Source organism: Nothobranchius furzeri, chromosome 3 (genome assembly GCF_043380555.1).
Source record: "Nothobranchius furzeri strain GRZ-AD chromosome 3, NfurGRZ-RIMD1, whole genome shotgun sequence".
Classification (NCBI taxonomy): Eukaryota; Metazoa; Chordata; class Actinopteri; order Cyprinodontiformes; family Nothobranchiidae; genus Nothobranchius; species Nothobranchius furzeri.
The window spans coordinates 45,290,405-45,362,493 of record NC_091743.1 but is presented as its reverse complement, the minus strand read 5'-3'; the positions used below and the strand labels follow the sequence as shown (position 1 = coordinate 45,362,493).

The window sequence follows — 72,089 nt, the reverse complement described above, 5'->3', positions numbered from 1 at the left end:
TGTTTGCTTGGCTCTTCGAAGAGCCGGTTGTCTGTATCAGCCGCAGCCTTGCAGAGGCTTTGACAGGAGGTCAAAGGAGATTGTTTCAAAAGATATGCTTCTTTCCAGATTTGGCTGAATCGAGAGTCAGCTGGAAACCGAATTAATCGGGAAGTAATTCTTGTTTTAATAAACCACAATGTTATGAGTTTTGGCAAATCAGAATTTGACACATTTTCGAGTATTTACCAACGTCCCTCAGAAAGCCACGCCTTCTTCAGATGCAAAAGGTTTTTAACACTTTGTCAATCAGAATGATCAAAACTCTTATGTGAGGTGATTATTAACCTTAATGAGTATCTTATTGTAATGTGTAAGAGTGTAAACAATGATTAACTTGTTAAATCAAACACATAGTGATCTGGTGTAGATAAGACCTAAGAGCAATATTCATTTTAAATTCAATGATTTAAGCACATGTTATTCAAACATTTGATTTAAACATCTTGTTCATTCACCACATATGATTATTTAGCTTATAACTGTAAAGTTGTGGAGTCTTCGAGTAGGTTTGATTGTTGTTTAAGGGGAGGAATCAGCAGTCTGGCTTCCACGCAGAGAGTGCAGGACCTTGGGTGAGAATGTCTGTCTGGAATGTTTTGTCTTCATGCATGCAAACAGGCACGGAGCAGAACCTTCTTGAATTGAAAGGCCAAATAGAAAGCGGATTTATGCACGTAGATGAAAGTTTATACTGTGGTCAGTTGGATGGTGAAAAATAGACCCCTTTGTATGTTACAAGTTCATCCTAAAAATAAGAAACTCAAGTTTTATTTTAAATGTAATCTATGATGAATGTGTCTTCTCCAAGGTGCTGACACATTCAATCAGCAGTGGCGACAAAGAGGACTTAGCATTATCGTGCCGAGCATGCAAACGATTTGATCAGAGATGAAGTGATACAGTTCAGATCAAGCGCACAAACACAGATGGGAGTCAAATCATCAGACCAGATGGCCCACAGTAAGTAAACACACACTACTTCCTACTTTATATCACACCAGAAGATGAAAGACTGAATTCTTCCTCTTTTGTAATCCAGATGCACGCTGAGATTTTAAAGTACATTTGTCCCTCCAGCGAGGAGCTGAACACAGTGGAGGGGTGTAATCAGCTCGCTCTGATGAGCTCACGAGAAACAGATATGTATCTTTTGTTTTGTCTCATTATGATGAGAAGCGTTCTGAGTAAACACATCAAACAAGTTGGATGGACATGTTTATGAGATGCTGGATCCAATTTAAGTTTCTCACAATGGCACAACAAAAGCAGCTAGAGGCCCACTACAGAGCTGCTACACTGATACTGCATCCCAAATACAAACAGGAACCCACAGAAAGTTGCTTTACATGATATTAACTCATTCACTGCCAGCCATTTCCTGATCACTAACGGCCTTCGCTGCCAGCGTTTCTCACCGTTTTTACTGTTTTTTTAAGAGTCACAGAACGTTGCGCGCTAGCATGATGTCGATGCCAAAACAACCAAAACAAAGAAGAGAATCACCTCTTACATCAGGAAGAAGCCGCGTGTTTCGAGCGTTATCCGTTCTTTCATAATCCGTTGTCGAATTGTGATCGGCAGAAGCTTTTCCGGTTCGCGCCTCACTTTTTTTACAGGAACGGCCCAAAACGATCTCCTAACACATGGATGTGTTGCTTCCTGATCATGTGATCTGTGACGTATGAGGATGAAGATCGGCTTCAGGGCTGAGATGGTTGTTCTCTCAGCGCGGGGGCTCGTTCCGATGCTCAAACAGTAAAAAAATGCGAATGACATTGGCAGTGAACGGTTGGATCTAAAATGACAACTTTAGTCGTCAATGGCAGTGAATGAGTTAAAAATGTATTTGGGCTCAGATACCGCACTTGTCTGGAGTCAGTGACATAATGTTTGCATCATGCAGTGTTGTGGAAGAAAAATCTCATCTACGTTCTAACTAAAACCACAATCTGATTACAGAGACAAATAGTGTAAGCTCTTCTTCAAATAGTAAGTAAATAATTTTATTTATGTAGGTCTTATCACAGATAATAGAATCACAAAGTGCTTCGCATACAACCAAAACTACATAAAACTTAAAGTCATAAAATCATAATGATCTCAAAACACAAATAGATTAACATCAGAAATAATAAAGTCATAAAATTATAAAATTTCATAATCAGATGACAGATTACAAATTTGGCTTAAAAATAAGAAAATAAAAGATTTATGTAAAAGCAGCAAAGGGTCTTTAGCCGTTTTTTTAAACGTGTCCAGACTGTCAAGGCTGCGTAAGGATAAAGGAAGATCATTCCAGGGGTGCAACAGTCTGAAAGGAGCGATCACCTCAACTTTTATATCTGGTCTTCTGAACTTCTAGAAGGTTCTGGTGTGTGGACCTGAGGGCTCGGGTTGGAGCATAAGGCCTTAACAGTTCAGTAATATAGGGAGGAGCTTGACCATGTAGAGCCCTGAAAGTTCTAGTCAGGATTCTAAAATTAACTCTAAAGTTAACGGGTAACCAGTGCAGAGACATTAGAATAGGAGTGATGTGAGCTCCTCTGTTTGCTCCTGTTAGGAGCCTCGCTGCAGAGTTCTGGACCAACTGAAGGCGGTCAAGGGCTTTTTTGTTCAAACATGTGAAAAGTGTGTTACAGTAATCTAGACGGGAGGAGATAAAGGCATGGATGACCATTTCAAGTTCATGTTTTGACACCAACCTTCACAGTTTGGAGATATTTCTTAAGTGACCGGACCAATGTTTTTGAGTGAACTTTAAGAGACATTGATTGGTCAAAAATAACAACCAAATTCATTAAATTTCTTAACAGTGGAGAATAACTGACCAAGTTTTTGACTAATCAGGAGAGCCGTGGTCTCAGGGGCAATGATCAGACATTCAGTCTTTTCAGAGTTTAACTGAAGGAAGTTGTCTTCTAGCCAGCTGGTGATAGCTGATAGACACCAGTAATTCAGACAGTTTACAGAACTCAGAATCCTTAAACGAGCAGTACAGCTGAACATCATCTGCATATAGGTGATAAGAGACATTATCAAAATAACCAATTATCTGTCCAAGAGGGTGTGTGTACAGCAGAAACAACTGTAAACTCAAAACAGAGCCTTGGGGTACCCCACAGAACAGATCGGTAGAATCTGACATGATTTGGTTTAAATAGACACTGTAACTTTTGCTAGAAAGGTACGAACTAAACCAGTCTAGAACAGTTCCAGAGATCCCACCGAGTAACCAAGTCTGTTAAGGTGCTGTGATCAACAGTGTCAAAAGCTGCAGAAAGAAATAATAATACTGACACTGTGAATCTGCAGCCATCATGATGTCACTGGAAACTTTAAGCAAAGCTGTTTCTGTTGAATGCTTTTTACGAAAACCAGATCGGAATTTTTCAAAGCTGTTGTGTAGCTCCAGAAAAGTAATCAGTTGATCTGCCACAACCTTTTCCAATATTTTAGAGATAAAGGGTAATTTAGAAATGGGTCTGTAATTTTTAGGCTGAGATGAGTCCAAACTTGGGTTTTAAGGATAGGTTCAACAACAGCATCAGAATTTAGAGGAAACCCAGTGGCAGAATGCTTAAACAGCAAGCCACCCCCAAATCAACTATTTTTTGCTGATAAACTATATAAACGAGTGTCTAATTGTGCTGCAGACACATGTAGTCAACGATTTGGCACTTTAGTGCATCTTAGTTAAAATTTCAATATTCTGCCTAAAACTGTCATTGTTGCACCGTCATCAGGTAAAAACTCTGCACTGCATTTGAATATAAATCTGCCACCGCTAATGGCTAAGAGGTATGCTATGACGTTAACTGGTACATTATGATGTCACAATGCCGTTGTAAGGCTGTGTGTGTATATTTGTTAGCAGCTCTATCCTCTCGGTCTGCCAGGCAACAGCATTTGTTGCATTTTTCAAACATGAAGTAGGAGTGGAATAAGACTCTGGTAGGGGGTGACTTGCTCTTTAAACATTACACTGAGAGAGAAGAAGGCACTCCTAGTATGTGGTGCTACTTGTGTGTGTTATATGATGGATGGACACTGAACGTTCTACATTCCAGGAAAATTGTGGAGCCCCGAGGTCCGATCATCCACTTTTATTCACCAGCAGGTGGAAAAAAAACCTATCGTCTAACAATTATTGGCTCAGATCTCATGGAATGCTGTTCTAAAAGATTTCATCAGCTTTACGATATACAAGGATGGCGGTTCAAAGATAAGAGGATGTATTTCAGTCAGGTGAAATGAAGGTGGGTCATAAAGGTTTTGGTTAGTGTATCCACTGTTTTCTCTGAGCAGTTTTTCTTTCGTTAAATGCTCACAAGTTATGTGTGAAAAAGAGAAATAAAAAATAAGCTGCAAAGATCCAGAGGCCCAATGTCAAACTAAAAATTTTTGTGAATTTACTGAATGCCGCCAGGCAACGAGGTGAAATTCACCAGATCTCACATCAAACAAAAACAATACGAAAACCAAAAATATTCCGTAACGAAAGAAAAAATAAGACCAACAAAGTAAACTGAGAGAAAAGTTAAAAACCACCAAATACAACATGCACACACTAAAAAGATCACGACAGAAATGGTCATTCATCTACAGGGGGCAAAAACATTTTTGGCAGCCCCCGAATGTGCAAGTTGTCCCACTTAAAAAGATGAGAGAGATCTGTCATTTTTATCATAGGTAGTTCAATTCAATTCAGTTTATTTTTGTAGCACCAAATCATGACAAGTCGTCTCAAGGCACTTCACAAACATTTCAATACAGTTCAGGTCATTAGGCCAATGAGTAAAAAGTTTACCATATCAGGAACCCAGCAGATTGCATTGACTAAGTCAGTGTCTTTACAGCAGTCTTCATACTTACACACATGAGGGGAAGGTTAGAAATAGCAAGAGAGTTAAGGTTCGGATGCGGTGAAATGTGCGTGTTTGGTATGGCGCCAGCGGACATCCCATCACGTCACTCGGGCGGCGCATTGGTATTTGCATATGAAAAAACCCAGAAAAACCCCTTTTCAAACAACGGTGATGAAAAAGGGCACTTTCGCCGTTGTTGTCTGACACGGAGGGTGACTGACCAAGTGTTTGTTTGCAACATGTTGAGAGTGAGAATCTGTTGGCCTGGCCCAGACTTCCCTCGGGGGACTCTTAAGGCATTCCCTGACCAGTCGAGAAACATAACGTAGTCCCTCCCCAGCATGTCCCGGGTCTTTCTTTAGGTCTTCTCCTGGTTGGACGTGCCTAGAAAATCACACCAGGGAGGCGGCCAGGAAGCATCCTGGCCAGGTACTTGAGCCGCCTCAACTGGCTCCTCTTGAAGTGGAGGAGCAGCTGGTCTAATCTGAGCCCCTCCCAGATGACTGACTGAGCTTCTCACCTTATCTCTAAGGGTGATCCCAGCCACCCTGCAGAGAAAACTCACTTTGGCCGCTTGTATCACTCACTACCCAAAGCTCATGACCATAGGTGACAGTAGGAAAGTAGATTGACCGGTAAATTGCAAGCTTTGCCTTCTGGCTCAGCTCTCTCTTCACCACAACAGACTGGTACAATGCCCACATGACTGCAGACGCCGCACCAATCCGCCTATTGATCTCATACTCCATCTTTCCCTTATTCAAGAACAAGACCCCGAGATACTCCTCGCACCACTTCACTTGGACCTTTTTCCTGACCTGGAGAAGGCATTCTCCGATTCAAGACCATGGCCTCTGATTTACCCCAAAATTTCACTATCTCCGCTCCGCCCCCGCTTTCCACTGCCGCTCGCTTCCGAACTCAAATTATACTATACCCGCTCTACAACGGCACCGCTCCGGTGCGGAGAACTGAGGTGCGCAAACAGGCAGGCGAGATCAGGGATTTTCGAGATCTTGCGATACAGTCCGAGCAATAAACGCGGAAGTTAGATCCAAACACCCGTTGTGTGGGAGAAGCATCGAAATGAACTGTTTAATCTGCCCATCATTTGTGATGAGAGATCAGCAGTGTTTGGATCAACAAAGGGTGACTAATTTGATAGTGGAAACTGTATTTATGGCTTATTTTTGTGCATTTAAAGTTCAACCGTCAATTGATAGTTGTTAAAAGTTGTTAAACCTGTGCATATGAACAAAACAACGCTTTTTGTTTATCAATTTATTGTGAGATAACGGAAGTTGTGTTTGCTCCCTTTCCTGTTGGGCAGTTGTGATTTCTGTCCATTGACTGCGGAGGTGCTCCGGCGTAGAGCCCTGCACGGGCCTAAAATCTGAGCCCGTGTCCGGCCCGGCCCGAGGGGGTGGAGCCCCAGCCCGACCCGGTCCGAAAAGGTTTTCAGGATTCTCTGGCCCGACCCGAGCCCGAGCCCGACTTTTTTTTTTAACCAACTAAATGAAAACAACGTGCGTCATTCCTGACCAATGTGTTAAAAGACGTGCAGGATCCGATCAATTTGGTTTTCCCTCATTTACCGTCACGGAGATGACGGCGCACTGGCTCTGGTGGTAATCAAGTTAAATTTTATCTCTTTCCAACAATTTTCACAAGAAAACAAAACAGTCAAAAGCAGGGCTTGTGTTGACCGGACAGTTCCCGTATTTGACCGTTTATTTAGATGGAGAAAGAATAGAAAGAATTACCCCGAAGCATGCAGACGAACTGAAATTTTATTCGTTATGCACATTGCAGATGTTGCTAAATCACCCAAGAAAATATTCCCATCTGAACATCTGAGCTAGACACTGCTCAGCGCAGCTCGCTGTCAGCGCACATGTGCACAGCGAGCTGAAGATGTGGAGAGGGGCTTGGAGCGCATCGCAGAACCAGAGCGCATGCGGGAAGATTCCTCCCACTGAAGGGAGTGTTTTCCAAACACGGTCTCTCAGAGAGACTTGTCACTTAGAAAATGTTCCCTGATTATGAAACTTTGGCTGAATAGTGCTTGTTCCTGTCTCCAATGTGGCGACACATCCAGGAGCCGTCTGAGGAGAAGCCCAGAATCTCACATCTTCAGCTCAGAAAGCGCCTATGATTACGCACAAGCGTGACCCATCAACACGGTCTCACAGTAAGACTGGGTTGGGCCTGTTCAGGTTTACGCAGACAGTCTTTACATAGAATTGACTTACAGATATGAAATTAATTCAGTAAAATATAAAGCATTTTATTTAAATATCCATTCATTATTTTACAAGCACAGTGTCACGGTTTGCCTCCCTCTGCTGTGAGTTTTGGTCAGCGCTGTGTTACAGGTGGGCGTGGTACTCATCACACCTGTTCGGAGTTCCACTAATCGGAGCCAGAGGGATTTAAGGAGCGATGGGACTCAACTCCAGCGCCAGTCGATACTCTCACATGGTTTCCTGATCTGAATCACCTACTTGGTCTGGAGTTGTTTCTTCCCGTCTCGCCGCTCAAGGATCCTCAGGTCTTCGAACTCCTCGCCCGCCTGCCTGTCCACGCTCTGCACCATCCTCACCACTCCAGCCTCTCCCAGTCCGCCTCCGCGCAGCTTCTGGTCTCTGATCATTCCGGTCCCGTCCCGTTCCTGTGTTTTCAGACGCAGCGTCCTTAGTTCTAGGTTTCTCCTTATTTCTATTATTTTTGTAAATAAAACACTTGTATTTTTATTCCCTTGTTCTGTCGTGATTCTTCATGTCCTGGGTGAAAGCACTTACCCACAGCATGACAGAATCGACTGGCCAAACGAACACCCACATAGAAGAGTCACTTCCCACCGCTTTAACAAACACTCTGGCCCAGCATGAAGTTTCCATCCGTTCAGCTCTTGGTCGGTTGTCCGGCATTGGTCGGCGCTTGTTTCGGCTCGGCGCCGCTCTGCGGCGGGTTGGCGGCAGGCTTCCACCTCCTGTCGCCGCCTCCGTAGCTCCGCTCCCAGCTTCACTTCCGGGGGAGCAACACGGGGTCAGTTTCCGGGTTGCTGAGTCACCTCAACCAGAAACTTTCTCCGGTGAACCAGGTAAATGCCGCTGTTTCTTATTACTATGCCAGTTGGTTTTTGAGAGATCCCCTGACACTTTTATTAACGATACCATTAAGATATCTTACATCATCGGTTTATTAAGAGGCAAGGCTTTGCAATGGGCTGAAGCCAGGAGCCGGCAAGCCAGTTTTTTACTAGGTCCGCTTCCAACATTCCTAGCGGAATTTAAACAGATTTTTGACCAGACCGAATCACCAGCGGAAATAGCAAAACAGGTATGGAGCCTCCAGCAAGGAAAACAGTCAGTTTTAGATTTTGCCATTAGTTTTCGCACACTCGCATCCATTTCCACGCTAGATGAACCGTCGCTTAGAGCCGCCTTTTCTCGTGCACTTAACGATAAAATCAAGGATCAATTAGCCTTTTGTCAAGAACCGGAGAACCTTGAGTCCCTGATCCAGCTAGCTGCCAATATTGAGAAACACCTCAAAGAGAGACACAAGACACAGACTTTCCGACCTCCCTTTATGGGTTCACCGCAGCACTTTCATCCACAACCCTCTTCTCCAGTGCATCAGGAGGAGTCAATGCAGATTGGGCGAGCACAGTTAACCCCGGAGGAGAAGGCTAGGCGCCGTTCCCTAGGCCTCTGCCTGTACTGTGGCCAGTCGGGTCACTTCCTGCCAAGCTGTCCAGTTCGACCAAAAAACCAGAGCCCATCAGTAGGACCGGGATTACTGATGGGTGGAATTCATGGAACTCCTAATTCCTGGTGTGGCCTAACATGTACCATCTCTTTCCACCAACAGACTTTTTCTACCCAGGCACTTGTGGACTCAGGGTGCGAGAGGAGCGTTTTGGACCAGGCTGTAGTACACCAGCTCAACATCCCTACTATTCCTCTGTCTACCCCCATCCGCGCTTCTTCCCTGGAAGGGTGTTCCCTCACTACTATAACTCATCGTACTGTACCCATAAACCTGCAAATTTCCGGTAACCATCATGAGACTCTGAGTTTTTACGTTTTTCCCTCTCCTCAGTCGCCAGTTGTGTTGGGTCATGAGTGGTTAGTCCTACACAATCCTCAGATTGACTGGAAAACCGGGTCAGTGACTGTTTGGAGCCCCCACTGTCTCTCCCACTGTCTCCTTTCTGCTCCTCTTCCCGCTCAGGTCACTAAGAACCCTCCTCTGGAACCACCTGACCTCACTGGAGTTCCGGCAGAATATCATGATCTGCAACAAGTTTTCAGCAAGGACCGAGCTTCTTCCTTACCTCCTCATCGCCCATATGACTGTGGAATCGATCTAGTCCCGGAAGCCGTTCTTCCTACCAGTAAGCTCTATTCCCTGTCCAAACCCGAACAAGTCAGCATGTCTAACTACATTTCAGAATCCCTAGCTTCCGGCATCATACGTCCATCCACTTCGCCCCTGGGTGCGGGGTTTTTCTTTGTTTCTAAAAAAGATGGCTCACTCCGTCCCTGCATTGACTACCGTGGTTTAAATTAGATCACTATAAAGAACAAATACCCGCTACCGTTGCTATCATCCACCTTCGAACCCATAAATGACGCCTCCATTTTCACGAAACTAGATCTGCGTAATGCCTATCACCTAGTCAGAATTCGAGAGGGCGATGAGTGGAAAACGGCTTTTAAGACGCCGCTAGGACACTTCGAGTATCTGGTGATGCCGTTTGGGCTTACCAACGCCCTGGCTGTTTTTCAGTCCCTGGTTAACTCGGTGCTGGGAGACTTCATTAACAAGTTCGTAACGGTCTATCTAGATGACATCCTCATATTCTCAAGAAACCTGTCTGAACATCGCCAACATGTCCGTGCTGTCCTCCAACGCCTCCTCGAGAACCGTCTTTATGTTAAGGGTGAGAAGTGTGAATTTCACATCCCTTCCGTCAAGTTCCTCGGGTTTGTGTTAGAGAACGGAAAGCTGAGAACCGATCCTGATCAGATTACTGCCGTCCAAACTTGGCCCACACCTACCACACGCAAGCAACTTCAGAGGTTCCTGGGTTTTGGTAATTTCTACCGCCGGTTCATTAAGGGTTACAGCCAGATAGCAGCGCCTTTAACCAGACTCACCTCCACCAAGATACCGTTTTCCTGGACTAAAGAGGCGGACCATGCTTTCCTCTCACTTAAGGAAAGCTTTGCCCAAGCACCCATACTCACTCGGCCGGATCCTTCCCGTCCGTTCACGCTGGAGGTGGACGCCTCGGACACTGGTGTTGGGGCAGTCTTGTCCCAAGTCTCCTCCACGGATCAGCGCCTTCATCCCTGCGCTTTCTATTCCTGTCGCCTTTCCCCAGCCGAGCAAAATTACGATGTCGGAGATCGTGAGCTATTGGCGGTTAAGAAGGCTTTGGAGGAATGGCGTCACTGGTTGGAGGGAGCAGAGCATCCGATAACCATCTGGACAGATCACAAAAACCTGGCTTACCTGAAGGAGGCCAAGAGACTGAATCCCTGCCAATCACGATGGTCTTTGTTTTTCTCCAGATTTAACTTCGTCATCTCTTACAGACCCGGCTCTAAGAATGTCAAACCTGACGCACTCTCCCGACAGTTTGCCTCTGACAGGGAGATGGAACCCACCACCATCTTGCCTGCTTCCTGTATAGTTGGTTGCATATCCTGGGACATTACCAACAAGGTCCTGGAGGCTCAGCAGCAGGAACCCGATCCAGGTACAGGTCCGCCTAATAAGATCTATGTTCCTACTAACACCCGTGGGGCTCTTATACATTGGGCCCACACCGCTAGGTTCTCTATCCACCCAGGCCTTGGGAGAACCATCAGTTTAATTAGAAGGACATTCTGGTGGCCTTCCCTGTACCGAGATGTGAAGGAGTACATCGCAGCCTGTCAGGTATGTGCCAGATTCAAGGCCAGTAATCAGCCTCCTCAAGGTCTCCTCCAGCCTTTGCCTATTCCCCATCGCCCATGGTCCCACATAGCTCTGGACTTTGTAACCGGTCTCCCCACGTCTAAAGGTTTCTCAGTCATTCTCACCATTGTTGACCGTTTTCTAAAGCTTGTCATCTGGTTCCACTGAAATCACTTCCCTCATCCACCGAGACAGCCAACCTCCTCATCAAGCATCTCTTCCGCCTTCATGGACTTCCCAGCAAGATCCTATCTGACCGTGGCCCCAAGTTCATCTCCCGTGTGTGGTCTGACTTCGCTACTCACCTGGGGGCTAAGGTTTGCCTCACGTCCGGTTTCCACCCGCAAACAAACGGCCAGGTGGAGCGCATGAATCAGGAGCTGGAGGCCATGCTTCGTTGTATCTGCGCTTCCAATCCTGCCGGATGGAGCTCACAGCTTGCATGGGTGGAATATGCGCATAATTCCCACACGTCATCATCCACAGGTCAGTCCCCGTTTGAAGTGTCATTGGGATATCAACCCCCTCTGTTTCCCTCCGACTCTGCTTCCTCCACATCAGTTCCCCATTTTTTGCGCCGGGCCCGTCGCACTTGGACTCAGATGCGGGCGGCGCTCCAACGGACTGCTGAGCGCAACCGCCGTATCGCAGACCGTCATAGACGTCCGGCGCCCGCTTACACGCAGGGCCAGATGGTCTGGCTCTCCTCCCGGGACATCAAGCTGCACGGCTGCAACAGGAAATTCTCTCCTCGCTTCCTGGGTCCTTTTCCTGTAGCTGAAGTCCTGGGTCCTGTCTCTGTCCGGTTGGACCTTCCTCCTTCCATGAAGGTCCACCCGGTCTTCCACGTTTCTCTCCTCAAGCCGGTGGTGTCCAGCCCTTTGTGTCCTCCTGCCGCTCCTCCTCCACCCGTTCGTCTCGCCGACGGGGGTCTCTGCTACCGGGTGCGCCGGATCCTGGATGTTCGACCGCGGGGTCGCGGCCGGCAGTTCCTGGTGGATTGGGAGGGGTATGGCCCCGAACATCGGCAGTGGATTCCTGGTTCGTGGATTGAGGACATCTCCCTGATCAGGGATTTCGAGGCCTCCCGTGGTTCCTCCTCCTCCGCCTCCTCCTCCTCTGCTGGGCCGCCGGGTGGCGTCCCTTGAGGGGGGGGCACTGTCACGGTTTGCCTCCCTCTGCTGTGAGTTTTGGTCAGCGCTGTGTTACAGGTGGGCGTGGTACTCATCACACCTGTTCGGAGTTCCACTAATCGGAGCCAGAGGGATTTAAGGAGCGATGGGACTCAACTCCAGCGCCAGTCGATACTCTCACCTGGTTTCCTGATCTGAATCACCTACCTGGTCTGGAGTTGTTTCTTCCCGTCTCGCCGCTCAAGGATCCTCAGGTCTTCGAACTCCTCGCCCGCCTGCCTGTCCACGCTCTGCACCATCCTCACCACTCCAGCCTCTCCCAGTCCGCCTCCGCGCAGCTCCTGGTCTCTGATCATTCCGGTCCCGTCCCGTTCCTGTGTTTTCAGACGCAGTGTCCTTAGTTCTAGGTTTCTCCTTATTTCTATTATTTTTGTAAATAAAACACTTGTATTTTTATTCCCTTGTTCTGTCGTGATTCTTCATGTCCTGGGTGAAAGCACTTACCCACAGCATGACACACAGAGAGCCGCATCAGAACCTACGACTGACACCAAACCTTCTTTTGGGTGGGGGGTGGGTGGGAGGGTTCCCTGTCTGACTTCTTTTTAGGCAATGACAAGCCCCTGGCCTAACAGGACCAGTCTGTAACATCAGAACTGCTTCAAACAGGGAGATTTGATGTGTTATTTTCTGATATTTAAGACATCTTGCCTCAGATTAAATAAAAACAACATGGCTCTACCACTGATTGTTTGCTCGGGGACATGGATGTTTTATCTCCACAAAAAACAAGCCTGGAGGATTTCCAGGCATGTGTTTGAGTTGCTAATGCTATCAGTTAGCTTTTTTTTGAAAGAGACGTTCCCTACTGATTCTGGACACTAAAACGACAACAGCGTACCCTGCCATGAGTCAATTTGGGTAAGTCCAATTCACTATGTGACTACGTGTCAGGCTTTTCACATCCTAGATTTTCAGCATCTGTTTTTTTATTAGAAGCAAATGCAGGAGATGGGCGTAGGAGACTATTTTAATGTTCAACCTGCATTATAAATTCAGAGTAACCAAGTATATTAAGAAATAATCATTAAAAAATGTTTTTTCAGTGACCCACACATTTAAGGTCACGTTAGCACTGAGTGCAACCCACTCTTCATATTGTACATGCACAAGGAGAGGTTATATTTTTATGTTTACTTATTTAGCAGACGCTTTTATCCAAAGCAACTTACAATTTATAACCTATAGGACATGTTGTGATCTGTGGGGGAAACTGGAGTACTCGGAGGAAACCCACGCATGCATGGGGAGAACACGCAACTCCACGCAGAAAGGCCGCAGCCAAGTTTCGAACCTGCAACCTTTGTGCTGCGAGGCAACAGAGCTAACCACTGCGCCACCATGCAGCCCAGTGGAAAGCTTCTACCAACAGCTGCAGTGGGAATGTTGTTAGCCTGAAAATCTGGGACAAAAAGGAGTGAAAGCATTACTTTATGCTCAGACCCACAAAAATTTTTTGCAATTGGCTGAATTAAAACATCCCAATCTGAGTCATTCACTGGAGTTTAAATGTTGAGATCTCAGCCCGCAAAGTAAGAACCCAACAAATGTCCATGTTGAATACCTGTTCCTGATGCAGAAGTGTAGACAGTTGCCAAAGAAAAAAGAGATGAAGTGTGCTGGTTCAGAAAATGTGGTCTCATTTCCTTTTTAATAATACTTTCCAGTGATGCCCGCACATGGAAAAGAGCTGTGATGACAGGAAGATTAAGTACATTTCCTCTCTATTAGAATGGATCACAAATTAATTATTTATAAGATTTGCAAGTGATTTGGAAATGGAAAAAACAACCAAATGGGTTGCCAGGAATAAACCAACAATTTAATGTGACAAACAGTTTATGATGTTGCAAGTCAGAAAAACCTTCCTTCAGTCATTTAAACATCCATCATCATGGCTGACGCTACGCGTGAAAAGACTGTGAAGCAACAACACGCAGTTTAATTTTATGGGTAAATGGAAATAATTAACTTGGAGCTTTGGTGGCAGAAACTATGTTGTTGCAGCTGTCCACATGAAGTGTGTGTGTGTGTGTGTGTGTGTGTGTGTGTGTGTGTGTGTGTGTGTGTGTGTGTGTGTGTGTGTGTGTGTGTGTGTGTGTGTGTGTGTGTGCAGTAGGACTCAAATTCAAATTCAATTCAAAGATACTTTATTAATCCCAGAGGGAAATTAGAGTTTCAGTACACACAGTTCTGAGATCAGACATACATACATAGACACATGACAAGAACTGTTGACTGCGGTCATTCACAACCCGAGTCGCGCTACCGTTACAGATCAGAACAATGAAATGTTACCAGTCAGTTTTTAATATCCTTTAAATACACCTTGAGTTTTCTTGACAGTGATGGCTGTCCTGTACATTAATTTAAATTTTCTATTTTTAACAAAAAATTTTCTTTGTTGTCAAAAAAATAAATAAAATGAGATAATAAAGAGTTTTAAAGCATGTTTGTGGACATGTTTTTGACTCAGTTTACATAGAGTAACAGTTTCACATACACCCCCCCCCCCCCCACCCCCCCCCCCCCCCCCCCGTTTTTGCCCCAAAGTAAAATCCAGATCTGCCCCTGGGTTAAATGTTTGTTTATACCAGTTTTGCAGGTGAAACTTGAATTAGAATATGGTGCAAAAGTCCATTTATTTCAGTAACTCCTTTTAGACTGAGAGACCATCTAAAGGCTCAGGAACTCTTTGCCGTTTTCTGGATTTGGCAGCTGATCAGAGTGTGACAATTTGAGTCTAGAATATTGAACCTTTTCACAATAGTGTGATCGTCTGAGATTTTGGATGTAATGTTTTCAGAAGCTGTAGTCACAATCATCACAGTTCCCACAACAAAAGGCTTGACGTATCTGGCTTTCTATGTACGGAGTCTGTCTCATATATCAGTTTCACCTTTTATTACTAACATAAATGAACTTTTGCCCCATCTTATTTTTCAAGTTTCACCTGTAGGTGTCCGTCTACACATGAGCATACTGTGAAAAGTGTTACACGTTAAAATAACTCACAGTTCTCACAACAGTGTTTGATCGTTCCTTTTTACTGTCATTATCATTGACATGTTTGGGTTTTTTCACCACAATGAAATCATGTCTGTTAAATTTCCCTGGTGAACTAATTTAGAGACACAACACAACCATACCCCCTGTTTATGTTGCAACTACGTGCTGTGCACCATTCTGCCACAATGCTGATCACACTGCAAAAAAGGTTTTTCGTTGACTTAACGTTCCAAGAAATTGACGTGACAAAGTTTAGAAGTAGTTATTAAGGGCAAATGCAATATTCTAGTGTTGAATGTCTTTTCACTTTGCAGGAGCAGCCTGCATGATGCATTACTGGGCCGAGGGGACACAGTTATTGATCAAACGTGTGTAAACATTCAATGGTTATCATTCGAAAGTCTGTGTCAAAGAAAAATGGTTGAATTAGTCTTAGTAGTTGTCAAAACTACTGTAATTTCCCCTAAACTGATGCTGTTCAAAGAGCTATTTATAATAAGTAAGATAAAAACCATGACTCTTCATTATGACAGATTAAACAGCACATCAAACCCAGCAGAATGATGTAACACAGCTCTGCACGACACTGCTGGCTTGTCAAGATTGGATCCATTTGTCCTGTTTGAATATCAGCAACAATCTCTGTGTGTGTGTGTGTGTGTGTGTGTGTGTGTGTGTGTGTGTGTGTGTGTGTGTGTGTGTGTGTGTGTGTGTGTTTCACAGAGAAACACTAAATAACAAGCATGCTAAGAACATGCTGGGTAATGTTACAAGACCAGAAATGGGCTTGCAGTAATGTATATGTGCTGTCAGCTGAGATTACATGAAACATTCTCCTGGCCAAGGCTGCTCTGGATTAGGATGTTAAGTGCTTCATTTGATCCTGTGAGAAAGCCTAGAGCTGCTTGATTAAAGAGAGAGACACTGTGGACAAGTGAAGAAGTGCTGTCAGCAGAGGAAGAGTGGACACGAGGGAGGGGACAAATTAACAGGAACACCTCAAGAAAATCAAGAGCTCTTTAGAAACTGTCATGTTGTGTTTTTACTGTGCAGGTTCCTTTTAGTTCTGAAGAAATTGGATGGTTAGCATCTACATTCCAACCTTCAACTGTTGTCATGAGATTTTAGGCAGAACCTGAAGATTAGCAGCCAAACTGAGTTTCCTAGGGTTGCTGGTTACAGCCTTACACCTCATTCACCAACTACAGAATGGACGCAGTCCGGTTTCTGCACGGCTTCTTGATGGACCGCCATTTACACCATACCATACCATACCATACCACCTTTATTTATATAGCACTTTAAAAACACAGCCATACGGCTGACCAAAGTGCTGAACAGTCGCACAATAATAGAGATAAAAAAACATAAAACAGTACTATAAAATAAAGCCAACAATAAAAATACAAGCCGACAAAAAAGTACCAATAAAACCAATGAAACCTTACAATGGACGATAAAATAAGAGTAGTAAAAGCCAAACTAACAGCTAACTGTTAAAAGCAAGGGTAAAATAGTGTGTCTTTAGTCTAGACTTAAAATCTGCCAAGGCGGATTCCAGTCAAACTGTGACTGGAAGTTCATTCCACAGTTTAGGACCGGCAACAGAGAAAGCTATTTGTCCACATGATTTGTGACACACTTCCGGGACCTCGAGGAGACTGCAGATCATGTGCTTAACATCTTTGGAAATTTGTCAACGCGAGAGCACCTCTGCATCCAGATCCACGCCGTGCAACAGCTGATGCGAATGCTCTGATTGGACTCAAGAGATTTGGTTGTTGCCATGGCCGGATTATCATTGCAGGGGGCCCCTGGGCACAATGTGCTTAGCCCCCCCCCCCCCCCCCCCCCACCCGTTGTTACCAGTTTTAGGATCAAAAATGTAGAACCAGGCCTCATCACCTACGTTGAGTTCAGAATGTGAGGCCTTCTTATCGTAATAAGCCTTCCTGCCTTCAGCCGATTTCTCCAGATTTGTCTGTGCAAACGAGAACGCCGCAGGCAGATGGTTTTTCAGGTCCTGCAGATATTGTTCGCTCGTGTAAGCCGGGTCGGCCTCGGACTGAACAGGTTGGTACAGCAGGTGAAGTGGCAGGGTCATTTGTCTACCCGTCATCATTTCAAACGGGGAGACACCGGTACACTCGTGAGGGGTGGCCCGTTATTCTTCTTGTTTGTTTAATTTCCATAATAGCTGAGCAGGTGCGAACTTTAGACGCGTCACGCACGCCTCCCTTTGTTCAGAATACAAACTACAAATCCAGGATCTCTCTCAATAGTTCGGTGTAACTACAGTTTGTACTGAAGGAAACTTTACATTAAACCATGTTGAAAAGAAAAGGATCCGATTAAATCGTTTCCCCCTCCTTTACAATCATGAAGTACAGCGCAGTGCACGTGGCTCTTGGGTTAATCAAATTTAGTTGTTTCTCTTTGCAACAATCTTCACAAGAAGGCAAAACAGTTAAATGGCAGGTTACAGATATTTGACTGTTTATTTTGACACATAAACTCAAGGATGTTGGTTGTTTTGAAAGAATTACCCCGACGCACACAGATGAGCTGACATTTTAATCGTTAACGCACATCGCGGAGGTAACTAAATCAATCAAGAAATGATTCCCATCAGAACATCAGAGCTTTATACTGGACACTGTGTTCAGCGCAGCTCGCAGCGCCCACGGTGGACAGTGAGCTGAAGATCTGTAGAGGGGTCCGCAGTGCAGAACCATGACGCATGCGGTAAGATTTCCTCCCACTGAAGCGGTCTGGAAAGCCGGTCTCTCTGAGGGATGTGTCACTTGGAAAAATGTTCTCTGATTATGAAACTTTGGCTGAATAGCGCTTGTTCCCGTCTCTAGTATGGAGACGCATGACGCATCCAGTCTGAGGCAGAATCGCCTCTTCAGCTCAGAAAGCACCTGTAGAGATATTTGATCACGCACAAAGTTTATGTGGAGCAGAAGCGGTCGGGCCACGGCAGGTGAAATGTTCCTAGCCTACGTGAAGTGAAATTGTTTAATTGTTACATTAACAAACACAAACGCTCACACACCAATTAAAATAATGGTGATAGCATGGACTAGAAGACAGGTGATGGTTTACGTATTTAAATGATGATCAGGCTGCTGTAAAATGTAATCTCCATCCACATCCAGACAGAATTATCCTCTATTCTGTCTCTATTTGCTCTGCTCTTGTCTGGGCTGACATAGCTGACGGTGCGGTACCCTTATGAACGGCGAGAGGTACATATAAGAAGTGCAGGTAGAGTTAGAAAAATCTGCAGGGCCACAAACACATTAGGGAAGATGGACTGTAGACTATTTTTTTAGCCCGTAAACGACCATGGTTCTATTTATATTACAGTATTCATGTGGACTCTGCTGGGATTATTTAGAGCTGAGAGGCTCAGAGCTCTGATGGTTGACGCGCTCCAGACAGATGCGTCCTGAAAACGGCCACAGTAACATTCTCAAAGTGTCGCCACCTCAAAAACAAATTTAACACGTTTATGTCGGCTCATATCCTTTTATGTTTTCTGTCTTTTATTTGTGCCTGATGCGTTTTACTGCTGCGGAGCGGATAACCTGTTTCATCCTCCCGGGATTTCACCTCACCGGTGCGGCCGGCGCGCGGTGCACTCTCCACTACATTTGCGGTCAGTAGATCTTTTTTAACTGCAGTTCAAAGGTAACTCATGAGGTGAATATATATATATATATATATATATATGAAGGCAGGTAGCAGTTTTTTCTTTAGGACTGAGAGGAGATGCAGGAAGATAATAAACAGACAGGACAGAAAAATAGTCAAATAAAACCAAGTTCGTTTTTGGTGGTTGCAACAAACTGAAGGTAATCAGAAGTGAGGAACAGAAAATTAAATGATTCTTTCAATGTTTAGAGCAGCAGGAACTCTGAGAGGCTGCAGGCGCATCAGAGAGTTTGTGGCCGCTGCGCAGGGGGAGGGGGGAGAGGGCTGAAGCAGGCAGTAAAGATGCAAACACTACCGTTGTTATAAGAAATGTGTGTTAACTTAGAAAATGTGAGCGCAATTTTAATTACTTGTCAACATTTTTCTCCAACGTTGACTGTTGCACAAAAAAAAAAGACTGCTGCTTGCGTGGGCCCCCTTGTGGCTGTGGGCCCCTGGGCCTGTGCCCAGTTTGCCCATAATATAATCCGGCCTTGGTCGTTGTGGAAGCCGTACAGAAAGCGGACCACATCTGTTCCATAATCTATGTGAATGTGGAGATAAGGTGAGGTCGATCATCAGAGTGCAGCTGCTACTCTGCATCAGAAGTGTCAGCCAAGGTGGTTCTGGTATCTAGACGCCTTCTCTTTTCCTCATCTCAACCCTGTCCCACCTGTTGCTCTCTGTCCTGTCAGTCTATCTGGAGCACCTCTCTGCATTCTTCCCTGGATTTGTATCAACCATGGATCTGGTCAGCTGCTCTCTAAATGCAGTTGATACATTTTTTTCCACTTTTCATACAGTGAAGGGAGTGCCTTCATGCCCTGGCGGAACGCACCGGGTTGAATACATAATGGCTTACTAGAGCAAGTGGAAGATCATGTGGCTGTCACTGCTGTCGTTGGAGGATGTAGAAAACACCAACATATTTGGATTCATGATAACCAGTGTTGGGAACGTTACTTTAAAAAAATAATTTGTTATAGTTACTGATTACTTTGTCAAAAAGGTAGCTTGGTTACTTACCAAGTTACAATATTTTTAAAGTAACTAATTAATAAGAAAAATAACAACTTTGTTACTTTTTTTTCATTAAAGAATGGAAGAAAAATGAATTCCCCTCTTAACTGAACTTACTTAATTTACTATAAATTACTACAACACTGAAATATAAATGAGTAATGACTGGAACATAACAAGATGTGTTTTTATAAAACTGAACAATTGAAATAAATGGGCACTTATCAGGAGGAACTACAAACAGGAACATTCCACTAATCTGGACTATTTAACAAGAACCCAATCAGCTAAAATTTAAAATTGCAAATAGAAACACCTGTAAAGTTTCCTGAGCCTTTAAATGGTCTCTCAGTCTAGTTAAATTACTGAAATGAATGTAATTTTGTACATTATTCAAAAATTTCCAGCTTCACATAATTGTGTGGTTTTAGCAGCATTTCTGTTGTTGCTAATCTAGTAACGGTTAAATAAATAAATAAAATCCTTTCAAACGACACTAAAAGAGGCACAAATCTGATGGAGGACTTAAATGTACTAACTTGGGTCAGACCCAACCACAGAAGAGCTGAAGCTGGGTGGTAAACACACACAGGTAGTTCTAATAACACCTGAGCTCCAGGACATCTGAGACTGATGCATCAGTGTTACAGCAGGACTAAAGACGTGATCAGGAACAGGTTACAGCTGGATGATTTAGGAAGGTAGAAGACCGTGACACCTGAGTGGTGAACAGGTGAGCGGACCTTCGGGACGTCTCGCTGTCACGCTAAGAAGCCTGCTGCAGCAGGTCTGCGGGTCTGCAACCGTAGACTATTCATCACGTCTTTCTCATTCTTCACGGGTCGTGATGCGCTTGGATGAAAACATTCGCCTCTTTAGCTCTCAATCAGCTGATGACGGCTTCAACACACCGCGTTGCTGAATTTGTAACGCACGCATTTTTTTATATCAGTAATGGAAATGGCATTACGACAAGAGATTATGGTAATTATTTAGACTACTCGTTACTGAAAAAAATTATTTTTTTCGTAACGCCTTTATTTTAAGCAGCGTTGTTCCCATCGCTGATGATAACTGGGTTATGCTGTTTGGAGCAGGTGGGTTCCTGGTGTATCGGGAGATTCTGAAATTGTTGGGAGCAATTGGTAAATTTTCCAAGCTCAGCGAAAGAATGTGTCATGCTGTAACTTCTCAGACTCGTGCAAAACTGAATCATGAGCCTGATGCTCTGGGCAGCAAACTGGCAGCGAGTTTGGAACTCATAAGCGGAATGGAGAACAGCTTGGAGAAAATGTGAAAAGTTAGCGTTTGCCAATTAAGTGGATGTTGTAGTTTAGCTAACTCAGCAAACTATGGAGGCTGTTCTTCATCATTCTGGTCTGGAAAAAAAGACTACTGAAGTGCTAATGTACTACTAGAAGATTGATTAGGATTATAAATGTTGCCTTTCAATGATATTTTTTGCATTTTTTTGGAAACCACTCATTCCTGTTTTCCTTCTTCTATTAGGGGTTTTACGGCAGCCTACACACAACACGCCACCTACTTCGCTGGACTTTCACTTCTCTCCTGCAACTGACCATAAATCCTCCTAAACATCTTGCTGCCAGAGGTGGAAAGTATCAAATTACATTTACTCGCGTTACTGTAATCGAGTAGCTTTTTGTGTATTTATGCTTTTTAAGCAGTTTTTAAAATCTGTACTTTTACTTTTACTTGAGTATGTTTTTTTAAAGAATTGTACTTCACTACATTTTAAATCATATCTGTAACTGAGTAAAAATATATATAGGTTCAATAAATTTAAAATACTGAGCATCGCAGCATCGGAACAGAAAAAGAGACACCTGTATGAACCCAAGGACATTATGTGGACATTAAACAGCCACACTTTTCCCAAAGTTTTGCTCAGAAGCATCAGTCCGGTCACTGTGATGCACTTGCTGTTAACCCCCTCCTCCTCCTGTTGGTTGAAACCTGCACCTTCGCAGCGCTACGTCAGTATTCTGTTCGGTTCGGTAGCCAAACTCGGTTTCCTCTTTGAAATGTTTTTCCCCAACTGCTCCGCACGGCAGCGGCAAAATATTGTTTAGCTCTCATAACAAGCTGATTCCCTGCATGGTCTGCTCATAGAACAGGAGACCTGCAGCCTCTGTGAGTTTAAGCATCTTGTTTGTGCACATCAACTCTTCAACACTGTGCAAATTCAGTTGTAAACATTATGTGCTCCATCCCTGTGTGTGTACGAACTCAGAAGTTGTTTCTTAATGCCACAGATATGTTTATGTTTATGTATTTAGTAGCAGCTTTTGTCCAAAACGACTTACAGGTAAGACATGTGATGAATTAGCCTATTTCTTTATTTTACTCAAGAATAAGATATTCAATTATTCAATTTTTACAAAAGCAGTTCAATGTAGTTAATTGATAATTCTAATGATTTTAAAATAATGCAGTGTGTGTGTGTGTGTGTGTGTGTGTGTGTGTGTGTGTGTGTGTGTGTGTGTGTGTGTGTGTGTGTGTAAGTATTGATTAGTTTATCATCAGGTAATTGGGAAGAGGCTTCACTTTACTGAAAGGGGCATTATGGACGTTTGACGCCCAAAACATGTATAGAAATAACACATTTCTTCTTCATACATTCTCCTGTAATGCCCTGTAGAATGAGCCCTGGCATTTTTACTGTGATTGTCTCTCCAGGCCTGTAAGATCAAAAATAAGATCATGCTCGGGTCGAGCTGGCAGGCTTCCCCAGGGTCTTCCAGAGGCAGCGTAATGCGTGATGACGTCATGCGCGTTCACGCTCAGGCATATCCCCGCAACGTTTGCTTACTAGCTATAGCTTAGCGGCAGAGCGAGAGGTGGTTTTGGTAGCATGGATTCAGCAAAGAGCAAGAAGAGAGCTGCTTCAAGCACCAGCAGAACTCCAGCCCAGACCCCAAACAAGACAAAGAAACCAAGAAGAGTGTATTCCAGCGCAGGAAAACGGGCAAAACTCGAGTGTGATCGCCGTAGGCAACGAACGAGGATAAATATCGGTCCGGCATTTGAGAAGTGGAAAATGCTGAGAGAGTCTCTCGGTATGAAAACAGACCCGCAGCTGGCAACCTTTTTCCTGGAAAGGTAAGAAGTTATTACCAAACATGTGTGGGGAAAGGGTTGTGGATGCTTTCAAAGCAAGCTGGGGGGTTATATCATAACATTTATAGGCTGCTTGTCTAGCGTCTACACATCAGAGTACCTATTTCCGGACTATAGAGTGGGCCTCAATATAAGCCACACCAGCAAAAAAAAAAGGGGTTTCTACACACCCAAATACAAGCCGCTGCGCAGCAGCCACATTGCAGGTCTCCTGCACACAGCGCATGTTTGGCGAATTATTTTATTATTACAATAGGGCCAACGTTTATGCATACTTAGTGTACCAGTATTTTTTCCTCCATCATACATAATTTATTTATATATCGGTATTATTTGGCTTCCTCACTCAACTCACTTTGCTATGCATGCACCTATCACAACCTGGAAAATATGCAGTCCAAATTGATTTGATCTAAATGTATTATATTACAATTATTACCTCTGTCGAAGTCATGCCGGCAAACCTGTAAATTACACAGGTATCAGGAGTGTGCACATACAGCATGCGCGCCTCGTGCACGAGCCTACTATTGAAGCTGCAGTTACACTTTTGGCCTGAGGGAGCAATCGCGAGCATAAAATTTCAAAACTCAGTAAAGTCCCTTTAAAGGGAGACAGATAAAGTAGGTAATGTTGAGTAAGTAATGATTAGCTCCTCACCTATTCCTTACATAACTACCCATTAGTCCCTGAATAAAACTGGTGGGTGTTTTTACCAGTAAGACCAGTGAGTACTGGTTAACTACGCATTAGGCTCTGGTTCATTACTCATTGCCTCCTAGGTCGTTCCCTGGTAACAAAGCACAGTGTTCTTTCCCTCATTGTAAAGTGTTACCAGCTCCACTTTGCCTGCAGATCTGGGGGTGAGCCCTTCCCTTCCCCACCCAAACATTCAAAACTTTAAAATGAAATGAGGATGCCTATACATTTTATCTGACTGCATTGTTTGTTTGTTTTGTGTAACTGGAGCTGCTCACATCGGTTTTTTGTCTTTTATTACATTTGCACAGTCTTTTTTTTTCAATGGTTTCAGACCCTCCATGAAAACAGGAGAATGTATTTTTTTCCTTCAGGCAACTCTACTAACGCTTTATCATTACCTCCTGTAGAAACATTTGCTCACCCTTTCTAAATATCCCTGGCTCCTGCTCAAGAGGGGGAGGACATAAATCTCACCATTCCAGAGATTACACACTATTAGAGGCATATGATTCAGGTTGGATATAAAGCAGGTCTAGGGAGGGGCTACAGGAAAGACTCTGACCTGACTGGAATGACTGTGTCTGACAAGCTGGTCCCATTCTGCTCTCTGTTCTCAGCCCTACAGGCAGGTTTATTGCAAAAGGTCTTGTTAGTGGATTTCACTGCTTAAGAGGCAAACAAATCAAAGTAGTTTTGTATTTCAGGGGTCACAGTTTATCTCCTCAGGTATTATAATTTAGAGGTATTTTGACCCACACTCTAAAGTGAAACTTTAAATGGGAATAGTAAAGGATGTGACACTGGAACAGACACCAGACAGGAACATGTGTTTTTACAAAGAGACGCATCGATTTAACATTTCTAAACTCTGAGTTCACGAGTCAATTTATAACCTCTTAAATAAAGAAGACTGATACGTTTTTGAGCATTCCTGAGGAAAGGGAGGAGAGAAAACTTGATGAACTGTTAGGATTATTCAAAACGTCTTTCTACTCTATTCTGATGCTCATTTTAGGCTCCAGCTAGTTTTCATCAACACGTTTACTGGTTACCTTACTTTTTTTGTTGTTGAAGTTTTGTTACAACTACAACCAGAAAGGTGTAGAGGAAACATACATGCGCATACAGAATTTTACATGCAGAAACTTCATCAGAGACTGTGCCCACTGTTTGAGCCATCCCTCACTGAATATGAAGAACTCTCTTTCATGGTCCTCTGCCTGGGTGGTGACGCCCTGCAGGGGGATTACCATTATTTTGAGACTCACCTTATGAACTCAATAAAATTTTGGGCAGTTTCTCGAGATCTGCTTGCTGCTTTTGGTCTGCACTCACCTCCACCAACTGTTAAAACCGGTGCCTCCTTATCACTCCGGAAGGGCCGGATTGACTCCTCCACATGTGTTTCCTTCTGCACCTCCTCCTCATTATCTACATCAGTCTCCAGATGTCATCACCCCCAGGCTACTGCCCCTACCATCAGATCTGGCTTCCTCTCCCTCTCCCCTGATCCTGTTGATGCCACCTCTTCTCTTCTGGTGGACCAACTCTTAGCATCCCAACCTGCATCTGTCAGTGGCACCACATCTCCCCTGGTGGGCTGATCCTCCACTCCTACCATCACCGCCACTGCGGTCCCAGCTGATGCCATCCCTTCTTCAGTGGGTCAGTCAGGTCCTTCTGTTCCTCCTATTGCACGCCGACAATGACACCGCCTTCGCTAGGCTGTTCCTGAGGTTAGAACTGTACCGCCTGACATAGAGGTCCCTGCTCTGGTATCAAGTCTAGATGTTCTAACTGCTTCACCTGCTCCAGAGAAGAGAGCTGTGCCACCTAGCCTAGAGAACCCTGCTCTGCCATCGTACCTGGAGCTTCAGCAGTCCCAGAGCAAAGAGAACCCCAAGGTGCTGTTTAACACCATCAGCAGTATTGTCTCTCCTGCCTCTCCTACAGCCCCAGTCTCCTACTCTTTGGCAGACTGTGAGAACTTTCTGTCTTTCTTTGTGGACAAAGTCAATAAGGTTAGATCTAGCATCTCTCCACAGAAAAGGAGCGCTCAGAAAGATAAGAAGAGAACCACTGCAGAGCAGATCCTGATAGGCCTACCCAGTCTCTCAACCTCTCCAGTAGCAGGTGATGGTCAACAGTGTCAAAGGCTGCAGTCAGGTCCAGCAAGACCAGAACAGAACAGTCCCCTGTGTCACTGTGAGTCAGAAGGTCATCAGAGACCCTAAGAAGAGCGGTTTCAGTAGAATGAGCTCTACGAAAACCTGACTGGAAGCTATCATAGATGTTATGTTCATCAAGAGCAGCTGTGAGTTGTTTAGCCACAACCTTTTCCAAGATCTTGGAGATGAACGGAAGTTTAGAGATGGGTCTGAAGCTGCTATGGAGAGAGGGGTCGAGACTCGGTTTTTTAAGAAGCGGGTGAATTACAGCGTTCTTAAAGTAAGCAGGGACCTGACCAGAAACCAGAGAAGCATTAATTATAGAGAACACGCTGGGACCGATGGACTGAAAAGCACTTTTAAACAAAGAAGAGGGTAAGATGTCGAGGGGGCATGCAGAGGTCGTCATAGAGTTAACTAGTTTGGTTAACTCAGGAAAAGAAACAGGAGCAAAGCTATCTAGGATGATGGGCCTGGTTGGAGTCAGGAGAGGCAGCGATAAGGCTGAAGGAGAGATGCTAGATCTAACCTTATTGACTTTGTCCACAAAGAAAGACAGAAAGTTCTCACAGTCTGCAACAGAGTGGATGGAGGCTGTAGGAGAGGCAGGAGAGACGATGCTGCTGATGGTGTTAAACAGCACCTTGGGGTTCCCTTTACTCTGGGACACCAGGGTGGAGAAATAGGAAACCCTAGCATCTCTGACTGCAGAGTTAAAGGATGTCAGAAGATCCTTTAGGTGCAGCAGATGGACGTGGAGATGGGTTTTCTTCCACAAACGCTCAATTTTTCTGCACTGGCGCTTCAGGCTGCGAAGGCTGTCATTAAACCAGGGAGTAGGGTTCACTGCAGGAACTGATCTGGTTCTGACAGGACAGATGTTGTCCAGAATGGAGAGGCAGTGCTCGTTGAACTGAGAAGTTAAGGAATCTGGGTCGTTATCAGAAGAACAGGGTGGATCAAAAGCAGCAGAAAAATTGCTAGCTGTGCTCTCATTAAGAAAACGAGGACTAACCATATGGCGAGCAGGACGTGGGGATGCAGAAACTGACAAGTTAAAGAAATACAATGGTGGTCTGAAATATAAACGTCCTCAGGACAAACACTGTCAGCATTTTGACCCAGGGTAAAAACAAGGTCCAGAGTTTGCCCCCTGGTGTGTGTGGGGCCAGAAACATGCTGGGTAAAGCCGAAGGAGTCCATAAGAATGCCTGTGCTCGGCTTCTGACCAAGTCCTCCAAACACACCCACATCACCCCGCTTCTCCTCCAGCTTCACTGGCTGCCAGTCAACTTCAGGGTTCATTTCAAGATCCTGGTTCTGGTCTATAGGGCCTTACATGGACAAGCACCATCTTACATTGGTGATCTTCTTAGTCCCTACACCCCCAGCAGGTCCCTGAGGTCCAGTGATCAAAGCCTACTGGTTGTGCAGCACCAGGCTAAAGGTCAAAGGTGACAGATCATTTGCTGCTGTGGCCCCCAGACTCTGGAACTCTCTCCACCTGAGCCTGAGATCAGTGGACTCAGTGGTCTCCTTTAAAAAACAGCTGAAGACTCACTTGTTCAAGCTGGTTTTGTATGACCTCCTTCACCACTCTCTCTTTATTCTGCTCTCCCCACCTATTCCACCTTCCTCAGGATCCACTGATTTCCCTCTTTCCTAGTCACCCTCTCGCTTTCTTTACATTTTTGAATCACAATTGTCTATATTTTGCTCATTTTAAATATATTTTAACCATTTTCTAAATTATTTTTTATATTTTTACATTTTTTGTTTCTGTGAAGCGCCTCGGGATTTTTATCTTGAGAGGTGCTATAGAAATAATATTTTCTTCTTCTTCCTCTTCCTCTTCCTCTTCTTCTTCCTCTTCTTCTTCTTCTTCTTCTTCTTCTTCTTCTTCTTCTTCTTCTTCTTCTTCTTCTTCTTCTTCTTCTTCTTCTTCTTCTCCAAATGTTTCCCGAGGGTCCTGGTTTCCTGGGGCTCAGTCCGAGCCATCTGGTCCCAGGTTTCCTGTGTCTCCACATCCTGAGGTCCAGTCTCCTGTGTCTTTGCCTCCAACGGCCCGCTGGTGCCTACTTTATTGTTGCAAGTCTCCAAGGGCCTGCCGGCTTTGATCCCTTGTCACCAGCCTCCCAGAATCTCCTGGTCCCTGCTCCCTTGTCGCCAACCTCCTAGAGTCTCCTAGTCCCTGCTCCATCATCGCCGGCCTCTCAGAGTCTCCTGATCCATGCTCTTTTATCGCTGGCCTGCCAGACTCTGCCATAGCTGCCGGCATCCTTAGGACTCTGGGTTTATGGACAAACAAGGAAGAAGACAAGTACTAGATCAGAACACAAGCTATGGATGCTGGTGAAGTTTCTCAGTCATCCAGGTCATGGTAATCCAAAAGGGTTCCAATGAAGGCAACTGGACTCATCAGGGGTTAGAGAGGAGGGGCAGAGGTAGTTTCTGCTCGTTAAGTAACAACAGACAGCTACAGTTTATAAGCTTGACCCTTCCACATTCCAGTCGGAATTGAAAAAACTCCCCAGATGCGAAGCAAAACGTCTTCAAGAAACCAAGAAGTCCAGTTGCCTTTGTTTGAACTCATTTGGATGAGCTATGGAGCTATCTGGCATTCATAGTCTGGACCTTATCATCCTGGAACGTGAAGGGTGTTTCACCATTCTTCTGTGTCATTTACCAATAGTTAGACAAGGCCATTAGCAGTAGCTCGGCCTAGCATTGTTCTTCCATTAGCATTACCTTGACCAGCATTTACATACTACTGACACTGGAGTTGGCTTGAACATGTAGATGTAAGGTGGTGAGACCTCCATATTGGGAAATCACCCAGCTTATCTCAGAACCAACCATCTTTCTAAGCAGCTTAGACACGTCTCTGACTTGTTGGTATGCTACATTTGACCACCCAAACTGCCTTTGTTCAACACTAAGATAAATGTGGGATTATATTCTACTGCCCCTTTAACACTAAATGAAACAGAAAAATCTTTATAGTGGGGATGGTGCACTGCTGACCTCTACATGGGACGTTGTGGATCGGCGGGCGGAATACTTCAAAGACCTCCTCAGTTCCACTGGCATGTCTTCCAGTGAGGAAGCAGAGTCTGGGGACTTTGGGTTCAAAGTCAAAGTCAAAGTCAGTTTAATTGTCACTTCTGCCACATGTACAGGACATACAGAGAAATGAAATTACGTTACTCTCAAACTCTCGCTAGATAGAAAATAAACATTTAGTATAAAAACAGTAACCAAGTTCAGAGAGACTGTGGGGGAAAACAGAGGAGAGTTGGGAGAGCTGGGAGGGAGTTTAGCTTCCTAACTGCCTGATGGATAAAGCTGTCCTTCAGTCTGTTGGTCCTGGCCTTGAGACTCCGCAGTCTCCTCCCTGACGGCAGCAGCTCGAAGAGGCTTTGCATTGGGTGAGTGGGATCAGCCGCAATGCGAAGGGCCTTTTTTGTGAGGCGGGCACTGTAAATGTCTGATAGGGAGGGGAGAGAGACCCCAATGACCTTCTCTGCTGCTCTCACTATACGTTGGAGGGTTTTAATGCCTGAAACGTTGCAGGCTCCGAACCACACAGTGATGCCGCATGACAGGATGCTCTCGATGGTGCCTCTGTAGAAAGTGTACATGATGGGGGCTGGTGCTCTTGCTCTTCTTAGTTTGCGGAGGAAGAAGAGACGCTGCTGTGATTTCCTCGCCAATGCTATGGTGTTGTGCGTCCAGGAGAGATCCTCTGTAATGTGCACACCCAGGAACTTGGTGCTGCTCACTCTCTCCACAGACACACCGTTGATGGTCAGCGGAGCATGCTGAGTGTGTGCTCTCCTGAAGTCCACAACAATCTCCTTGGTCTTCACCGCATTTAGAGAGAGGTTGTTGTCAGCACACCATGTGGTAAGGCGGCTCACCTCGGTCCTGTAAGCGGTCTCATCCCCGTTGTTTATGAGACCCACCACTGTTGTGTCATCCGCAAACTTGATGAAGAGGTTAGAGCTGTGTAATGGTGTACAGTCGTGGGTCAGCAGAGTGAAGAGGAGGGGGCTCAGCACACATCCCTGCGGGGCCCCCGTGTTTGAAATGATGGTGCTGGATGTGTTTCTACTGACCCGTACTGCTTGTGGTCTTCCAGTGAGGAAGTCCAACAGCCAGTTACACAGTGAGGTGTTGAGACCCAGCTGGACCAGTTTTTGAGTAAGCTGTTGGGGGATGATGGTGTTGAATGCTGAACTAAAGTCCATGAACAGCATCCGGACATATGAGTCTTTTGGGTTGGGCTCTCTGGTGCCGAGGTCACAGAGGTGGTCAAAAGGCACTTTTAGCCACTTTGTCTAAAGTCTAAATGGTTTATGAATCAACCACAATCAACATCCTCAGTGTTCATCTTTTATACATAAGTTTACTTCAGTGGTTATTATCTAAAGGCATGCATGTACCAACAAACCTGAAGTGAATAATCTCTATTTCAACTATTTAAACCTCTCCTCGCATGGTTTTGATTCAGATTTAGTTATGTTAGCTGCAGAAACAAACACTTTCCACATGTTTCTGTGTTATTTAACATTTTGACACACAGCTGAACAAAAGCAACTCTGTTTAAAACAACATGTAAGAATGGTGAAGAGGCCACAGAATGTGTTTGGCTTCCCTCCAAACTGTCCAAAGGCTCATCAAGGTGAGAACAAGGACTCAGCAGCAACACAGCTTCACGACGAGCTCAAACATGACCTTGGCACATCACAAACATCTGAAAAGTTTCTGAATTTGAAAGTGTGATAATAATATGTTAATTATGTATATTTTCATATGTGCAATATTGTACACAATAGGAAATGTGCAACAGCAAGCAAATTGTATATTAGCTTTTAACCAAAATGCAAGGACCATCCCATATGAAGACTATGAAGACCCAAAAGTTGGTGTCTGTAAAATGAAGCTCTTTCAATATTTGTTCCAACATGCTGGACACATTTGATATTACCTTTTAATTTTCTAACGTTTCTGATGTTTGAGCAAAAAAAAAAAAATGCACATACAAAACTTCCTCTAGAAATATTATATATTTCATACATCCCAATGTTTTTTGTTTACATGAATGTTATCATTGGCTTCAGCCATAACAAAATATAAATAAAATGTGTGTGTTTCTGAGATTCACCCCCTTTATATCCAAGTGTATGATCAACACCGGAATTGTGACAAAATGTCAAATAATTTAAAAAATCAATTAAGTTTTTCGTGTTTTATGTTCAGTTGACCTTTTTTAGGGTTTAACTGTCACAGCCGAATGTCAAAAATAGACATAAAAATAGTTTTGCTCTTTTTATAGTTTTTGTTTAAATAAATGTTTTCTAAAAAAAAAGTCACGATTTTAACCTTAGTGCACAAAAAATGCAGAGACAAGACTTCCTCATTTACAAATTACATAACTTCAATTTTGTTTACATGAATTGTTGTCTTTGGCTTCATTCCTCACAAAATATAATAAAAATACTTGAGTGTTCCTGAGATTTAACCCAGTTATTTCCCCCTTTATTGTCAGGTGCATGATTATAACCAGAAATGTAAACAAATGAAAAAAAAAATTTTTTTTAAATGTGTGTTATGTCCAGATGATTTGTTTTATGGGTGACTTTTCAACATATTGGAGTGTCATAAATGGTCATAAATATATTTTCTTTTAATTACTTATTTTTTATTTTAATGCAGCGTTAGTTATTTCCCCGGTATACATAGGGAAAATGTACAATGTAATCGAAAACTTCTGCCCTACAAACCCAGACAGAATGAAAAAAATACACATTATATATATACATATATATATATATATATATATATATATATATATATATATATATATATATATATATATATATATATATATATATATATATGGGCAGTACTGCTACAAAATGATTTCAGTGTTACATTAAATGGTGTATGGGAATTTTTTTTTTAATTATTTTTGGTATTTCCCCCAAAAATATACATTTCCCCCCAAAAATAGATAAATTGCAGTAGCATAGCCAAAATTATTCACAAAAATACACCTGTCTACATAAAAAAAAATTGCACTTAAAACACATCTGTCCCTGAGTGGGTGGGAGGCGGACACCGGGCAAGTCAAGCAGGCAGTCATGCAGTCCAAGGTCTCTGGGTGGCAGCATGATGGACAGGAGGGGGGACTGGGCGGACAAAGTGCCTGGGAACCTTGGTGTAAGTGGATGACAGCTCTATAAGTCAGACCCCGATAAAGCAGTCAGGAGTGACAATCTTTGGGTCTCAGTCTGTCCTGCTCTGATAAAGTCCGACAGGCCATCCATCAGTCCGGAGACAGAGCGCTCCCCCATGTTCTCCTGCCTCAGTGATGACCAACTCCTGCAGGAATGCTACTTGCTCTCAAGTCTTGCTCTCAAGAGGCGGCGGTGGCAAGAAACAAAGATGGCTGTGCTGAAGTCATGCATAGATATTGGTGGGAGTGTGCATCTCAGAGCCTGCTCAGAGCTGGGGGTGCTATGTTTCTGGATGAAAGGGTAAAAAAGGATAGCTGACAATGGCGGCTCCTCTCAGCTGAGGGGACCACCACCACGGCCGACAGCTGAGTAGTTTTCAACAACCTTCATCATGTAATGAGAAAACAATAAGCCATGGAAAACTTTAAACGTCACACATCACATTCCACATGTCAAGCCTGCTCTAAAGCAGATTGTACAAGCGTCATGGCGAGAAAGGGAAATGAAAGGATGTGTGCAGAAAACCAGTGACAAGATGTCAGGCAGAGAAGCTGATATGCTTCAAGGAAAGAACACTGCTGTAAATATGATTATGATGTGCAAACAACTCCACTCTTTTTGATGGACGGTCTTTCTCCTTCCTTCTGCTTGGTTTAATCTCTCAGTCTTTACTGTGGTCTCAAGCCAAGGACTTGTCATGGAGTTGATCCAAAGAAAATACGACCAATTTCACAAGAACAAACAACAATCTTCTCCTGTTTACACACAATTCGCTTGCAGAGGTTCAACATCACGAAGAGGGAGCAGTTGCATTCCAGTGGTGAAGTTAAAAGATGTTTTTGTTTTAAATACAATTTTGATATTTGTGTTACTAAATGAAAGGCACGCATCACAGATACCGCAGAAGAACTTTATCAAGAAATAGGCTCAACGTTTGTATTAGCTGATGTCAAAGTGATGCTTCTGATAAGCTGCAATATGAGGTTTGGTGTAATTAATAATAATTTCAGAGACATTTCACTTTTTGAGGCGATGGAGGAATGAGCAATAGTTACATTTGCAGGTTCTAGTCTATTCTAAATCTGCAATTTTTCATCCTTGTCGATATTTTATTTATTTTGACTTCTGACCTTAAATAAGAAGATGTACGTCACTGTAACTCCGAAATGACCACACTGGCTCGGCTTCCTGATGACAGGCGCTTCTGCCTTGTTTATTAAACGCCGTGAAAACTACACACAGAAGAACAGTAGCTTCAAAACTTCATTCTTTGAAGATAAATATATGCTTTAGCAAGAAAAAAGAAATACCTCGTGGCCGCGTGCCACTTCGGAGGTCCAAATTGAGTACAATTAGTCTTCCTGTTTCTAAATTAACACACAAAATAAGTACAATACTACGCATTCGCAAATATTTACAATATTACACACAAACACAACAAGTTACCTCGAGTAATTGGCAGCGCAGGTGCTGCGGATGGCTCATACAAAGCGGTTTTCGTGCTTCTTCATGCACATACAAGTCTCATCTCACATCTCACATCAAATCTTGCGGTAACTCGGTGAGGAAGATACCACTTGTTCCAAAATAAAACATAGATTTACAATACAAACAAATATTTATATATTTTAACTTCTGGAACTAACTATGAGTATTTTTATGACACTTACAGTCACTGAGAAATAATTTTTTACTTAATATTTTTGAAAATGATTGGTCACTCTGAGTCTTTCATGCAGGCTGAACATGAAAATAGTCTCCTACACCTATCTCCTGCATTAGCTTCTGATTGAAAATAGACGGAGAAACTCTAGGATTAGAAAGCCTGACAGATCTATGTCACACTGTCAATTAACGTTCATGGACTCACCCATCTTGACACACGTCCAGGAAGCAGCAGAGAACATCTAATAGAAGCTAACTGTTGGCATTAGCAACTCCACTAGACTGCAACTCCTTAGCGCTTGTGTTCCTTGTAGAGATAAAACAACTTTGTAAGGATCACACCCTCCCTCATTCCCCACCCTCAGTTAAGTCTGACCAGGTGAGGAGAGACCCGAGGCGTCTTAAGAGCAAGAAAGCTGCAGGTCCTGACGAGATCAGCCCCAGACTGCTCTCAGACTGTGCTTACCAACTTTGTGAAGTGGTCACACACATGTTCAACCTGACCCTTCGGTTGGAGCAGACACCCATTTTATGGAAGACCTCCTGTGTGGTTCCAGTTCCTAAAACATCGTATCTCCGAGATCCAGACCATTACAGACCAGTAGCCTTGACCTCCCATCTGATGAAGACTATGGAGAGACTAATCTTCACCCATCTACATTCAGTGGTGTGCCCGGAAATAGACCCACTGTCATGAGCCGGGGTGAGTACAGTAATCCCTCGCTACTTCGCGGTTTGTTCATCGCGGATTTGCTGCTTCGCGGATTTTTTCTTTGGAGCATTTTTCAGGGGGAATTCGCAGATTCGCGGTATTTTTCACTGATTCGCGGTATTTTTCTATGCGAAATATCAAGAAATTCTTGTTTTTTTTTTCATCAATTTCATCATAAAATGCACTTTTTGTAATAAAACTAAAAAAAAACAAGTAAAAAAATGTTTTTTCTTGAGTTTTACCCACAAAAGAGAATGTGATCATACGATAATTCAATATAGTACTGTATGTTAGACAGGTCAGCTGGATTCGGGAGTTGAGCTTGTAGGGAGCGTGGTTTCACAGACGCGGAAGTGATAGCGTCGGTGTAATGCCGGCTGATCTAGGAAACCCCCGAGCGTTTGGGCTTTCCAGAAGTAAGTAAGTTAACTTACTATGAGCTGATAGTTCGTTGGATTGATCGGTAGGTTGGAAACTCTTATCATGAATCTGAAGAAACGATGACTGAGTGGTGAGCTGGAAAGGCGACTTCCGTTTATAGCCGCGGTTTGTGACGTAGGTGCGACGTGGAGGGAATCCCCGCGAGGGGCATGCTGGGAGTCCCTACTTCGCGGATTTTCGCCTATCGCGGCCAGGTCTGGGACGCATCTACCGCGATAAACGAGGGATTACTGTACTCCTCATTCACCTTAACATCTTTGAGTCTCTTGCCAGGAGAGGGAGTGCCCAGCTGTTCCTGATCAGCAATCAGCGGGGTGTTTCCTACTTAAGGTGGATGGCGGACACAATTGAACGCTGGAAGATTGCCACAGCTTGGTAGTACGGAGCCACACATGTTCTCTAGGATCTCTAGGATAATTTTTGCTAGTAGTGTTTTTGCTCTAGGTTTTAGACTTTGGATTTTACTTACCTCCAGGATTCCAGTGTTTTCCCTCTGGTCGCTGAGCTTTTTGATACTCACCTCAGGACACCTGGGTTTGGAAACTCAGATCCTCCAGGACCCACTCACCATTCTCCATAACTATTCATCAGACATTTCGGCTCAGTCTCCCATCTACCAGGACGCCCTTCTCACCTCCAGCTGTGCTCCCTCTCCTGCGCTCCTCCCGGCTCTCGACCTGCTCCCTCCTCCAGCCAGCTACTCTTACCTGACCATAAGTCCCTCGAACCAACCTAGGACATAAATGGACCTCAGGACTTGCATACAAATACTCACCAGTGTTCTCCCTCCTCCAGACGCAGAGCTCCCGTATCTGTGAACCAACCACTGACTCTCAGTGCACCTTCAGTTCTTTATTTTGTTAATAAACAAATTATTTTTTCCCCATCGTTGGTCTGTGTTGTGTTCTGCATGTCTTTGGTTAGGCACCTTTCCCCAAACATGACACCCACTGCAATTTGCATATAAACAAAACACGGTGATGGAGGACACCATCATCTACCTGCAGCACTGGGCTCTGGCTCACCTTGAGATGCACTGTGACTGTGGAGATGGTCGTGGATTTTAGGAAGCTTCCCACAGTGCTGCCCCCCCTCACAATATCCAACAGCCCAGTGTCAATGGTGGACTCATTCAAGTTCTTGGGAACTATCATTTCCAGGGATCTGAAGTGGGAAACAAACATCAACTCCATCCTCAAAAAGGCTCAGCAGAGGATGTATTTCTTACGGCAACTAAGGAAGTACGGCCTACCACAAGAGCTGCTGATCATCTTCTACACTGCTGCAGTCGAATCCATACTTTGCTCATCCATCACTGTCTGGTTTGGGTCAGCCACAAAAATGGAAACATGCAGACTACAGAGTATTATTAAAACAGCAGGAAAAATCATTGGTGCCCAACTGCCCTCTGTCCAGGAACTGTACATCAGCAGGACCAGGAAAAAGGCAGTGAATATTGTCCAAGATGCCACACATCCTGCATCTACTCTCTTCCATCTCCTCCCATCTGGCAGACGCTATAGATCGCTGTACACAAAAACCACCAGACACAAGAACAGTTGCTTTCCTTCAGCCATTTCTCTCCTGAATCTGTAGATTCTTTTACCATCCTTTTACTATAGTTTTTAATACTTATTCAGTATGCTTATGGATATGTGTGTGTGTGTGTGTGTGTGTGTGTGTGTGTGTGCGTGCGTGCGTGTGTGTGTGTGTGTGTGGGTATGTATATATGTATATAGGTGTTTGCGTAAATGAACATGTGTGTGGGTATACATGTTCTTATGTGTTTTTAGGTATTTTTATTCTTCATTTATTATGGTTGTTGTATGTTTTAGAGAGCGAGCATCTACCGAAGACAAATTCCTTGTAAATGTAATTTTACTTGGCCAATAAATCTGAAATCCAAATCCAAATCCAATCCAGCAGGTCACAGTACGTGAGGCTGTACATCTGAGGTGGTTGCGTGCAGTACTGGAGCTCAGCAGGGTACGGTGCTCTCACCCTTTATCTTCACCTTTTTCACCTTGGACTTCACCTACAACACTAGCAGCTGTCGCCTCTAGAAGTTATCTGATGACTCATCCATTGTCGACTGTGTGTTTGAGGGGAATGAGTACAGGTCAGTCATCATGGACTCTGTGGACTGGCGTGAGCGTAACCACCTCTGCTTGAACACCAGTAAGACAAAGGAAATGGTGATTGACTTCCTGTCATGTTGGGTTGAAGTCTTTTGACCCACGACATGCAGAATCACACACAGGCAGAAGGTGAGTAAAATTATTTATTAAAGTTGGATGAGTGATGCAGATGTTGAATGGGATTCGGGAGGTTCTGATGAAGTTCTGCAGCAGAAAACCAGAGTGAGTAGTTGCAGGACAACGGGCAAGAAGGTAATGAGATTTTGTCTTATGGTTTCCAGGTAGTTAGAGAGAGTTTGAGAGGAGGGCACGGCCAGGCTGGCTGAGTTGGTCGGGTGAGAGGCAGAGGAAATGGCTGGGAGCTGAGCACCAGAGTCCAGGTTGTACTGATGGCAGGTGGGGGTTGGAGAGCAGGCGGTCAGGGGCGAGTGACGGGCTGGTGAGCAGGATGATCCGGTGAGTCTCTGGCTTGGTGGTGGAAGTTTGGCAGATGAATGGAAGGTACCTGAGGAGGTCGGAGGTAACAGGGCAGATTAACTTGATCGAAGCAAGGTAAACAGGAAATACACAAGACAGGCAAGGTTCTGGCGAGAATACTACCCAATACTGAGTAATCATCCAGCGCTGATGTGTTGTCCCGACACTCCTTAAATCCCCTGACCACTGATGAGGAGATCAACAACAGCTGCTCTCTCGGACACACCCACCTGCACACAGAGAAACTCAACACAAACAGGTGTTAGCTCAGCACAGACCATGACACTTCCAGTGAAACATTCCTCCTCACTCACTGGTAAACATCCAGGCTGCTGACATTGAGGTGGTGGATACCTTTAAGTACCTGGGTGTTCATCTCAACAGCAAACTCAACTGGTCCAACATTATATAAGAAGGGCCAAAGCTGCCTCCACCTCCTGATGAGTCTGAGGTCCTTCAGAGTTAATTCTGTTAAAATCATTTTATCATTCTTTTGTTGGCTCCGTTATCCACTCTGCTGTGGTCTGTTGGGGGTGCAGGCAGCTCTGACCGAGACAGGAAGAGACTGAACAGCTAGTTAACAAAGCTAGCTCTGTTCTTGGCTGCCAACTAGATTCAGTTGAGAAGACGTGAAAAGAGGATGCTGGGGAAGGTGACCTCCATCTTGAAAAAACCCTCCCATCCACTGCATTCCACTGTGGAGGCCATGGACAGCCCCTTATTGCCTTTGTGTGTTTGCCTGTAATCTTATTTTTCATCTTTTTCTTTGAGTGCATGTGCTGCTGTAGCAAGTAAGCTAGTCCTGTTGTCTGAAGCTACTTTCTCTGGATAAACATAGAAGGAAGTGATTCTCACAACAGCGGCGAGCTCTGACGAGGGTGTAACGTGATGGAGGAGCTATTCCACCGAAGGTTATTTACCCTCTCCACACAGACGCCTCTGACACAGAACTAATCTGCATGAGATTGCCTCAAGGTCATGCATTTGCTTCTAAACTGCTTTCTTTCCAGCTTAAGAGAAGAATGAAGATAAAGGACTCTTTCCTTTTAATAAATAAAAGAACTCTATTTTTAATAAAGCTAATCAAACAAAGTGTTAGTCAATAACATAATGTTGACCAATCTGTGAAATGACAATGTTATGACTAATATGCTTTAATAAGTAATATGACTTTAATCTAGCTGCACTAGACATGCTGATGATACGTAATGTAAACGCATGACACATTGCTTTTACTCATCCAATCAGAACCTTCCTTTCTGAAGCGTGGCATAGTCTCTGTGGTGTTTATATATCTGCCAACTTTGATTCGACCAGAAATCAAAACATCCAGATTAAAAAAAAATACAGTCCCACTCCATCTTAAGTTCAGTTCACCGGATTCTAAGAGAAGTATTAGACCGGCCACCCGGACTTCCTTTTTAAGCAAAGAACCAACAAGCTGGATAAAATCCGTTGCATTTTACCAACTAAGCAACGGTTCCTTTCAGAATAAAAGCTGAACTCACTGACCCAAGGGGGGTCCATCTGACGCTGTGAACCAACTGTCGTTTTTACCTGGAGACAATCCAAAGACTAGTCTGTCGTACTGCTGACGCTGTTTCATCGGCTCCAGTACCGAAAGGGGGGTTCGAGGACCTGGCATTCTGGATCTGTTCAGAGGTCTTATCTGGAGGGTATGTGTGGAGCGACAATATGGCGTTGAATGTGTTTATGAAACTCATAGCTAAAAGCAAAACATCACAACATCATTCAGACTTGCTTCTCCGGATACGAGAGTTCTGATTACAACATCACTCACACATACACCATTCATCTCACGTCTCATTCACACCAGATCCATTCATCACTTAGAGTTAGAGTTAGTCTTGTTAAAAATTCTTTAAAATTGTTTAGAAATAAATCTTCTAAAACGTTTTAAAGGACACTCTCTTCTCTTGTCTCTCAGTTAATACAAACTGTTACATAATCCCTGCAATAAAAAGTTCCAATCTTCTGGTTAAAATAACCCAACGGTCCGTAATTTTAATTTCATATTTACTATGGAATCTTACGTCTTACGTTTCCTTAAATAGTTGTAAATTAACCCCTTACAAGGGCTACAGCGTTAGCGGAAACGTCAGCTAAAACAAGATAAAACAACTCTTTTGCTGTGTTGGAAAAAGGTCTGAGTACTGCAGTTTGAAAAAAAAACACAGAATGAACAAAAGATACTTTCTCCTTAGGTTGAATTCTCTGTGCTGAAATGGCACGAAGTTTTTTGTTTCCGTAGTGTACAACTTACAAGGCATTCATAGGAATATATTAAAAATAAGAGTGAAGGGCCTCTTTAAGCAAATGAGCTTTGTAGGGCGTTAGATGTTGTTCAGGTTTACTACTTTTTTTTAAATGTGTTGCTTTTTGGCATCAGTTGTGCCAGTCTGGTTGTAATCCAGTCTGGGTGTGGCTTGGACTGAACTGAGCTTTCCAAATGACGTGGTTGATTACAGTTGATTTATGGTTTAGCAAGGATAATGCCTTTTTCCACATAGGACCAGGTTGGCTGGGATAGTTTTTTCTACATACCAAATTAGAATGTCATTTGAAATCTAAAGTTCTGGTTTACTCTTGCTATCTATGTCTGAAATTTGTTTGCTAATCTTAACATTTTTGGTATGAACAAAGGAGGGGGAAACTGAAGAAGTCTAACAGGGAAAAATAAAAAATCTGGCATGATATTTAGGGAATCCTATAAGTTTAGAATACCCGTAGGAAGAAATGTTTAGCTATAGTTGCAAAGTAAGCTGGCTTAAGAGAGATTTTGGGATACAGCCAAAAATATCATAAAGTGTAAGGAAGTTAAAATGAAAGCTTCCAAATGAACTAATTTAACCCTCCCACTGTCCAAATGGGTGTGACCCCAGGAGGAAAGTTGACCATTGAGCAGGGTTGATGGTTTGTCCCTTGGGTCCATGTGGCAGGGGTGAGGAGTGAGCACCACCTCACCCCTGCCACGTGGACCTCAAGGAAGGGGTGGGGTTAGGCCCGGCTACATGGGCTCAAGCCCTGAATGTTTAATGAAAAGCCCCAGATCTAAATTGTGGAAGTAACATGCAGTACCAAAGTCCAACAGAGGGGGAGCAGCTGGCAGTAGTTTGTATACAGCCCACCTGAGCCTCCACCACTGAAGAAGAAGCCCTTCAGCAGCCGGCTTCTTCTACACTCTCTGCCTGAAACGCATGAGTGAAGATGGACATAAGGACGTTTTTTAGACCAAAAGTACCACGACAGAACCCCAGCTTTGATGAGACTGGTGCTGACTCAGGTTTGTGAGTCTTATTAGAAAATAATTGTTGTGCTGCTGGTTTGCCTAAAGTTAGCTTACTATCAGGTAAAGTTGTTGGAGAAAGAAGGGAATATTTACTATCATCTCACACTAAACACTAACAGGAACAATACTCTGCCCTGAATATGCTTAATATGTAGCTTCAGATTAAAAATTATGTGGTACAAGACATATATGATGTTGACTAGTGCGTGTCACGTGTGTGTGTGTGTGTGTGTGTGTGTGTGTGTGTGTGTGTGTGTGTGTGTGTGTGTGTGTGTGTGTGTGTGTGTGTGTGTGTGTGTGTGTGAGAGAGAGAGAGAGAGAGAGAGAGAGCGCGCACGTGCGCATGTGCGTGCGTGCGTGTGTGTGTTAAGCCCCGGATCTTCTTCAGTCCTAAATCCACCCCTGCCTCAAGGGATAAACCATCCTCCCTGTTCAATGGTCAACTGTCCTCGCGGGGTCACCCATAAAGACCGTGAGAGGGTTAATAGGATATTTATGCTGTAACACAAAATGATATTTAGGAGTAATAGCATCTCATGTTAAAATTATTTTGGGTTTTATTTTCTTTGGACTGATAGCTTTTACTGTTTCTGTCTCCAAGTTAGCCGAGATTGAAGCTTGCTATTTGCTGTCAAAATGCAATTATTTCTTATGAAATTTCCAGTATGTTCAAAATGTAGAAGAATTATGAAACAGAGCACTACGAGGACATCCTTCCTTTTTGACGAGCTGTAACTTCTCAGTTAGCTGTGCTGTCTTTGCTCTCTTGATCTCCAGAGTAGATTGTGGTCTGGCACAATGACTTTGGATCATCATCAACCAGAAATAGCGATCTGTCCTCATTTAATTACAAAATTCAAAGGCATTAATGGTTCTGAAAAGCACTCTTGTCCTGCCTCATCGGGCTGTTTTTGTACTGACGGAATTAGCTGAAGAGCTGCGTATGCTCTGAGTCTGGTTCTGTGTGCAGCCTTTAATCAAGCTTGCACAAATTTCTTTTTACTTGGCAGCACAGCAAGTGTGAAGGACACGCTTTGTCTAAGAGCACAATTCTTTCCTCAGCTGTGATTGCCATGCCTCATCTCTTTTCCTGTGTACCCAAACCCTTTTCTTCCTCAGATCATGTTCAAACACTTCTTTAATTACACCATAACACGTAGAGGTGGCTGAAAACGCAATCCTTCACACAAAACATGGCAAGAGGAATAATGAGTGGAACGTTTGCTTTGGAAAAGTCCCAATGACAACATGTTAAAGCGAAACTGTCACTTAGAAACAAAACACACAAGTCAGTGAATCTGTCAATCTAAAAGAGTTGAAGGGAGGTAAAGGGAGTCCAAGAGAGTTTGATCAAGAGACCTCTCTGTCAGACAACCGAATTTTCTGTTTCACTTTGTTGCTTTTTGCTGTAAAAGCTTTGAAGTTAAACAAAAATTTGTCAAGTTTTTATTTGTTTTTGTGTCTTTGACTGAACTGACTTGTGTTCCAGCTGGTTCTCGTCAGCAAACGTCAGCCTTTTGTCATTTACTATGAAGTCCAAACCTACAGGGACAACTTAAAATGTACTGTATAAGGGACGGGAAATCATGTTGCTCTAGAGTTAGTACTAGTGGATGTTTCTGGCAGCTAATAAAAGCATAAATCAAATGTAGCCAGGTGGACTTAGACAGTGCAAGAACGTCGGGGTCATTGCCTGTCTCTTGATGTTCAGGCCTTGTCCTAAACACCTCTTCATCCTGAGCTCACCAAACTTCAACCTCGTTGCATAGGCATGTGATAAGGATGAATATTCAGTCACCTTGTGTTATCTTGGACTGTGAGAGAATCAACCTGGCAGGGGATCAGACCAAGAAAAAGGCCATTCCTGCATCTGATTTGAGGGATGTTGTCTGCCAAAGCCAAGATATGCCTGCAGTCAAGTGGCTCTACTGATTTCAAAGGCAGGTTCTCTGCTTCCCATCCAGCTGCTACCGGTTCATCTGGCCTGAAGGAGCATCTGTCCAACTCATTGAACTGAGTCCAAAATCCCATCAGTGACTTCTTTTTTCTTTTTGAGGACTCAGGGAGCTCGGTATATTGTTTAACTCTTTCAGGTTATGAGATCCATTTATCTTCCTTCCCAAAAGAGTGACTAGCAACAAATGTTTGTGTACTTATTTGGTAGTTCTGTAATCTCAGGACACTGATCTGGGTCTCTCCACTTGGTGCCACTCAGCTTTCTGTCAGATCATGAAGGCAGACTGTTCTTATGTAATCAGGTGTTGTTTATTTAATCACTATCAGTAGGTGCATTACACTTTCACAGTCATTTCATATAGAGTAAGGACTATATGACGCACAGCCTTATTTCTTTTCACTAGTTTGATAGGGCCTTTTCAAATCACCAAGACTGGAATCACCAAGTCCAGAATGGGATATATACCGTAAATCCTCTAATACAGACCCAGGCCTGTATTTGACTCAAGCTCATCAAGCTCCAGGCCTTTATTGGAAGGAGGGCCAGAATTAGAGGCAGGCCTCAATTTCTATTTGAGCAAAATGAACTAATGGTTCGCTGGAGTTTTTGACAATTAAAATTGCGCCCACATTTTCAAAGTTAAACACATTTGTAGCGTTGTGGTTTTATGCTCTTTTATGAAAGAGGAACCATGCTACGTATTAATTCGGAATATTAATTTTTAATAAATCAATAACCAAATTTTATATTGTTCAGAAGACTCAAAGGTTGTTTTCATCGATAAACTGACGATAATATCTGTGTGTCTGTGTTTCAGTTCAATGAGGAAACCAGTTTGACAATTAAAAGTTTTAATTCTTCAAATTAAACTAATGATTTTGAAAATTGACAAACAGGAAATAACAATCAACATTGGCAACTTGTGGGACAATCTTTAACAGTTGATATGATCAAATAGACCTTGTGGTGAATTTATGAAGATTGAGAATGTTGTGACATGAATGCGTGTGTGAGTCTGATTTTGCTTCAGGAAGAAACCGGTGTCTGAGTGAAGTGATGGTTTGGATAAACTTAGGTCTTATCAGAGAACTGCATCAAACGCTAAAAACCGTGCTCTGTCTCACCGAACTCTTGTGGACCCTCTTTCGGATCCGGGCCGTGGAGGATGTTGTGGTTCATCCAGATGACACCGGCGGCTGACAGGAGACGTAGGTGTCGAACGGAACCGGTCCAGAGTTGCCCTCGGTACACGTGGATGGTAGAGCGTTTTGTCGATGCGCTTTCTTAAGTTAATTCACTCAGAAATCAAAAGACTCGGTAATGAGTCTGCGTTAGAAGTCGCGATTCAGCTATTCTGCCTGGCTTGGCAGGAACGGCGTGAGAGAGGGGGGGGATTGAGCCAATGGGCTCCGTGCCCCCGTTAGCGGTTGTTCACACGTCCTCTCTCTTTCGTTGTCAAGCACGAACTGAAATCATAAGACTGAAACTTACCAAAAACCTTTCTCTTCTCAAAGCAAATGTGTGCGTCAGCAAATGTGTTTTGGAGTTTAACTGTGAGAATCTGTGTGTGGGTGTGTGTGAATGTTTGTGTGCTTGAGTGTGTGTGAAGGTCAGCAACAAACATCCTCAACATTATTTAAGAATGGCTTCAGAATGGCCATCAGACTGTATAACTCCTCTCTGGAGGGGAGAGGGAGGAGAACCAGGAGGACAACGGAGGGGGGGGACACCGAAGCTGTAGTGACTCTTCACTTCACTGTGCAATACCTCAATGCAAGTACCTTTGTTAAACAGTTAAATTGGTTTAATGGTCAACGGTGCTAAGGACGTTGATATCCGGAAGGTGCAATTCAATTGTATTTTTATATTTATTTCTATTTTTATTATTATATAATATTTTCTGACGTTCTGTAACCTCTGTCGGTGTTGCGCTGCTTTTTTTGGAAACTGAATTTCCCGAAGGAATTCACCCGAGGGATTAATAAAGTTTTTTATTATTATTATTATTATTATTATTATTAATCCATTATAATTACCCAAAGCCTAATAGTCATTCATTTGATTAAAACACATTTATAATGAGCAAAATGATAATGGTTACTTTAACATTAAAATCAAGAAACAAAGTTTTAAGACTTGTTATGTTATGACTACTTTTATGGGAACAACATCTTCTGTGGGAACAACATCTTCTGGCACGAAGCTGCAGGTGGCTGATGTTATGGTTTCCTCCCAGACTCTCTGGCGTTCAGGTCTTAATCTGTGGGTGAAAGTTCTCAGCGACCCAGCTTTGACACAGCTTAGTCCAACACCACCTTTGTGACAGAAAAACCCATATTTCCTCACGTTACACATTTCTTTTAACAACGGTAGTTTCTGCTTCAGCCCCCTCTCCCCCCTCCCCCTGCGCAGCGGCCGCAAACTCACTGATGCGCCTGCAGCCTCTCTGAGTTCCTGCTGCTTTAAACATTAAAATAATTATTTCATTTTCTGTTCCTCACTTCTGATTACCTTCAATGGTGTCTGTTTGTTGCAACAGCAGGTACAAAAACTAACTTGTTTTTATTTGACTATTTTTCTGTCCTGCCTGTTTATTATCTTCCTGCATCTCCTCTCAATCCTAAAGAAAAACTGCTACCTGGGTTCATATATAGTCACCTTATGAGTTACCTTTGAACTGCAGTTCTAAAAGATCTACCGACCGCAAAAACAGCGGAGTGCTCGCCGGCCACATCAGTTAGGTGCGTCACCGAGGACAAAACAGGTGATGCGCCCTGATCCACAGTAGCGAAACGCATCAGGCACAAATAAAAGAATAAAAGACAGAAAACATAAAAGGAAATTAGCCGACATGAACGATCGCGTGTTAAATTAGTTTTTGAGGTGGCGACACCTAATTTGATAATGTTACTGTGGTCGTGCTCAGGAAGCAGATGTCTGGAGCTCGTCAACAATGAGAGGAGTGAGCACCACCACACCCCTGCCATGTGGACCCAAGGGATAAACCATCAATCCTGCTCAATGGTCAACTTTCCTCGCGGGGTCACCCATAAAGACAGTGGGAGGGTTAAAGATTCTTTATTCACAGAATTAAGAATCTTGTATCAGAAGGAAGGAGTGGCTTCCTGAGGAATGTTTTGGGAAAGTCTTCCAGACATGGCACATTCTGATTAGCCAGAATGGCCGGAAATCATGGCAAAGTAGTTTAACAAAACAGGAATTGCTTCCCGAGTGATTCAGTTTCGAGCGGAGTTCTGAACCGGCCAGTTTGGAACAAGCATCCGTGAGACATCTTTTTTGACGTACAGTCAACATGTTTGCACTCTGCAAGCTGACACAGCCAGATGGCTCCTGAAGAGCCACATCCACTCGGGACGCAAACAAGCATTCCAGCTACTGTTGTGACCTGGAGACATCTCAAGACTGGACAGCTCGCACTGAAGTTAATCTACTGGCTTCAGGTGCCGTGAAGTCCACCCGACTTCTGGCAGTCCGGACCTGCTGGGGGTCTCCGCCAGGGTTTGTAGACACAACAGAATGCATCTGATGCTGTTTTATTAATAATCAACTCTTTAGTTTATAGTAGAAAACAAATTCTTTAACACCCAGATTTCACAATTTCTCTCAGATACAAAGATTCTGATAAACATCTAACTTGCATCACACCCCCTACACATCACACTCCATCACATCTCATTATTTATATCTTGTCATGTATAATCATTAGTTTAGAAAAGAATAAAATTCCTTTTTAACTAAATACTTGACTCTGTCTGAATTAATACAAAGCGTGTTTATGGTCCCTGATCAAGTAAAAGTAACTATAATCTTCTGATGAAACATTCAAAGATCAATCAGGTCGATATTTCATATTTATATGGAATCATCACATCTTATTGATCATTTGTTACATATGTAGTCACTACTTAATGCTACATTTGTTTTTACTCACTTGTCTATCTCATGACAATCCATTATCTTTCAGCATCACTTACAATTATATATGCATGGTCAAACGTACAAATTAGATATTAGCAACTAATGTCTGCTACTGTTCTTGGTGTGGGGTTTGGTTCATAACTTAGTGGAAATAAATTATTCTTTTTCTGCTTGTTTTTCTCTGTAAATGGCAGCAAATTATGTTTGTGGTAAACAAAGCAGTTCTGTCACTTTACGTTTTGTGCTTTTATTTTGAAGAGCACCCCTCTTCTTCTACTACTTCCTGTTGTATACGCTAAACTTCCTGCTCCCGGCTCATCATGACGACATGCACATGTTGCTCCAGAATTGGTAAAACATGCAAATATATTATTTATTTGTCATATTCTACATGGAAACTTGTGAAAGGGTATTTTACAGTGGCTCGTTTCATGTTTGTGCCGTTTTTGTGTCATGTTTATGGGACATCACTGTGAGGTGTGGAAGATAGGCTGCTAGCAGGCTGAGCTCGAACTTAGCGCCCTTGGAAGCAGAAGGAGGTAGGGGGAGACTGATGGTGTGTTCAGTGTGAAACGAGTTGTTCATTTGCTTTCAAAAAGAAGGAAACTGTCATTATTTTATTTAAATAAGAACTACAACTTATAATGGTTAAAAAAGGCTACTTTCATGTAAAATTCATTATTTGTTTACTAAAAATATTTGTGTTATGTTGAAAATGTAAACATGATTTCTATGCATTATTTGTGGGAATATTATGGTACTGTGACATTTGTATTTTCTGTTCATATAGTCCTCATGGTGTCATAATGCGAGGTGAAAGAGGGAGAGGATTAAAGTTGCACCAGTCGAAGCTCTCTGCATCTTGCGTGGTTATTCCAAGTGGGCCGCTACATTCTCAAAGTTCAGATTCAGCCCAGGCAAAATATTAGGAATGCAATACAATGCAATAAAGTATAGAAATCCACTGCAGGCTTGAGGAGAGACCTGTTTTTTTCTCTGCACGTGATTCAAACCTAGAAGAAAATAGGTGAAACCCGAACTATCAATAAGTCTCATCAGAAAAGGGAGGAAGAGAGCTACAGCATTAGTCACACTTCTAATGAAAACAAATCAGGAGAAGAGAGACACAAGTTTATTAAAGACTGGGTGAACATGAGATGTTCTGATGTAACATATGGGGTGCCGTTTGTAAAGTCAAACAGTCATAATCTAACAGCAGTATTTTTGGTTATTTAGCACATCATAAGAGAAAAAATTGAGAGTTCACTTTTGCGAAGTCGTATTTTCACCATGTTATTCATACATTTATAAATTTTAAAGTTTCCAAATAAATATTTAGTTAGCAAGCTAAATATTTAATTTATAGTTAAATATTTATGTTGCAAACTAAATATTTAGGTCTGATATAAATACTTAGTTTGTAAAATAAATATTTAATTCACCAACTAAATATTTAATTTACTAATTAAATATTTATTTTGGAACTAAATATTTAAATTGTAAATTAAATATTGAATTTGTAAATTAAATATTTATTTTCCAAAAAAATTTTTAGATCCCAGCTAAATATTTATTTTCCATGATGTTATTTAGCTCCACACTATATTTTATATTTTTGGGTCAGACTTAAATATTTATTTCCCAAATACTGATTTTGCAAACTAAATGTTTAGCTCCAAAATAAATATTTAGCTGCAATCTAAATATTTATGTTGGAAAATAAATATTTAATTTACAAATTAAATATTTAGTTCCAAAATAAATATTTAATTAGTAAATTAAATATTTAGTTAGTGAATTAAATATGTATTTTACAAACTAAATATTTAGATCAGACCTAAATATTTAGTTTGCAAAATAAATATTTAACTGCAAATTAAATATTTATCTTGCTAACTAAATATTTATTTGGAAACTTTAACATTTATAAATGTATGAATAACATGATGAAAATATGACTTCGAAAAAGTGAACTCCCAATTTTTTCTCTTATGATATGCTAAATAACCAAAAATATCGCTGTTAGATTATGACTGTTTGACTTTACAAATGGCACCCCATAGTAACAAACAAAGTGATAAATAAACAATAAATCTGCAATTGTTTCATGGACGCATCTTTTCAGAATAATCATTTCCTTAGACTAAAGCCGGTTAACTCAGTACTGGAGCAGCTGGAAGCTTTCAAATGAGCTTGTGTTGCTTCCTGAGCATCATCATCCTCAGGTGAGTGACTGATTGTTTTTCTTTTTGTGTCCCTGTGATGGACTGGAGTCTTGACCAAGGTGCCCCTCACCTTTCACACTTTCAAGCACTTAAATCATACAAATAAAAAGAAAACACTTGTGTGAAGGATTTCATTTTACAACAAAAATGTTGAAAATTGAAGAAAAAAAAAGACTTGTAAGCACATTCATTACACACTGGGTGTTTAGTGAAATTTAATACAGTTTTGATGTATTTTTGATCCAATTTGTCAATTGTGAAGTTTTGTATATTTGTATTTTAAATAAATGTTAATTGTCATCCTTATGATATGGCAATTTTACATGAAACAATGTGGCTGAGTTAAACAACAGGATGCTCACAAATAACAAAAACATATTTCATCCATAACTTTTATTTCTGGGTTTGTGCTTCTGATTTTGGGCATGAAAAGTTTTTACGTTGATTCATATAAAACTACAGGAAACATCACACTTTGCTTGTCAGAATAGAGTTCCGCTCGAGTTCAGAGCTGCGTGACTTTTGGGTGTAAGTGGGACTTATAATTGATCACATTGATCATAACCTTTGACCTTATTTAGAAATCACATTTGGACTTTGTAATATTAAAACCAGAGACCTGAGGAATATTTGATCCCTTCCGAAATGTGTTCAGACCTAAAATGAGCTGAAAGGGTCATGGCTGGTGTTCAGTGACTGCTGCAGATTCATGCATTTTTTAATTATCTGCTCATTCCAGTCATTTCCTCTGATAGCTTGCAGTCAACGATGTGTTTTGTTTGTCGTGAATGAGGTGCAATGAAATTCTATGGAACTTGTGTGTTTTGTAGTTTTTTCTTTATCAAAGCAGTTTGTGCAACCAGCAGCACATCAAAGCATGATCACTGCTCTTCCTGCAGGCGACGTAGAGAAGGAAGGGATAATCCCTCTAATTTTGTTTCATTCTTCTTTAATTGTCTTTTATAGTATGTAGTTTTTTATTGTTGCACTTTAGTATTTAAATGAAATAATTTGCAACGCGTGTAGGTCAGGGGAAAACTTTAACATTCACATGGTTAATTCTTTATCTTCTGGGGTCAAATTCATCCCATGCTCCGGATCTCCAACAAACACAAAACAATTATCCAGAGCTATTTAAAGATATTAATGAGCACTAATAACCTAACTCTGCTTTTATATTCAGATAAAACCACTGATCTTGTTTTTGATTCTAATTCTTTTCACCACTAAGACTGGAGGTATGGACCACATGAAAACAAAACTAAACACCAACAAAATGTATAAACCATTACAGCTCCGTTGTGCAAAGCCCCATTATTATTCATCCCACATAGCATGTACACTCCCTTGTTCAAAGAATTACACTCTCCACATCAACTTTTCATTAAATATACATAAATCCATCATGGTTTAATAAAGTGGACTACAGTGAATCTGCTGTAAAATGCAGACTGATAAATAGTCAATCTATATGTAAATATGTGGCATATTGGGGGAAACGCGGGGGAAATGTATTAACCACCATGTTTGATCAGAACCCCAGGAGCTCAAGTTCTGATTTTTTTTTATTAGAGTCTGAGGAGGAGAGAGAGTCAGAGCTGCATCGAGGAGGTGAGAGTGTGAAAACGTTCACATGGGAACCAACTATCTAAGGAGCCACCGGATAACAGAATGGACCTGAAAGATTACTCTCACCAACCAGGTGGAAATGGAAACATTACATTCGGAGGTCTCAGCAGCTTTTCCCTCCACCACAGAAAAAGGCAGAAAGTCCTGGATTACATCAGGTTGAAAATAAATTCTCTGTTTGGTGCTTAAGCAGCAGCAGCAGACACTCAACCTGAACCAATCACTTTCTGTCTTCCAAGTGTGTGTTTGAAGTAACTTTTATTCACTTCTGGACTTCAGTAAAAAATACAGAACAAAGGTAAATTTGGGGGCAACAAAATGTAGATAATTATCAGAAAATAATGAAAATAAATTTACATTTATAAGTTTACAGCAATAACCTGCAGTCTGCTCAGGATTGTTTTGTAAAGATTCTGTAGAGAAATGATGAGACGTATAAAAACTATAAAGGGCTGATACAGATTTCTGATGTTTGTACAGCTGCAACCTGCCTGTGCCGATGGCTGTCGGTTTGTCTAAAAAAAACTGTCCATCCATCCATTTTTTGCCGCTTATCCGGGGCCGGGCCGGGGAGCAGTAGCCTAAGCAGGAAAGGCCCAGACTTCCCTCTGTCCAGCCACTTGGGCCAGCTCTTCCAGGGAATTCCCAAGACGTTCCCTAGCCAGCCAAGAGACACCCCAACTAGAGAAACCCCAACCTAGGTCAAGAGGTGCTGAGGGCCGCCCCGGAGGTACACAACTAGCAGCCGGCATGAGTCCTGGGAGATAACAATGGCAAGCCCCCAGGCCCGCCTGCACCCTTAAGCCGGTTGAGCCAGGGACCCAGGGTCGACCAACCCCGCTGGGGACCCAACACTGAGGAGGTCTTTGAAGTGTTCAGCCCACCGATCCACAACGTCTCGAGTCGAGGTCAGCAGTAAACCGTCCCCACTATAAACAGTGTTGGTAACGCACTGCTTTCCCATCCTAAAGCGCCGGATGGTGGACCAGAATTTCCTCGACGCCGTACGGAAGTCTTGCTCCATGGTATCACCGAACTCCTCCCATGCCCGGGTTTTTGCCTCTGTAACCACATGGGCTACATTCTGCTTGGCCTGCCGGTACCCACAAGCTGCCTCTGAAGTCCCACAGGTCAACAAGTCCAGATAGGACTCTTTCTTCAGCTTTTTGGCATCCCTAACCATCTGCGTCCACCAGCGGGTTTGGGACTATCCACCACGACAGGCACCGATGACCCTGCAGCCACAGCTCCAGTTAACCGCCTCAACAATGGAAGCACTGAACATGGTCCACTTTGACTCAGTGTACCCCCACCTCCCCAAAACATTTTGGAAGTTCTGTCTGAGGTGGGAATTGAATTTTCTTTTGATAGGAGACTCCGCCAGACATTCCCTGCAAACCCTCAAAATATGTTTGTGCCTGCAAGGTCTGACTGGCTTCCTCCCACACCATTGAAGTCAACTCACCACCAGGTAGTGGTTCGTTGACAGCTCCGTCCCTCTCTTCACCTGAGTGTCCAAGAGCAAATATGGACACCTTTATGTCTGAACATGGTGTTCATTATGGACAATCCATGACAAGAACAGAAGTCCAATAACAAAACACTCGATTTCAGATCGGGTCGTTCCTCGCAACCACACCTCTCCAGGTCTCACTGTCGTTGCCCACATGAGCGTTAAATTCCCCCAGCAGAATGAGGAAGTCACCGGAAGGAGCGCTCTCCAGCACTCTCTCCAAGGTCTCCGAAAAGGGTGGGTAGTCTGGACTGTAGTTTGGTGCACAAACACAGACAACAGTCAGGACCCTCCCCCCACACGTAGGTGGGGGGAGGCTACCCTCTCATTCACCAAACCCAACATACGGGTACCAAGATGGGGGAACTAGTATGCCCATCCCTGCTTGGTGCCTCTCAGTTGGGGCAACTCCAAAGTGGAAGAGCATCCAGACCCTCTCAAGGAAACTGGTTTCAGAGCCTGAGCCAGAGTTGAGTCTGACTAAGGCCCAATCTCAATACTTGCTCTTGCACCCTTACGCACTTCATTTACGCGTTCCCGGCCAGGGGTGCGAGCGCGTATGGTGTCCCGATTCTCAAGTACGGAAGTTGGCCAAGCCCCCATTGCACCCTTAATCTGTACTTCAACCAAGTCCGCAGCGATGAGGACCACGGGCAAGAGAATTACCCACTAGTCATTGCTGCGGGAGAAAAGGTTCAAGTTCCTTTTCCGAAAATATGCATTTTCTAATGAACCTTGTTCATTTTAGGACAATTATTTGATGCTCTGAATTTTTTAGACAAAGCAGCAATGAAGTTAAATTTATTTCAAATAATTGCTTTATTGTTTGTTTGAAAGTTGTTAATAAAGGTTTTAGAAAAAGTTTCACAGTGACCAACATCACGGCATGTGCTGCGATCGACGACACAATGCTCCCTGTCTCAATTCGGCAATTATTTGCACACTTGTGTACTACGCACTCGAACCCTACTGCACACATTCTCCAAGTGCGCTTTGCTGAAGACCACAGGGCGAATATTAAGATTGGGCCTACAGCTAGCCAGAACCTCTCAACCTCGCACACCAACTCAGACTCCTTCCACAACAGAGAGGAGACATTTCACATACTGAAAGCCAGCTTCTGCAGCCAAGGATGAGACCACCTAGGTCCCCGCCTTCAGCTACGATCTATCACACATTGCACCCGACCCCTTAATATCTTTATAAAGTGTTAGCGCAGAGACCAGGCTGCAGTACCAACAGTCAGGTGTCTGCTGCCCACTATTTAAACGTTCTCTTTTCTTCCTCCTAAAAAGGTGGTGTCCCGTAAATATTACTATTTGTAATAGAAATAATGGTAATTAGTCATCTTTGAACCATACTGCTAAAACCGAGTCAGTAATCAAATGATTATTTGTACACATCAAAATGAACAAGAGTTACTACGAAGAAGAGTTTTACTTGAAGCTTTTTACATGAATAGAAAACGTCGAAACAACCCTGAACTAACCAAACTGTAGTTTTTGCTTTCCTGCTGATGTTTTAAAATCTGGTAAATGTGAGAAAAAAAGGCACCAACTTTTGACAATTTTATTGAGAATTCTTGAATTTATATAATTGAAAATCTATTAGAATAGATAAACATCCATTACTGAGCACTTTAAAGCAGCTAAGCAGAGGAATTAATTAGTCTTTGGAGCCCAATAAAACTGCGTTATTACCAGGGTGTGTGCACGTTTCCATCTGTCTTTTACAGGGTGTAGAGCACTGAGGAATGATGATATGCCATGCAGCTCTGTATGAATCATGTGACGTTCCAAATATGGTGATTAGTGCCAAATTATGGGCCGCACAGGGAAATGAATGAAGTGCTTGCAGATGCCTGTCAATCCCAGTGATCCAAACCTCCAATCCCAATGCTACACTTCAGCAACTTTTTATTGTGTGTGTGTGTGTGTGTGTGCGTGCGTGCGTGTGTGCGTGCGTGCCTGCGTGCGTGCGTGCGTATACAAAGCAACCCCTAATTAGCACAGCCATGTTCCAATTTCCTGCTGTAAGCAATGTGATGATTCAAATTAATGTTTTAAGCATTCAAACTCTTCCGTCAAGCTAAAATTCATTGTTTTTTTTTTCTCTGTCCTTAGTAAAAGCTCCTACCGACACAGGTGCTGTGAAGGAGACTTAAAACAACATTCTCAGCTCAGAAGATGCGTTTGGATGCTCTGTGGGTGTAAATGTAAACTGTATACACTTAGAGCCAAAGACTGAAGGATGGAAGAGTTGTAAATATTGTTTGAAGGAGGCCTGCAAGACATAAAATCTGTTTATGGTGACAGAGCCAGATCGAGGGGGGAGGAAGGAAATGGAAAGCATCTAGTCTATGGTTTTGACATTTCCTGAAAAATAACCCCAACAACAAACACGGGCATGACTAAACTGTCTGAAATGAAAATCCGACTTTGCTTTAAAATTGCGGTTAATGAACAAACTAATCAAACTGGCATGGACAAAAATGATGGTACACGTAAAACATTACAACTAATTAGACATGATCAACTAAGGTGTGTGCTGCAATCATAATCAAGCTGTCTTCAGTCTGTTTGCCTTTTTAAAGGATGAGAGGTAGTCACAGTGCTGTTTGGTGTTGGTGTACCACACTGAAGGACCTCAGAAAGCTACTGGCAGAGTTTTCTCAGATTAGAAAGACAATTACTGACAAGCATTCAAAAGGTAGATTATCACAGACCTCCATGTAAGTATATGTGCAACGCAACATTTAGGATGAGTTCATCAAATTAATAATTATGTTATGAAATGTTCCTCTGTCCTTTTTGAATTAGAAGCTGTTCAGGAAACCATTTATTAATATGAACTTTGCAACACGTGATACATGGAATGAGTTTGAAAAACACAACTTAACTTATTTGACACTTAGATCCATTTGGTGTGTCAACAGTGCTGTAATAAGGTAGTAGGTGGAAAACTTCTTGTTTTACATAAGTGTGACCACAAGTACAGCGTGTTGCAGCTCCAGGTCATCTCCGTGACCTCTTCTCTAAATAAGTCTCCGGCAGGGTTGTAACCACTACTCAATCCCTCGACTGCTGCTGTAAACCACATGCTTTACTCTCCAGTGATCCATGGAATTCAGACTACACACCCTCCCCCTGCCACACAGGCTTACACAAACCACAAAGGTCCACGCAAACACCAGAAGCTATTCATTAGATGCTGCTGATGTTTCAGATATTAGGAAGTGGCAGCTGGAACAGGTCAGCTACAAGGATTTCTTCTGATGGGTCACTAGTTTTACATATCAACACATGATTGTTCCTTCTTACTAGAAAACAAGTAGGTTTTAAGAATTCATTACGGGATCCAGAAACTGAATTCTGCAGTGATAGAAAATAAAAATGTTTTCTACCAAAAATAAAATCTAGTTCAGATGAAGTGGTGCTAAGATATTTGGAAGTTTTAAATCTCTCGTCTTCTTCCACCTATCCGGGTCCGGGTCGCGGGGTCTGCATCCCAACTAGGGAGCTCCAGACCGTCCTCTCCCCGGCCACCTCCACCAGCTCCTCCGGCAGGACCCCAAGGTGTTCCTGGGCCAGATTGGAGATGTGACCTCTCCGTGTCCTGGGTCGACCCGGGGGCCTCCTGCCAGCAGGACATGCTTGAAACACCTCCCTGGGGAAGCATCCTAACAAGATACCCAAACTACCTCAACTGACTTCTCTCAATATGGAGCAGCGGCTCTTCTCCGATTCTCTCCCGAATGTTCGAGCTCCTCACCCTATCCCTAAGGCTGAGCCCAGCCACCCTGCGGAGAAAACTCCTTTCGGCCGCTTGCATCTGTAATCTTGTTCTTTCGGTCCTTACCTAAAGCTCATGACCATAGGTGAGGACTGTGCGGTAGATGGACTGGTAAATCGAGAGCCTTGCTTTCCGGCTCAGCTCCTTCTTCAAATTCAATCCTTGAAAGACTTTGAATGACTGTACTTTTACATTTCTAACCTTTGAACTAAAAAAAGGCATCGTAAAACTTTTTGGTTATACCTCCAGAGGAAGACAAGGATCTGTTCATGAAACTCAAAAAATAAACTGGACTTCCTGTTCTCTTTCCAAAGCCCTCTGTTTCCACCTAGTGGTCAAACATCAAACAGACATTTTTACAAAAATAAGACTCAAAATCCTTAAAAATAAAAACAAAATTTATTAGCAGTCACAGGCAGAGAATGCATGACATCTGCTTGAATAAAAATGCTATTTACAAAGTCAGCAACTGAATTTGAACAACTCCAGCACATGCACTTTCACACAAGGAGCAAAAGCTTTCTGCAAAATGACCCACAGTCCTCCACCTGAACAGCCCCTCACCGCCGCCGTGGTCCCAAATAATCTCTCATCTGGACAACCATCAGACATGAACATGTGAGAAACCAGGGCGGAGGACATCATTTTGAGGGACAAGCAGAAGCCTTGTAGATGAAGGAGACACTGGAGACGCACCCACCAGGTAAGACAGTAGTGGTTAAACCTATGTCAATCTCATAAAGAAAACATTCTTGGATCATGAGGGATTTTAGAAAAACACATTTATATAGAGGTGTGGCAAAGTATGAATTTAAGCACTTCAAAGGTTAGGACTAACACTGGCCTGTAGTTGTCCAAACCCAACAAATACAACATATTTGAGACAGACACCTATCAAATACCTCTGAAATCCTTGGGTGCCACCAAGATTTCGCTCCATGTTTCACATACAGAGAGGACTTCGAGGCGACGAGTGAAACAGCATTCAGATTCCCCAGAAAACGGCACAACTGTAACATTTTCTCCCACAGTAAGTTCTTCCCTGTCTGTGCAGCGCTGTCCATTTTCAGACACTGTAAAGCTTTTATGTAATTACAAAACACACAATGAGATTGTCGAGAGGTGGGGTTAGGTGTAATCAAAGGATCCAAACAGTGTCTGCGCCGAGTCGTCCCGTGTAATTGTGGGTGAGAAACTTTGTTGGGTAAGAACCGTCTGATCGGGACAATGGCAGTCAAAGGCACTTCAAATTTCGCTTGGGAATTTTTGCCTGAAGACACAACCGCCACCCACAAATCTTACCTTCTACTTTTTTAATTATGTTTGAACTAGTTAGGATCACACTCAGTGAGACAGATTCTTCACACAGCAGCAAATAAAATCCAGGCCACGTAGCTGAGAGACTTTCAGGGATTAAAGGCATTCAGAAAAAGAACCGTCATCGTTTGGCAAAAACCTGCTCACAACAACAATCACATGAGCGATGAATGTTTAAAAGCGATGGAGCTGATGTATGATTGTGGAATTAGAGGGGCCCCATCAACATTAAATACCTGGAAACCATGAAAAGGACACAAAGATATTTTTATGCTGCGCACAAACAAACATGGCCTGTACGAACAATCCACCCACTGACGATAGTGAAACTGGATGCGGGGGTGCACATCCGTGGTAGTGTACAGGGCGAAGCAAGAGATGATGGTAGTGAGCAGAGAGCTGGATTACTTCACAGAGGCAGTGCAAGGGATGACTGTAGGCAACCTGTGACCTTTTGGGGGGCAGAGGTCAGAGGGTGGAGGAGGGCGGGCAGCTTCACTTTCAACTTCTTCGAGACTTTGAGTGCTGGATGAGCCATTGCAGTGTGATGTCTGCAGAAACGGGTGGAACGCAAAGAAAGAATTATATGTTAGAAAACATAAATATATAGCGGTGGTCAACGTCCTTGCTTCTGTCGGTGCGCACCAGTAGCTCATCATCACCAGCGTGAGAATGTGTGTGAATCAAGCCCCCACAATGCAGCTCTAAAATTGGGCGCAACCCGGATGTACCAAAAATTGCAGTTCCACCCTCATCCACTAGGGGCTGGTGTCGGAAGCGAGCAAATCCTCATTGACTCCCATGTTAAAAATACCAATTTCACAGCAGAAATAAACATGTTTACAGCCTGGAACCAAAATGTGTTTTTTGTTTAAATTATCTAGTTTACACTCATGACAACTCTGAGGGGGGTGAATTTTTTCTCACTCTTCTGTTTAAGTGTATTAAAAGCCTAAAATTCTGTATAATTAATGAGCATCCGACCCACGTGACCACAGAGCTAGCTCCGTGGAAAGGCCTCAGTAGAGCCTCGGTCTGGCCTGGAAACTGCTCCGGGATTTTGAGTCTCTGTGTGTGTGTATTCTTTTTTGGATATTTTTTGTGCAATTGTTGGACAAAATTACTTGCTGTGGCATTAATTGCACTAATAGAGCGTCCAAGGAGTCTCCACTTCATTTTTTTCGGTAAGTAAAATTATATTTATGTATTTTAGGTCAATGCCGAGCTGAGCTTAGATTTTAACTTGTACTGTTTAACCATGAAATGTAAATGTAATAGGGTCAAACCCAGTGCATTTAACATAATGCTGCTCTTTAGAAAATGGGTTGAAATATAACATGTTGGTGGAGCTGGGTTCCGACTATCGGCTTGTGGAGCTCTCGGGAGACCGATGTTTTCCACCCGGTTCTCCCCTCCCCGTAGCTCGGCGCATCTCTGTCTGATCGCAGCTTCTGTCTGCTGTGCGGCTGCCGGCTTATGGAGCTCTCGGGAGACCTCTGTGTTCCACCCGGTTTTACCCAGCGGTTAGCCCGGCGTATCTCTGACTCAGAAGCTCTGGTGTTGTGCACAGTTAACTCCGGTTGTAGCTAGGTTGCTACCTCCGTTAGCTTAGCTCCCACCTCTGCGTTAGCTTTGGGTTAGCTTCAGGTTAGCTTGTAGCTAGTTCGACCGAGTGTCGTCAGTTGATCCCAGCCTTACAGCCCCACCCTCAGCTCCTCCTCTCTTCCCTTTTATGGAATTGTCTGGGCTTGATGGAACCTGTGACACAGTCAAAATGGCGGTGGTGGCCACCTCCCATTTTAGTACAACAACGTGATATTGGAGCCTATGGAGTCCAGTATATTTATGTCGATGGTGTGAATGGGTGGATGACTGATAAAAATAAAGGCCATTTACATTACATTGTTATTCACAAAGTGCTTTGTGTCTATTTACAGTGAAAAACTGGCTGGAATTTAAAGCAACACTAAATAACTTTTTACACTTTGTAGGGCTGTAGCGAAGCCTCGATGACGTCGACGGCTCGATTCTAAAAATTTGTCAACGTCAGATTCGGTAGTCGACGCACCACGCCCACTTGTTGCACCCCCAGGAGTTTGTAAAAAGAGGAGGAATCTGCCTGTTTTTCCTCTAGTTCGCCCTCTTCTCTGCCTTCACTAACATCTCCACTAAATCCCGAAGACCCGGAACAATGTCCGTCCGCTACTAGATTCCGTTCCTGTTTTGCCCGCCTTCCTCTCCCGGCAACGGACAACAACTTCCGGGGTCAGATGCGCTGCTTCGTCTCTACTGCAGATGTAGAAAATCACCGGGAGCGCTTCTCCCTTCATTAAGGAGCTTCTTTCAGACATGAGGAGAGCTGTTTTGGTGGTAGCAGTCTCTCCTCCGTGCTGGTCTGTTTGCTGCTGGGTGTTTTTGGTTTATTTAAACTTGGTAACTTGAACTTAATGTTGGTAAAGCTACTGTTAGCATTTTCGCTAACAGCTTCTTGCGTTTGGATAAGCTGTTACGTTTTGGTTTAGAGTTCATCTTTTTTGTGGTGTAGATCTCCCTTTTATTACATTTAGAGTGTTGTGGGTTTTCGGTTTAGTGTAAAATATCACCTTGAGTTTGGTTTAACCGCCCAGTTTAGAGTTTGGACTTTTGGAGATCCTTATTTTGGTCCAGAACCCTGTAATCTTTGCTCAGTGGGACATCCCAGGTTATTTGTACTTTTGTTTTAATTCCCCACAGGCAGAATTAGTTTTATTATTCCCAACCTGTGGATGGAAAGATTTATGTTTTTGTGTAGTTGAAAATAAACCTGATCATCATTTTAACTTTTAAATCCCGTGTTATAGTCCCTTCCTTTTTGCACACGAGCCAAACTCCCCAGGAAGAGTCGTAACACCACTCGCCTCACGCACATAAGTGACCAAAACAAAGCAGCATGGAGACACTCCATCTTCTACCACCTCTCAGGCAGCAGCCTGCACTCCCAAGTTCTACACGTCACCAGAACATAACCAACCGCAACACAATAAAAGCAGTGTTATGCAAAATGGAAGGCCTGTAGAGTTTATTCTCTTACAGTAACAATTTATCAATTTTTTTGAGGAAGTTATTAGCGTTTTTCTTTTTTTTATTAATTGTGCAAAAGAAAATTAATCATTAGATCAATTGTCCATAAATAGTCATTAGAATAGTCGACTATTCGATAAAATAATCGTCAGAATAATCGTTTAAAAAAAATTCGTTTACCCCCAGCCCTAACACTGTGGTATTGCTTTTAAACTGGTTTCAGTCAGTGCGGCCACTTGCACACTGACCGACATCTAAGTCGATCCAGGTCAATCTTTTTGTAATAAGCTGGGAGTCTTAATCCTAGTTTACATGTGCATTAGAAAAACCAGCCTCTGAAATAAAGTTTGTTCCACTCCGATACAGTAGGTGGCGACACAGATGCGACGACGCTGCAGCACAGTTTACTTGGTACGTGCTGCCCTGTTTTATGGTGTCGCGCGTGTTGCTTTGTGACGATGGTCTTTTCAGAAGGCCGCTTCCATGGTCTCATCACTTCCAGAACGCGTGCATCTTAACGGTGTAGTTTGGCTAATATGTTTACATGTAGGATGTAATCGCATTGCTACCGCATTATCTGGGCGCTTCGGCTCGATTAGAACCAGTCCCCCTTCAGCCAGACTAACACGTTTACATGCAATAAAAAAACGACTTGAGTCTTTTAGGGCAATACTTTGGTTTTCAGATGCGTATGTAAACGCACTGAGTGGTTCTTGAACCAGACAACTGAGCAGCTTCACACTGGACAGCACTATGCAGTCCTCTGCTGACCAGAAACTGCACCAATCAACTTTGTGGTGGATCAATGGTCACGGTGGAGTTTACTGTTCCGGTTGTTCATCTAAAAGCTAGCGGTTAGCCTTTTCAGTTTGCAAAAGCAGGAGAAGACTGTCATGGACCACTCACCCTGCCCTCGGACATCTTCCCTGAGACACTTCTGACGGAAGAGCAAACCCACAATGCCGGATAAAAACGAGATAGTGATAACCACCAGTCGCCATTTTCTAGGTCGAAACGTCTTTGGTTGTCTGTGACTTCCTGCCGATGACTACATGATTGGTTGGACGTCGTTCGACCTACGGAAGTAGCTTTACTACGTTCGAAAACATTTAGGCAGTAAGAAACATGGATTGAATAACAAAACTGTTAAACTCTTCCGAAAACAGAATCGAAGAACAGATTCAAAACAGAGATGCAATATATTTTGTCCAAGCGGTACTGCCATAGTATGATGATGTCATCGGCAGGTGCAGGACCCTAAGCAGATCGAGAAACTACAGCGCCAGAAAGCTAGCATCAGCATTGCATTCTCTCGACGGAATTAACTGATGGACCACAAAAGTCTGAGGAGTCACGCTATGGTTGCATGCTTTCTGCTCCACAGTTAACAACATTTACCGTAATGTAAAAAACTAGCGACAGTCACGGCGATACGGTGTAAAACTACCCTGATATGTACGTACTGCCCCTAGCACCAGGAAGCTACACACTGCCACTTTAGACCAATTTGTTTTCCAAATTTGCCATTGCAGCTTTAAGCAGTAATTTAATAATGTTGCCTGATTTAACAATTATTCCAATGTAAAGGTAGTAAAATAGAACTGTAACAAAACTGTAATTGGTCCCATAGTAGCACGCTATCAACATAACTGTCTAATCAAATAATCTTGATTTCCTTCTAACTGAAGCCAAACAGTTCTGAATACGATATCCGTTTTTAAACTTATTATGGTTTTTTTATCATGCTGTAAATGTACCGTAAATCCTCTAATACAGGCCCGGGCCTGTATTTGACTCAAGCTCATCAAGCTCCAGGCCTTTATTGGAAGGAGGGCCAGTATTAGAGGCAGGCCTCTATTTCTATTTGAGCAAAATGAACTAATGGTTCGCTGGAGTTTTTGACAATTAAAATTGCGCCCACATTTTCAAAGTTAAACACATTTCTTTTAACAACGGTAGTTTCTGCTTCAGCCATCTCCCCCCTCCCCCTGCTTCAGCCCTCTCCCCCCTCCCCCTGCGCAGCGGCCGCAAACTCACTGATGCGCCTGCAGCCTGCTCTAAACATTAAAACAATTATTTCATTTTCTGTTCCTCACTTCTGATTACCTTCAATGGTGTCTGTTTGTTGCAACAGCAGGTACAAAAACTAACTTGTTTTTATTTGACTATTTTTCTGTCCTGTCTGTTTATTATCTTCCTGCATCTCCTCTCAATCCTAAAGAGAAACTGCTACCTGGGTTCATATATATTCACCTCATGAGTTACCTTTGAACTGCAGTTCTAAAAGATCTACCGACCGCTAAAACAGCGGAGTGAGCGCTGCTTGGCGGCCGTATCAGTGATCAGTGCGTCGGAGGACAAGGTGATGCGCACAGCACCCCGCTCCACAGCATGCAGCGAAACGCATCAGGCGCAAATAAAAGATAGAAAACATTAAAGGAAATGAACTGACATGAACGATCGCATGTTAAATTAGTCTTTGAGGTGGCGACACCTGATTGTTACTGTGGCCGTGCTCAGGAGGCAGATCTACCGACTGCGAAAACAGCGGAGCACTCCCTGCTTGCCGGCCGCATCAGTGATCTGTGCGTCGGAGGACAGGGTGAAGCGCCCCGCTCCACAGCAGCGATACACATCAGGCGCAAATAAAAGACAGAAAACATTAAAGGAAATGAACCGACATGAACGATCGCGTGTCAGTACCTACGGTCTGGCACAGCGCGTAAGTGACTCTTGTTAAATCTTTATTCAAATGTGTCAATTGAACTATCTGTTTGTAAATATGATCACTGGAAGTCTTCTTTATAGTTAATCAGTAAAAAAAATAAACTTCTACAATGAGAATTATCTTTTCTGCACTTTTGTGTTCATTTATGCTCATGTTAAAGATTTATTTTCGCTTTTATGTTTACATTTAAACAAAATGTAATTATATTTATGAAAAAATCCACAAACTTGACCAATAGTGTTAATCTGGTGTGCTCAATGTTGGCAAACAGATCATTAAAGCGATACTGTGTAATTTTTTTATATTTTTAAATCATTATCTTGAGCCTGTATGTGCTAAAATGACCCTTTACATGGTTAATGAAAGGCCATCCAGCCCTGTGAACAGAATATCACACTTGCAACTTCAGTTGCCAGACAGGTCTGTTGGACTCTGCTGACATAACTGGCGCTGCACTCTGGTTGCAACAGGTTTCCTGCATGTTTTACATCATAAACACAGCTGATTTGATTAATTTAGTGATGAATCACTTCTGTAGACACTAACGAAGGTTGGGAGACATTTTAGCTGTTGTATTAAGTGAAAAACGTACAGCGACAAGATGGGTTTGGTTTTGGTTCTACAAACAGACACTAGGGGGTAGGGCTGGGCAATAAATCGAAAATTTATCGTTATTGAAATTTCTGACTCTTATCGAGAATTTTTCCCATGTCAATAAATTTGATAATCTCGTCTCGTCTTCCTCCGCTTATCCGGGTCCGGGTCGCGGGGGCAGCATCCCAACTAGGGAGCTCCAGGCCGTCCTCTCCCCGGCCTTGTCCACCAGCTCCTCCGGCAGGACCCCAAGGCGTTCCCGGACCAGATTGGAGATGTAACTTCTCCAACGTGTCCTGGGTCGACCCGGGGGCCTTCTGCCGGCAGGACATGCCCGAAACACCTCCCCAGGGAGGCGTCCAGGAGGCATCCTGACCAGATGCCCAAACCACCTCAACTGGCTCCTTTCGATCCGGAGGAGCAGCGGTTCTACTCCGAGTCCCTCCCGAATGTCCGAGCTCCTCACCCTATCTCTAAGGCTGAGCCCGGCCACCCTACGGAGGAAACTCATTTCGGCCGCTTGTATCCGCGATCTCGTTCTTTCGGTCATTACCCAAAGCTCATGACCATAGGTGAGGATTGGGACGTAGATCGACCGGTAAATCGAGAGCCTGGCTTTCTGGCTCAGCTCCCTCTTCCCCACGACAGATCGGGTCAGCGTCCGCATCACTGCAGACGCCGAACCAATCCGCCTGTCGATCTCCCGATCCCTCCTACCCTCACTCGTGAACAAGACCCCGAGATACTTAAACTCCTCCACCTGAGGTAGGACCTCTCCCCCGACCCGGAGGTGGCAAGCCACCCTTTTCCGGTCGAGAACCATGGTCTCAGATTTGGAGGTGCTGATCCTCATCCCAGCCGCTTCACATTCGGCCGCGAACCTACCCAGCAAGAGCTGAAGGTCAGAGCTGGATGAAGCTAGGAGGACCACATCATCCGCAAAAAGCAGAGACGAGATTCTCCTGCCACCAAACTCGACACACTCCACACCACGGCTGCGTCTAGAAATTCTGTCCATAAAAGTGATGAACAGAACCGGTGACAAAGGGCAGCCCTGGCGGAGTCCAACCCTCACTGGGAACAGGTCCGACTTACTACCGGCTATGCGGACCAAACTCACGCTCCTCTGGTAAAGGGACTGAATGGCCCTTAACAGAAAGCCACCCACCCCATACTCCTGGAGCGTCCCCCACAGGGTGCCCCTGGGGACACGGTCATAAGCCTTCTCCAAATCCACAAAGCACATGTGGATTGGTTGGGCAAACTCCCATGCCCCCTCCATCACCCTTGCAAGGGTATAGAGCTGGTCCACAGTTCCACGGCCAGGACGAAAACCACATTGCTCCTCCTCTATCTGAGATTCAACTATCGATCGGACCCTCCTCTCCAGTACCTTGGAGTAGACCTTTCCAGGGAGGCTGAGGAGTGTGATCCCCCTATAGTTGGAACACACCCTCAGGTCACCCTTCTTAAAGATGGGGACCACCACCCCGGTCTGCCACTCCCTAGGAACTGCCCCCGATGACCACGCAATGTTGTAGAGACGTGTCAACCATGACAGCCCTACAACATCCATAGCCTTAAGATACCCAGGACGAACCTCATCCGCCCCCGGGGCTCCGCCGCTGTGTAGTTGTTTGACTACCTCAGCAACTTCTGCCCCCGAGATCGGACAGTCCATCCCCAGGCCTCCCAGCTCTGGTTCCTCCTCGGAATGCGCATTGGTGGGATTGAGGAGCTCCTCAAAGTATTCCTTCCACCGTCCGACTATAGCCTCAGTTGACGTCAGCAGCTCCCCATCCCCACTGTAAACAGTGTGAGCGAGTTGCTGCCTTCCTCTCCTGAGGCGCCGGACAGTTTGCCAGAACCTCTTTGGAGCCGATCGATAGTCTTTCTCCATGGCCTCACCAAACTCCTCCCACGGCCGAGATTTTGCCTCGGCAACTGCCACTGCTGCACCCCGCTTGGCTATCCGGTACCTGTCTGCTGCCTCCGGAGACCCACAGACCAGCCACGCCCTGTAGGCCTCCTTCTTCAGCCTGACGGCTCCCCGAACCTCTGGTGTCCACCAGCGGGTACGGGGGTTGCCACCACGACTGGCACCGGCCACCTTACGACCACAGCTAGCAACAGCCGCCTCGACAATCGCAGAGTGGAACAAGGCCCACTCGGACTCAATGTCCCCCACTGCTCTCGGGACGTGGTCAAAGCTCTGCCGGAGGTGGGAGTTGAAGACCGTCTTGACAGGTTCTTCTGCCAGGCGTTCCCAGCAGACCCTCACTATGCGTTTGGGTCTGCCAGGTCTACGCGGCATGTTCCCTTGCCATCTGATCCAACTCACCACCAGGTGGTGATCAGTTGACAGCTCCGCCCCTCTCTTCACTCGGGTGTCCAAAACATACGGTCGCAGGTCAGATGATACGACTACAAAATCTATCATCGACCTGTGACCTAGGCTGCCCTGGTACCAAGTGTACCGGTGGGCATCCTTATGTTCGAACATGGTGTTCGTTATGGCCAAACTGCGGCTTGCACAGAAGTCCAATAACAAAACACCGCTCGAGTTCTGATCAGGTGGGCCGTTCCTCCCAATCACACCCCTCCAGGTCAAGCTGTCATTGCCCACGTGAGCATTGAAGTCCCCCAGCAGGACAATGGAGTCCCCTGATGGAGCACTATCTAGCACTCGTCCCAGGGACTCCAAAAAGGGTGGGTACTCTGAACTGATATTTGGCCCATAAGCACAAACAACAGTCAGGACCCGTTCCCCGACCCGAAGGCGCAAGGAAGCTACCCTCTTGTCCCCCGGGGTAAACCCCAACACACAGGCAGAGAGTCTCGGGGCTAACAAAAAGCCAACCCCAGCCCTCCGCCTCTCACCCGGAGCAACTCCAGCAAAGTAGAGTGTCCAACCCCTCTCCAGGTCTCGGGTTCCAGAGCCAATGCAATGTGTCGAGGTGAGTCCGACTATATCTAGCCGGTACCGCTCAACCTCTGCCACAAGCTCCGGCTCCTTCCCCGCCAGCGAGGTGACGTTCCATGTCCCAAAAACTAGTTTCCTTGTCCGGGGATTGGACCGCCAAGGCTCCCGCCTTGGTCTGCCACCCGATTCACATTGCACCGGACCCTTCATGTTCCTCCTGCGGGTGGTGGGTCCACAGTTGGACGAGCCCATGTATCCGGTTCGGGCTGGGCCCGGCCGGGCCCCATGGGCGAAAGCCCGGCCACCAGGCGCTCGCTCACGGGCCCCAACCCCAGGCCTGGCTCCAGGGTGGGACCCCGGTAACCCTCCGGGCCGGGTACTCCGACTCTTCGTTTTCACCACCATGAAAGATCCTTCGAACCGTTCTTTGTCTCACCCTTCACCTAAGACCAATTTGTCATGGGAGACCCTACCAGGGGCACTAAGTGCCCCAGACAACATAGCTCCTAGGATCATTAGGGCACTCAAACTCCTCCACCACGATAAGGTGACGGTTCAAGGAGGATAAAAAATGAAAAGATGTGTGTAGGTTGGCAACGTTCATGTCCCTTTAAGAAGCTGTACCATCTTGAGTCACATAAAAATGTGACTCAACGTAATACACGTGACAGCCCCATCTAGTGGACAACTTTTGTTTCTGCGCATACCTGTAGTTATCGTCCATTTGTCGTTATCGAGGTGAAATTCTCAATATATCGTGATATTGATTTTAGGCCATAACGTCCAGCCCTACTACAGGGTGCTAAAAGCAAGCCAAAACTGCCTAGCCCCCTTTAAAAGTTACCTATGTTGTCCTTTTCTTTGCAAGAGACGGAGTAGCAGCAGATCTCTCGGTCTTGAATGGCAGACAGGTTCCTGTGAAGGATCAAGAGGGCGCGTCAGAAAATGACAGGTTCCCAGTCTATCGCAGGGCAACACACACACACACACACACACACACACACACACACACACGTCTGTCTTTCTATCATAGTTAGGACCCCCCATTGACTTCCATTAATTTTTGTGATGTCACTATGCCTAACCCATACCCCAATCCTAACCATAGCCAATGCTGATCTATTCCTAACCTTAACTAAAACTTCATTCACACCATTCCTCTAACTGGTATAGTAAGCTTCTGCTAAGCTTCTAAAAAAAAAGTGAGGACACAAAAAATATCCTCACTTTGTAGGGAAAATTGTCAAATGGTCCTCAGTATGTAGTATGTACAATAACACACACACACACACACACACACACACACCTAAGGGCAATTTAGAGAGACCAATCCACCTCACAGTCATGTTTTCGGACTGTGGGTGGATGCCGAAGTACCCGGAGAGAACTCACACATGCACAGGGAGTATATTGCAGACTTCCAGGCCAGCATGTGATCCCAGGCCCTTCTTGCTGCAAGCCAACAGCGCTAACCACATCATACTCTACTGGGTTATTCTACCAGACTAGCTAGGACGGAGAAGCTGCTGCTGCTGCTGCTCTAATCAAAATCAGGTTCAAGACACACAAAGGCTAAATAAAAACAAGCGGTTCTCACATTTTTTCAATGAGCTGCTTCTCATCTAGAGCGCTGGGCAAGTCCCGTTTGTTACCAAGAACAAGAACCTGAAAACAAGAGCAAAAACAAAAATGACAGTTTGATCATTTTTGCAGAAACGAATCAACATTATCATACTGGTTTTAAACAGGAGGAGTTGTTCCGCAGAGGACAAAATCAGCAGCCTGTGGGGCCTTCCTATCAATTACATATGAAACACATAGAAACTAATGTGCTTCAGTCCCTCCCTAATCTGAGTTTAACCACCTCCCGTGACTGAAGTCATCTGACTCCGGAATAAAATTAATGCTGCAACACCGAAATGTTTCTGCTCCAGAAATCTCAAACAGACTCACAGGAATTCCTTGTAGCTGTGGTTTGTCTAACAGGTTGTGCAGTTCGTTTCTGGAGGCTTCTACTTTATCTCGGTCCGCAGCGTCCACCATGTAACTGGATTTAAAAAATAATAATAGTCAGGTGAGGGTCGCACCAAACTGGAACACATGAAAAACATCAGTTAGTGTTGATGATCAGCTTCAGTCGCAGTTCGAGTGGGAATGCTCGGATGAAGGGTTTTTATTTACAGCAGACTGCAGACCATACCGACGTTAGTTGTTAACATCAACACAAGAAGGTCACCGAGCAGGGACAGAGGTCATCCACATGAGTCCCGAGGTTTCATTCTACACTTTATTTTACAAACACTGCTTTATACAACTGTTGTTGCTTGTGAGCGTCTTCATTGATCCTGACATGAATTCACTAATGGCTCCTGCTAACAGGTGTTACACACCTCCAGGACTAGGGCTGCACAATACTTCGTAAACGTGCGGTGACGGTCATCGCGGTATCGGCATGTGCAATACGCAAAGAACAGAAAAAAAACAAAACAGATGTTTGCTACACATTTTGTCACACAGAAGCATGAAGTTTTTGACTAACCCATAGACCTCTTCACCCCTTTGGCCAATCGGGTGTGTCCCTATTGGATAAATGCCCGCCCCCTAGGCAGACGGCCCTTAATTTTGACGGTAACACCTGAGTTAGCTTTGTTCTGTTCTCTCTGCCGATTGCAGTTTTTCTTGCTCATTTTCTTTTTCCCTTTTCTCGCAACTTTTGATCACAACTTTTGTTTTTCCCTTTTTTATGATAGTTAAACAATTTCTTTGTTTTTGAATTTTTTATTTTTTGTTCTGGAGCTAAGTATTTGTTTATTTATTGCAGGCCGCATCATCGCTGCAACATTAATCACTGTTATCGTGCATCGCAGGTTCTCCTAATATCGTGCAGCCCTAACCAGGGCCCATAAAAAATAACTGGAGACACTGAAATCCATACCAGATAATGGATCAGAGCATCCCTACTCGTGAGCGATCGGGCTAGAGATGAAAACTGTCGACAAACTTACACAATAGCGTTGACTCCTCTACAGTAGCGCTCCCACATGCTTCGGAAGCGGGGCTGTCCACCTATGTCCCAGATCTGCAGCAAAAGATCCAGAAAAGTCAACTCACAGATGCAGCTTTCCTTGTGACAGATTCCTCCGGCTGCAGCTTTAGATGATCTGTGACGAGAATAGCTCCAGCAGTGCTAATCTGGGTTTGTTAAACTTACCTTTATTGTTACGTTGCCCTTAGTAACCTTACGCATGTTGAAACCAACTGTGGGAATCATGTCTTCACTGAACTGTCCCGACTGCACAAAACAAATGTAAACAAAAAAAGGGCAGCACATCAGTGCAGGTTTGTTCAGGTCAACACATCTGATCCAAAAGCCACATAAGAAGAACTGAGACTTATGAAATGATCTGTTTCACAAATGTTCTGTTTAGATCTTCAGATCTAGAAGAATACTTTAGAGAATGTCGTGCATGCGGTCAGGTTACATTGCTAACACGTGAATTTCAGACAGTCATCATGTGAAGGCTCCTTTAGAGGTCGACTCCCTTTTGGCTTGAGGTCAGCTCTTACAGTGACACAGGAAGTGCAAAGGTACTGTTCACAGTAAACATGTGACTTACGATCGCCACCAAGCTGGGGAAAAATGCTTTTCGCAAGAAAAAAAAAGCTGATTGTATAAAAATGCAGAAAGTGGTCAGCAAAGAGAGTTGACCTTTCCTCTATAATCCCACAGGATTACCCAACAGGTCAGCAAAGGTTTAAGTATCATAAATAAGTTAAACTGAGCAGGACTGTGACAGCCGTCCACTGACTGAATGTATCCCAGTGGGTACGGGAGCAGCTGACACACACAGCTTCAACCACAGCTAGCTCTGGAAGATAAAGCAAGTTCCATGTTTTACTGCTGAGATTATCAGACAGTTGACAGATTATCATCACTGACAGATTATCATCACTGGCTTCTTCTGAGGAGGACGTGCTGTGAACGCAGTTCTTGTTTACACACCGAGTTATTGTTATTACAAAGAAGTTCACATGACCAGCTTCACTAAGCGCACAGTCATGCCGACAATTTCGTCATCGCAGCTAGCTACAAACTGCGTCGCGCTATCGCTAACTTCAGGTATTAGTTCTTTTTATCGTTCATAAACAGCCCGCACGTGCACACGCGTTACTTCGTGTTTTATCACACAATCCCAACATATGTTTTGGCACTGACAGCTCGTCCACCTCTCCAGGTTAGCCCGGGCCCACTTCGCTGACGTCGACTACTTACAGCGATCACGTTGACAAATGTGGTTTTCCCCGAATACTGAAGGCCCACTAACGTGAGCTCCATCTCTTCTTTCCAGAACAGCGACCGGAACCAGTCCAACAGTCTGTTTATGAGGGCCAGCATCTTGGTTGACTGTAGCCGCGGTGTGGCAGTACGGATCACAATCGGCTTAATTCAGCCCACACCGGAAGCGCTGCCTGTGTAGTCATATCATGTGATGCGCACAGAAATGAATACGTAGACGCCCCTTTGGGCGCTGGAGCGTAACAGCGTTGCCGCCATATTGGATGGGTCTCCTTATTCATAGAGTGAGCAACTAATGCGCGTTTATGTACAGCCTACGGTTACAACAACCAGTCTACAGATCACGTGGAATTACTAGGGATTTTTCTAGCCTACCTGATGGGATTTTATAATTGTATTTGCTTTAATTTATTTCGTTTAATTATATATTTGTTTTAATTGTCATTCATACCATGTGTCTGATTTGATAAAATCTGTTTAGTTGGATAAGCACCTTTCTCCGTTGAAATGAATGCACTGAGAGTGAATGGAGACCCATCTAAGATGGTAGACGGCCACTATAGGGAGCCCAGGGGTCTCATTTATCAAACATTGCTAGAATGCTTACTAAAACCGTACTTAAGCTCAGCAACAAAAATGTACTTACACCAAGCAGGTTTGTGATCTATCAAACATGAAGTACGCACAGCTGCACGCAATCTCCGCTTCATAAATCTTCCTCTTCTTCTTCTAATACATTTCCGGCAGGCTATATGCTGGAATGCACAATGCTGCCCTCCACAGTTATATTACTGCTACATCATATCCTCGAATGAATGCCAGTGTGACGAAGGAATTGAACAATCAAGCTATAAGCACTAATCGAAAAAAAGAACTTAAAAGGAAAAAGATTCCAACCCCAAATCCGCCAGCCCCATAAAAAGTTGCCGCCTCTCACTATTGTATTTGCTGCATGACAACAATACATGAACAACAGTTTCGGAACTACCACACTCACACAACCCATCTACATGTTTACCAATCCTAAATAAACATGCCGCCAGACCACAGTGCCCCAGTCTCATTCTGGTAATCACCACTTCATCTCTAAGGATGGTTAAGGGTTGCCAACTAGTATGAGCTGACGGCTGACGAGAAAAATAAAGTCTTCCTCTACGTTCCCCTTCCCATTCTTTCTGCCACAATTTTTTTAAATAGATATTGCATATACTATAACGTTCTCTTTTTCCCAGAGGAAGATGATGATCAATGCTATTTCTAAGGATGGAGTCTTTGGCCAATGCATCTGCTATTTCATTTCCCAAAACTCCAGTAAGTC

The 72,089-nt window shown here is 43.8% G+C and overlaps 1 protein-coding gene across 1 annotated transcript; it reads right to left on the bottom strand.

Moving 5' to 3' along the window:
• Window positions 1-57,055: 57,055 nt before the first annotated feature.
• On the bottom strand, window positions 57,056-70,950 carry LOC107385792 (ADP-ribosylation factor-like protein 8B-A). Its single transcript, XM_015959901.3, has 7 exons — window positions 70,748-70,950; window positions 69,686-69,766; window positions 69,480-69,553; window positions 68,428-68,521; window positions 68,072-68,139; window positions 67,319-67,389; window positions 57,056-57,720 (listed from the first exon to the last, which is right to left on the bottom strand). The coding sequence occupies exons 1-7, from the start codon at window positions 70,868-70,870 to the stop codon at window positions 57,671-57,673; spliced, it is 561 nt and encodes a 186-aa protein (XP_015815387.1). The 5' UTR covers window positions 70,871-70,950; the 3' UTR covers window positions 57,056-57,670.
• Window positions 70,951-72,089: the final 1,139 nt, after the last annotated feature.

Coding starts and splice junctions, on each gene's coding strand:
- LOC107385792 (XM_015959901.3), bottom strand. CDS start 70,870: ATGCTGGCCCTCATAAACAGACTGTTGGACTGGTTCCGGTCGCTGTTC. Junction 68,140..68,427: donor CACAGCTACAAGGAATTCCT/GTGAGTCTGTTT, acceptor TCTTGTTTTCAG/GTTCTTGTTCTTGGTAACAA. Junction 57,721..67,318: donor CAAAGAAAAGGACAACATAG/GTAACTTTTAAA, acceptor CCGTTTCTGCAG/ACATCACACTGCAATGGCTC.